General features: G+C 50.1%; 5 protein-coding genes across 19 annotated transcripts in view; 3 read left to right on the top strand and 2 right to left on the bottom strand.

Moving 5' to 3' along the window:
• The window catches only part of LOC122369267 (GPI transamidase component PIG-T-like), a 6,336-nt gene extending 68 nt beyond the window's left edge, over window positions 1-6,268 (bottom strand). The window contains exons 1-11 of the mRNA XM_043343876.1: window positions 5,999-6,268; window positions 4,953-5,130; window positions 4,606-4,721; window positions 4,233-4,354; window positions 3,807-3,893; window positions 3,381-3,572; window positions 2,904-3,105; window positions 2,112-2,267; window positions 1,485-1,710; window positions 1,027-1,188; window positions 1-890 (exon numbers count right to left, since the gene is read on the bottom strand). The exon at window positions 1-890 is cut by the window's left edge and continues 68 nt beyond it. Coding sequence (XP_043199811.1) covers window positions 710-890; window positions 1,027-1,188; window positions 1,485-1,710; window positions 2,112-2,267; window positions 2,904-3,105; window positions 3,381-3,572; window positions 3,807-3,893; window positions 4,233-4,354; window positions 4,606-4,721; window positions 4,953-5,130; window positions 5,999-6,170 — 1,794 coding nt within the window. The 5' untranslated portion in view covers window positions 6,171-6,268 and the 3' untranslated portion in view covers window positions 1-709. The remainder of the gene's footprint in view (window positions 891-1,026; window positions 1,189-1,484; window positions 1,711-2,111; window positions 2,268-2,903; window positions 3,106-3,380; window positions 3,573-3,806; window positions 3,894-4,232; window positions 4,355-4,605; window positions 4,722-4,952; window positions 5,131-5,998) is intronic.
• Window positions 6,269-10,152: 3,884 nt separating this feature from the next.
• LOC122369268 (death-associated protein kinase related-like) lies at window positions 10,153-17,484 on the top strand. 5 transcript variants are annotated; one of them, XM_043343877.1, is made up of 7 exons: window positions 10,153-10,207; window positions 12,868-13,056; window positions 13,465-13,695; window positions 14,251-14,389; window positions 14,717-14,892; window positions 15,189-15,368; window positions 16,948-17,484. In XM_043343877.1, the coding sequence occupies exons 2-7, from the start codon at window positions 12,941-12,943 to the stop codon at window positions 17,117-17,119; spliced, it is 1,014 nt and encodes a 337-aa protein (XP_043199812.1). In that variant the 5' UTR covers window positions 10,153-10,207; window positions 12,868-12,940; the 3' UTR covers window positions 17,120-17,484. The 5 variants fall into 5 exon arrangements, with proteins under 5 accessions (XP_043199812.1, XP_043199815.1, XP_043199813.1 ...); XM_043343880.1 differs by lacking the exon at window positions 10,153-10,207 and adding an exon at window positions 10,220-10,716; XM_043343878.1 differs by lacking the exon at window positions 10,153-10,207 and adding an exon at window positions 10,237-10,620.
• A 4,050-nt stretch (window positions 17,485-21,534) lies between these two features.
• On the top strand, window positions 21,535-24,110 carry LOC122369266 (pair-rule protein odd-paired-like). 4 transcript variants are annotated; one of them, XR_006254387.1, is made up of 5 exons: window positions 21,535-21,769; window positions 22,213-22,997; window positions 23,215-23,364; window positions 23,546-23,623; window positions 23,915-24,110. XR_006254387.1 is itself a non-coding variant. In XM_043343873.1 (5 exons), exons 1-5 carry the CDS (start codon window positions 21,763-21,765, stop codon window positions 23,982-23,984), a joined length of 1,086 nt encoding a protein of 361 aa, XP_043199808.1. In that variant the 5' UTR covers window positions 21,535-21,762; the 3' UTR covers window positions 23,985-24,110. The 4 variants fall into 4 exon arrangements, 3 of the variants coding, with proteins under 3 accessions (XP_043199808.1, XP_043199810.1, XP_043199809.1); XM_043343873.1 differs by having other exon boundaries at window positions 23,215-23,360; XM_043343875.1 differs by having other exon boundaries at window positions 21,557-21,769; window positions 22,510-22,997; window positions 23,215-23,360.
• Window positions 24,111-24,207: 97 nt separating this feature from the next.
• On the bottom strand, window positions 24,208-42,974 carry LOC122369265 (tyrosine-protein kinase Shark-like). Of its 3 annotated transcripts, none has more exons than XM_043343870.1 (17): window positions 42,947-42,974; window positions 39,822-39,982; window positions 39,246-39,383; window positions 38,915-39,082; window positions 38,129-38,313; window positions 37,618-37,861; window positions 36,833-36,926; window positions 36,016-36,139; window positions 35,457-35,615; window positions 34,659-34,811; window positions 32,257-32,391; window positions 31,903-32,011; window positions 31,313-31,481; window positions 30,874-31,000; window positions 30,308-30,496; window positions 29,878-29,994; window positions 24,208-26,314 (listed from the first exon to the last, which is right to left on the bottom strand). In XM_043343870.1, the coding sequence occupies exons 2-17, from the start codon at window positions 39,907-39,909 to the stop codon at window positions 25,370-25,372; spliced, it is 3,144 nt and encodes a 1,047-aa protein (XP_043199805.1). In that variant the 5' UTR covers window positions 39,910-39,982; window positions 42,947-42,974; the 3' UTR covers window positions 24,208-25,369. The 3 variants fall into 3 exon arrangements, with proteins under 3 accessions (XP_043199805.1, XP_043199807.1, XP_043199806.1); XM_043343872.1 differs by having other exon boundaries at window positions 39,822-39,980; window positions 42,913-42,958; XM_043343871.1 differs by lacking the exon at window positions 42,947-42,974 and adding an exon at window positions 42,062-42,119 and having other exon boundaries at window positions 39,822-39,980.
• Window positions 42,975-43,516: 542 nt separating this feature from the next.
• Window positions 43,517-50,178, top strand: LOC122369273 (dimethyladenosine transferase 1, mitochondrial-like). 6 transcript variants are annotated; one of them, XM_043343885.1, is made up of 6 exons: window positions 43,517-43,706; window positions 45,876-45,996; window positions 46,199-47,063; window positions 47,353-47,528; window positions 47,939-48,184; window positions 49,445-50,178. In XM_043343885.1, the coding sequence occupies exons 3-6, from the start codon at window positions 46,724-46,726 to the stop codon at window positions 49,682-49,684; spliced, it is 1,002 nt and encodes a 333-aa protein (XP_043199820.1). In that variant the 5' UTR covers window positions 43,517-43,706; window positions 45,876-45,996; window positions 46,199-46,723; the 3' UTR covers window positions 49,685-50,178. The 6 variants fall into 6 exon arrangements, with proteins under 6 accessions (XP_043199820.1, XP_043199822.1, XP_043199824.1 ...); XM_043343887.1 differs by having other exon boundaries at window positions 43,592-43,633; XM_043343889.1 differs by lacking the exon at window positions 43,517-43,706 and adding an exon at window positions 43,762-43,781.
• Window positions 50,179-59,082: the final 8,904 nt, after the last annotated feature.

Raw genomic sequence — 59,082 nt, 5'->3', positions numbered from 1 at the left:
GATATATGACACTCAAATGCCACATGGAAATCTGAAATGACACCGTTGGGAATTTCATCGGAGCCACAAATGAAATAGGCAACGTGGCTATGCAACACACTTTGTGCGAAGACACATCATTCAGCTCAAGATTGGACTAGCTTTTAATTGAGGATGGATGTCTTGGAACATGAAGCACAGCGGAAACCTTTTGTTCTAAGCGCACACAAATGACAAAACATCGTCTATATGCATTGGATCAGTCATCCTGAAACCGCATACCACAACCTAGAACAAATTATTCCTCACGTTCGTAGCCGTACAAACCAAATGAAAGATCACTCTCTTCATGCCACTGTTGTTTAGACATTCTCGAGGCATTGCTGACATTGAAGAATGGCCCATAACGTCAGTGCAACTAGCGATCACAGATGACAAGTCGGGCCAGCGAGAGGTATCAGTGGGGTCCTCGATGTGAAGCGTATCTACGATCTTGGAGATGTTTCGATCTTGTGAGTCACGGCTTCCCTGCTAGCCAGCTGATTGCTGCGGCTTCTTACTATGAGATCGCACCTGATAAGGAATGACATCTCGAGTAGCCGAAATACCGTAGTTGACTGACCCTTTGCTGGTTTTAGTTGCTGAAAACCAAAACAGTCATTTCGGCGCCTTCTTTATCCCTCTGTTTTTGGCAAGTAGTACTTACCGAGAACCACTGTATAACTATGCCTCAGTCAGCCTTGGTGGACTTGACCTTGGCGGCCGCTGATTGGCTGGCTCCTGCCGGCGACTGTGACGTGGCAGTGTTTGATTGGTCCGCACCTCGCCGCCACCACATTAAGCGACCAAGGTTAGACTTAATTCGGGCAACGATGCCAGGCTTCTCCTCGCTGACTGGAACCAACAAAAGTCTGAAACAAATGAAAGAGAGTCAGATATAATGCCGGGAAAGTTGGCGACTGTTTTGTTGTTTGACACTAAGTGCAACTAATGAATGTGAACACAGAAGAGCATGTCCCAGCCGTCATCAGCAGCCGTACTACGTACCGTTTAGTGCAGATGTTGTGCAGCGGCCCGAACGCCAGCGCCACCACCGTGCAGACCAGACAGATGACGTTATAGGGCATTGAGAAGTCGGGCGTGGGCAGAGTCACCAGCTGGTTCTCGGCAGAGAGACGGACAAACACGCGGCCTCCCTCCACCGGCGGGCTGTGGAGATAGAAGACGGGGGTAACGAGGGACACACAACCGGCCCTGTTCTGCCAATGAACAAAGGGGTATGGTGTGGTGATGAATGGTGTGGTGTCCAGAAGCGAACAAACAGCCAGTCTCGCTCCAGCAGCTACCTTTTCAGCCTCTGTGTTACCCTTTTCATTGAAAGACGCAACGACAAATAACTAATTAAAACCGCCATTCTGCTCATGTTTCAGAATCACTATGACCTTTATCATTTCCTACGTCAACGATCAAACCCTCCACAAAAGTCTCTCCCTCCCCGTACTGACCTCCTGATGGGGTGTCGCGTGCAGTTCTGCGCCGGCAGCAGGGCGCTGACCACCGCTCCGGGCAGGTAGAAGCCGTGGTTGGCGTCCGGCGGGTACTCGTGCCACTTCAGGAACGCTCTCTCGGCCTGAACACTGATGGTGGCCACGCGGCCGGCGGGTATACGGACTCCCAGCTCCAGCGTGTAGGGCCGCTGCCGGTCCCGGCCCGGCACCAGACGCTGGTACACTGCGACAGGGAGAGACAGGTGGGGTTACAAGAGATACGGCGAGGACGGGCGGCTTATGGCAGCGTGAGCTGGAGGGATAATCAATGCTTTAAATTACTTTTCTCACAATAACTGCTAATCTTTGTAAAGTGGAAAAATAATCTTAAAACGATAAACAACAGTACCATGTAACCAACATTATCGTCATTCCTGTATAATAGCCTACGAGTCACAAACGCTTCAAAAATGCAAAAGCACATTATATTCTCCCCACTTCAGTCCCACTCCCCACCCACTGACCTGACTTTATAACCTGTCCAATGTCCATCCACCGTGACCTACAGTGTGTGCACGTACCCCCACCCCTACCCCACCAGCTTGATTGTACCGACCGCTCCCCGCCCCTACCCCACCTACTGACCTGGCTTGATGACCTGTCCATCCACCGTGACCTGCAGTGTGTGCAGGTAGAGCCGGATGTACCAGGGCACCACCTGAAGAACCGACACGTCCAGCGGCGACAGCCGGTCGGCATTCCGCAACTGCAGGCTCAGACCGACAGAGTACTGACCCGAGCCTGACGGGGAAAACGGAGGGAGCTGGGTGAGACACGGTGAAACATTGACAGAGCGAGAACGCCAAGTGACAACGAAATACCACTTTGTATCAATGTGAACTACAATCTGATGGTAAATGAACTTGTGTAACGTATACACAGTCCACCCACCGGTCTGGTACTGTGTGACGGTCAGTGGCAGGCTCGGAGTCCAGCCGTGGCGGTGTGAAATGACCTCTATGTTACAGTGTATACTGTATACAGTCCACCCACCGCGCGGTCTGATACTGTGTGACGGTCAGCGGAAGACTCCGAGTCCAGCCGTGCCGGTGTGAAATGGCCTCTATGTTACAGTGTTACAGTCCATCCACCGGTCTGATACTGTGTGATCGTCAGCGGAAGACTCGGGGTCCAGCCGTGTCGGTGTGAAATGTGACTATGTGACGGTGCTACTATCCACCCACCGGTCTGATACTGTGTGACCGTCAGCGGCAGGCTCGGAGTCCAGCCGTGCCGGTGTGAAATGGCCTCTACGTTACAGTGTATACTGTATACAATCCACCCACCGGTCTGATACTGCGTGCGTCAGCGGCAGACTCGGAGTCCAGCCGTGATGGTGTGAAATGACCTCTATGTTACAGTGTACAGTCCACCCACCGGTCTGATACTGTGTGACGGTCAGCGGGAGACTCGGGGTCCAGCCGTGTCGGTGCGGCCGGCTGTAGGCGGCGCGCAGGTTCACCCCGCCGCCGCCAGATGTCAGGTTGGTCACGCTGTAGGCGGCGTAGGTCGCCGTGTGCCCAGCCACCATCGAGGTGACCTCGGAGTGGGGTGCCGGACTCAGCACGAACGGATGGCTCTGCGGGAGGTGGCACGAGGGTAGGTCAGTCAGTGCGATGGGGAGGCGGATCAAGAGAGCGAGCGGTGAAGATAGACACACACGCCAGGAGCTAAACCTCCCGGAGAGTAAGAATATGCGTCCAACATGCCCACAATGTCACACACGCCTCGTCATTGAATGCATCATTATACATATAACAAGTTAAGCGTAGTTAAGTTGAAAACATACAGTAAATCCCATTCAAGCCGCCGGCTCCGACCCAACCACTGCAGACCGGCCTCCCGTCCACATACCCCGTTCGCCGCCGTATCCACAAAGATATCGCTGCGTTCGGCCACGGCACAGGCGTCATAGAGACCCCGTCCGAAGAGGCTCTTCATGGACCAGTCCTGCCGCGGCCCGTCCCGTCTCGGGGTCGTTACCGGCTCGTGAACCAGCGTCACCGACTGGGTGATCTCATAACGGAGGCGGCTGCACGACGTGTCCTGGCGAAAAGAGGAGTTTTGGTTGTGATATGCCCGGTGACTTATGGTACAGTGATTGCTACTGCTGCGAGACAAAATTAGCCAGTTGTGGGTATGTCACTAGATTTTATCGAGCTTGTGCGCTAGCTCATCTCTACGAAGGTTGACTATTGACCGATAGGAGCCATAATTTTAACCATATCCACCAAGAGTGTATTATTATAACGATCACCGGTCGTAGAAACTGGTCCTTACGGCGCAGACGGGTCGGAAGTCGACGCTGAGCGAGTGGTAGCTGGTGCTGTACAGGTGGGTCGGGTTCAGCAGCGTCGACAGACCGCTCTGTAGAAGACAGTAGTGTCAATGGGTGAGTTTATCCCTGATTATACCAAATACGGATTAACTCGGGTCAATACATAACAGATGTCAAATACATTTTACAGTTCTGGTCGTCACTGCTTATGTAGCCAGCGTAGATCTATGGTCAGATTGTGTGGCTCTTCCACTTCCGGTGGCACCATCTGCAGGCTACAGTGACCCACTCCGCCCTCTCAGACATAGCCATGTCGGTGCCTCGAGCCTGTTCCCGTGATAACTCGCGCCATCTGGCATCTACACCATTACAGCTGAGCCACCCCTCTCCCCGCGCTCGCGCCCGTGTCGTTCCCGTCGGTGACTCACCGCCGCGCCGCACGGCAGCAGTTTCTGCCACGGGGTGAGGTTCTCTGTGCAGGTGGCCTCACGTGGCAGACTGGCCACGCGCAACAAACGGCTCTCCAGCTCAGACGGGTCGGACACCACGCCTGAAGGTGGTAACGACGGGAAAAGCGATCAGAAATCAGCGCAGTGGATCGTCAGAGGCTCGCGAAATCGCAGCGCGGAGTGTCTAGGGCGATTTTTTTTAGATGTTTCTGTACAACGACCGACGCTTCCAACAATTATTTTGTAATGGTTGGCATATGATGCGCAAGTCCGTTCAACTGAACGCATAGGTCAATTAAAATTTACCGAATGGTGAACCGTATAAAAACATAGACTAACTTTTGATATTTACCTGCTGGTCGGAAGGCAAACTCGGGCGATGTGGTGACGGTACGGTCCATGAAGTTCAGAGAGGCACAAAACAGGCCAGAGAGGGCATTCACCAGGCTGCTCCAGGATTCATCGACACTGACGAAACAGGGAAAAAGGGTTTAGCAAATAGCATCACTTCACCTTGATCAACAGTGGGCTATTATAAGTCAATGACAAGAAATGACTGTAGGCACATAAGGACTGGAATGCAAACATATGAGTTATCTACAAACGAAAAACAATAACATCAGAAGCTGTATGCATGATGATGATGATCTAGGCAAACCGGAACCACTCCAACTCCACCGGAGCTGCTCCCGCGCTCACCTGGGAGTGTCCGGGTCGAACCAGACCCAGAGCTGGGCGCCAGTACCCGCCTGTCGGGCCGGGTAGCCCCAGATGTCATGTCGCCAGAAGCCCTGTGTAAGCGACAGGTGCAGCTCCCGTACATGGTGGTACGAGATCATCTCCGCCAGATGGCGAGGCACCAGGTGGAAGTGGGCGCCTGGAATCGACGGAGGCCATGGAAATTATCCAAGTTTGGAGATGGGAAAACACTTGATAGATATTGCATGAGGATGTTTTTATCACCAATGGCAGACACAGAGGGTTATAAATTAAAAGTGTTTCATGCGATGGAAGTAAACACTTGGAAACTTACACAAAGTAAAGCCTGGTATAATTTTACATATTTTTTATTACCTTAATGTCTCTTTCAGAATTCAGATGCAATTTGGCACAAAGGCCAAAGCATTCAATAATTGCTGGATTTTCGCCTAGGCATGCCATGGCACAGGTGGGCAGGTATATCACCTATGAGCTGGAAAAATGTTAGTTATTGCATGATCTGCATTCTGCAGCATAAGTTTTCAACATATACACTTTCATCTGTAAGTTCAGGGAGCCCATGGCGCTGCTGCTGTGAGCCAGGGTATATTGAGTGGCTGTGAGCTGCTGATCCATCTTTTACACTGAGCGGGTAAAAGAACACACACCTATATGAGCGGTGGTCAATATGTATAAAAAAATATAAATGAATAAGCAAATAGAAATATAGGTAGATTGTGAACAAAATAACAATTTTGATTAGGCAAAAAGCACCATGAATCAAGTGCTTAAGCACTTCTGTGCCAATTGCATGCTCATCTTGTTCTTATTTCCTGTCGCCATGCCGTCCTCTGGTCTGTAGTTGTGTACAGCGACACTAGATTTGGCTAACATTAACCAGGTTGTTTAACTAATAAGTTTCAATATATTCCTTGCACAAACACCTAGAAACTGGAAATTTACCTATAGCTCCCCCCAAAAATGCAATCAAACCGTTCCAAACCAAACTTCGACATTGACGACGCAGCCACAACAGCCAAACATACCTGAAATGTTGTCAGTACCGATGACAAAGTCAAATTTTGAGATAACATGACCGCTGTTCAATGGTTTGATGAGGAGGGATTCATTAAACTGATCCGAGCCTAAGCTGTTGGCGAATAAAAATAACAGAACGAGCCAGCGACGAAAGCCGCTCCCGCCGCAGGGCGCCGCCATCTTTGTTTACAAAACATGTATCAAGTTTGTTTTAAAATAATTCAGATTCTTCATCTCGTTGCTGTAGCATCACTTTTCGTCAGATACAAAGTTTATCAATTAAACTTTTTCTGATTTTTTTTTGTTAATAATCAGCATTTTTACGATCCATGGAAATTACGATAGTTTTATGCTAGATAAGTCCGCGACAAGCCAAGGAGGTGGAACGTGACCGTGAGGTCCAGTCCAATGCTTGATGAAATCATGAAATTCTACGCACTGAAACTAGGCTAGGATTTGAAACTGATTCACTGGAAAAACTGACGAAGAAATGCTTCAAATTGGTTGAAATCGGATGGGCTGCCTTTATGAATCGGTGCCTTCCGGTGCCCTCCGTGATCAATATGTAAATATCTTTCAAGCCATTTTGAAGAATGTATTTCAGACTTGTGTCATTTTTAAATAACAAAAAAGGAATTTAACAAAAAATTGTTGCTTACCACATTTCTCTGTAAAAGAACTTGAAAAAGTATACATGATTTGGCATTAAAGGGACCCTCCCACCTTCAAAAAAGTTTATGAATTGGCATGAAAGTGATGTCGCTCGGTTCAGAAAGAGCGAAAACGAATATCTACCAAATTTCACCGAAAAATATTCACCGGTTTTCAAGATATTAGACTTTTACTTTTGTTTACTTTTTTGGGATCTCCGCTGTTTCTAGCGACTTTATTTTAGAAGTGCGGCGTTTGCGGCAGATGTTGCGCGCAAATAGCATATACCACCGCGTGCTACAAAACGTTTTAGTCAAACATTTAAAAATCGTTAGATATCTGCGCTGACGTCACACATTCAGAGGGGTATTCCTAAGCATTAGCCCCTCTGAATCAAAATGGTGCAATTTTGAAATTCAATATTTCCGACTTAAGGCATTTCTCGATGTTGTGAGTGCCGAAACCGGTAATTGTGAGCCAGGGACCCCATTTTGGCTATCTCAACTCAAATCTAATGTTAAGGTGGGAGGGTCCCTTTAACCGAAACAGCTAACTATTTAGCAGCGGAAATCTACCTCCACTTTTGTCATATATGCGCCACTCACGCTTACATTTGTTTGTATTTTGTAAACGGGAGATGATTGTGGTGTAGAAAGATCAAAAGAAATGAAAATTGAAATGGGCGTGATCAAGGCTATATAAACCAGGTAGAACGCTCCGGGAAAAAAGTTGGAAACAATAAATTAGTTGCGGCATTCCCTGATGACGCGAATGTGGGTCAGCGGCCGGCGGCCGGCCGCCGCTAACACTGTACGAGGAGGGATGCGCGGAACTTTTGCTTGTTGGTGATTGCGCTAGGCAGTTAAATGGTAATGTTAGGATATGTTTCGAAAGTAAATTGAACGACGCTTCGAACGCCGTCAATGAATTTGCGATACGACTATTTGTTTAGTTAGAGCCGGCGAACTTTTACCTTCCGACCGCGCGCGGAGGCGATATGGTGCCACACTGGCGGTTTTTACGATAGCTCAAAATTCTTTTGAGATAAAGAGATGGAATTTGACATGTCCTATCTTTTGATCAAGCTGGATCTTATGGTACAAGTCGCATATTTAAGGTAGGTCAGGTTATTGACCTATGTTGTCGCTCGTGAGCCTCTGCACGGTCCAAAAACAACGCAATTTCTGAACACTCAGTGCCAAGAAATCCTTCACAGAAAGATGACACTTGGCAGAAAGAAGAGTTGTCGGTTTCTTACCGTTCGTATGTGTCGTGTTTTCACAAGAGTTTAGTAAGGTCAGGTCCGTCACGTGACCTCCCCTCATAACTCAATAGGTTTACTATCATAGGTAGAAGCGTTTATCAATCGCCGGAAATCTTAGCCAATCCCACTGGACACTGGATCCATACCCACATGGCGCCCTCCTGACTGGCCACTCCCTCTGAAATCCACAATAACATTGGGCTGCGGCCACGGTTATGTATTAATGCTTTTCACTAACAGAAATACAACTGCAACCAGCACAGTGCACGCCGCCACAACAGTCCGACCAACGTCCCTGATATAGACTAGCTCCCGGCCGGATGCACATACGCGGAGCCAATCAGTCCGAATGTGACCTGCAGCTTACAATTGCTGTGTCGCATGGCGCATGGCACAGGACGATTCCTAGCAGCTGTCGGCTGGAGTGGAGAAACAGCACGTTGCGACACACCGCGCCGGCGACAGAGCTCAGCAGGGCTGGTTGGAGGCTGGAGCCGGAGGTAAGGGCGGACACAGGCACAGACATTGCAGGACAAATAACAGGATGTCAGTTAGGGATATAATTCAAGACGAATGATTCAAGGCGGACTGAAATAATACACATTTTGCTCACTTGGATACCAGCTTCAAGCTTGACGTTTATATGTATAGCACCATGGAAACAATGGGCACACAGGAAAGAAACAAAAGATGAGGTTTTTTTTAACTCAAGGAAGTAAAACAGCCCGAAGTGCAGACAAGCACATACTTTTGGTAATAGCTATCAGCTGTCCTACTCCTCTTCTCCCTTCATCAACTACTGGACACATTTGAAGCATCATATATAGCACCAATGTCCATAACCAAAGCTTGCAAGTAGTTTTAACTTCTATGAAGCCAAGGGAAATGTGCCTACATTATGCATGTAAACTCAAAATTACACATGCATGACAAAGGAAGCTTATGTAAAGAGAATAGTTGACAAAAGCATCTCATGGTTAAAATTATTCAAAACTGCACACAGGGCAAACATAAAAAGCAGCAAGTGTACTGTTCTGTTATGCTAAGAAATAGTCCAAAATAAAATACAATCTTTTCATGTTTAAACTGGTTGTTCTTCTATGCCCCTTCATCCATATCTTGATTACAGATGGGCTGTTACTGTAGGCTGATGAAGTGACACTTGATTGCCTTTGTGCGAGTTTCAGTTGCAGCCTCCTTGGTACTGCACTGGAAAGCAGATTGAATTGAATGCCTCTGAAATATAGGAATACAGGCAAAGTTAGCTGTAGTAGTGTCAATGATAATAGACATGACATTTTTGTCCTTTGACATACATTTGTTGAAGTACAAAAAGGTACAAAATAAATTGGTTTGTTTCAAGACACGCACACTGCACAAAGCCGCACAGACATTACACAGGCATATGAAATTGATACACATAAAAATTGATGATTAAAAAGGTCAAAACTTGCAATAATAATTGAAGTAAAAGTTACAATCACAATCATTTGATTAAAATGACTTGATATAAGTCACAAGACGCAACGCTCCTATTCTTTTATGCTTTCATTATCCTCCACATATCAACCAGCTTGATACCAGGCTGTGCAATAGTGTGTACATAACCCCATGTTGCCATTTTATTAGAGCAAGTGGGGTTACAACAACAATGCTAATGTCAAACCCACATCTGCAACCCGTACTGCAGTTTCAATCACCTTACAAGCACACCTTCTGGCAGTTTGATAGGCAGAATGGTCATTACTACTTTCCCCTCATATTCAACACATATTCCCTTTATACAGATACAGTTTAGACCTGGTTATGGCAAGCACTTTCGAGAAAATATATGATTTAAGTCCAAGACAAAGTTCGAGAGAAACAACACCAACATAAAACACCGACTATGTAGCTTTAATACTGTCAAATTCATAAAAATATATACATGAGTCGATCAGAAATTCACTGTAGATTTCGAAAATGGTGTCAAATGCCACTCAAATACCCCCATTCGCATGTACGAAGCAATAAAACACTGACCTTCAATTCCGCGTGCCATTCTCCATAGGCCACTGTGTATCAAATAACGCGTTCACTGATAGCAAAAAAAAGAGACCCACATATGACGCGTTTGCTACCAGCCAATCAGCGCTCGAGTTACCGAGCGCTGATTGGTGGAGAGGGCCGTCGTCAGCAGCTAATTACACGTTGTTTTCCTTGAACATGTGCGTGAGCGCTGATGCTGCTCACGGGCTGTTGCCATTTTTCGTAATGCTGAAGGCACGGGAGCGAACCCCCCTGGGCGTGATTATGATTAGGGGTGAGTAAAATCATAACATAGTTATTTTCAATTCTAAGGTCATGGAAATCGATGCAGTGTTCACGCTTTCGACAATGAAACGTAGCCTGCCGTGTGGTGTCGTTTCAATTTCAATTTGACTACGTTTCCATGGCAATGTTATAAGTGAATCCTATTTTGAAAAATACATTTTCTTGATCATATCATCTGGACATAATTCAAAACTTAAAGTATTGGATAATGTGGTAGGTGGCTTCAACTGTAAATATGTTTATATTTTTAATTATTGCACAAGATGAACAGCAGGTATCTGATAAAACTCCCGTGAAATTTTGTTAAATCAATTTAGCCGTGTCATGGAAACATAGTGATTGTCCTATGCCCATCCAAGGCTATATAACCTGTTTCATCCCATGATGAAGGGGATCAAGATGGTAAGCAGCATGAAATGATGGCTTCCGTAGTGACTGCTACAGCCGATAATTGATGTTTTTTTAAATGCTGTTCCAGTTCTTTGTTTTTGATAAAAGGTGAGGCTCTTATTTATGAGTTTCATATAGGACACCGGTGAAAACAGGGCGCCGGAGGGCATATTAGTCACATGACATTTGGAGCTTCTCCCCCTCCGTGCGGCCTTCTACATGCAAAACATCACGTGTGAATTTCACGAACCTTGATCAAATCGCCCCAGGCGCCCTGTTTTCACCGTCGTCCTTCATATAGCCTATGTCACCTATCAGTTAATTTATACCTGTGCCATTAATTCATCACTACTCACTGGGGTTTGTCTTCCCAAATCCCATGGTCTTGACTCTTTCTCACCTGGTTCTCTCACCTGGTAGCAGGTAGGGTCAGGGTTCTCCTTGCCTAGCAGCCACTCACTACTCACTGGTGACTGGGGTTTGTCTTCCCAAATCCCATGGTCTTGACTCTTTCTCACCTGGTTCTCTCAGCTGGTTGGGTTCTCCTTGCCTAGCAGCCATTAGGATATGGTAACAGACATGATGGGAACCCATGATCAAAGGACAGGCCAGTTCACCAACAAACATTGCCTGTTATCTGTCACCATGGTTTAAGTGGATTTGAGAGTGAAATTCACATCTTAAAAGTTAAAGGTTTATCATTGACATTCGTTTTAAACATAGCCCAAACTAGTTCAAACATAACCTAAAAAATCAACTTAATCTTAACAAACATAACCTAACCTAGCATTATTCAACCTAATTTAGGATGTTTGCCTGTCACAAAAATTATGAAATCTATAAATACGTCCCTTATAAGCTTCCTTGTGATATTGCATTTACAAATAGAGACCAAAAACAGTGACAAACAACAGTACTGTTGACAACAAACCAGGCAGCCTTCAAGTGGGATTATGGCAAGATAGGGATTCGTTAGCTTGGGCTTGAGATCGTCGGTTAGATTAACCAGGTACCTATGACACATTCATAGGCGGGGAGGGCACCGTGTCCGCTTTGATTTTGGCATTTTAACATTAGCCCTATGGGCTTTGCATGGAAAGAATGGGACCAAAAGTCGGCAGTGCCCCCCCCCCCCCCCCTAATTGAAGGTGTTCAGCTACTACTGGACACATTTTTCTAGCTAAACAGAAATTTCATTATAGAATGATATGTCTATATTATCTATATTTCTATTATGATCCCGTAGCCGGTCCCGTAGCTCAGTTGGTAGAGCGTTGGACTCCGCGTGGTGAGAGCACGCGTTCCCGGTTATAACAGTCCGGGTTCGAAGCGCGACGGGCGCTCGACATTTATGGGCCTCCTGACAGGTATGGCTGCGGTTGGTGGCAGGCCGTAGCCAGGCGAAGTCAGTGAGGGGACCGGCTGTGCGCGGCTATGTGCGCACGTTAAACTTTGGACTCTAAATTCTGCCATAGAACCGGAATTGCGCGATCGGAGGGTAGAGGGCAGGGTCACCGCAACAAGCTTCGCTTAGCGGTGGTTCTGTCCTTGTGAATCCTTCCTATCAAAAGGTTCGGACTAAATTAATTTAAAAAAAATTACAGAATGATGTGTATATTATCTAAACCACAGTGTATATAAATAATCTATACTACTTTTTGATATTTCAAGCAAGTTATGACTTCTGATGAAATCTAAATTTGATTTTATTGTGATTTTGCAACAAGTCTTGCTGACTCAATGCATCTTAAGGGATGAAATAATTTTGAATACTGACCACAAGTTTAAAAAGGTAGATACCTAACCTTACTGAAATAAATTGCAGTTGGTCCTGAATCCTGATTCTGTCAGTTATTTTGACTCAGAACAAATCCATAATAAATAAACAATAAACATTCATAATCATATTTCCACGAACTATGTCGTGCTTACGCAGCACACACCAGAATGGATGTCCGAGCCGCCGCGGGTGCGCTAACTCCCCGCGGAGGAAATGGTCGTCGATCTTATCTCCGATCGCCCGATGACTCACGGTCTCTACAGGCGCTGAATTGTGCGAGGAAACTGGCAGTTATCCTCCTGAGTCAGTGCTCATAGCGATGGAGCTGATTTTTATTTTGCAGGTCATTCAGGCAGTAGGTAGATATGGCGAGGTAAACACCTTCAGGTGTTTTTTTCGGGATGCTTTTTCCAGGAGGTAGGTACCGCGGCCGTGTTGGTAGAAATCTTGAATTAATTTTTTTGTTTTTATTTTTGCAGATCATGTAGACCAGTAGATACAGCGGCTGTGAAGTGGAAGACTTTGGTGACCGACGCAGCATCACAAGGGGCCATGTCGGCAGACCAGTTCAAAGGCCTGCTGAAACTCTCAGAGTCCAGTCGACTGGCGCTAGTGAAGAAAAGTAGAATACATGACGCCTATGATGTAGAACATTCGCCCTTTGCACGGTGAGTTATGAACGAAGTGAGGATCAGAGGGGAGTATTCAATGCACTTAATTGTGTTATTCAAACACGCATAATATGCTGTTCGTGTTGCATGTGTGCGAGCCATTCATATGGATCCAAGTTCTATTTTCCTGGCTGATTTCCTGCTTACAATGTTTGGCAATTTTCCTTATGCCATTTCAGATACGGTAAATAAAACGTAATCCAAGCACTACATAGTTTCTCATTGATTCGTAAAGACTTCTATTATGATTCGAAAGACTCCATTTAAACTATCCATCTGGCGGAATACCAGAGCCTTCGATCACCGGTGTCCTGTCACTTTGATGTCCTGATGGGCGCAAAATGACCTTAGTAGTCGACGGCTGAGTTATTTACTCCCGAATTACTCGCGAATTTACTCCCGCAGGGGTAAATTCGCGGCCGTACGCCGCTCCACACACCGCGTCTCGGGCGTGGCGTTCGCGGCCAAATTCGTCCGCCGGCGGCGCCGAGCCTCGGAGGTGCTCCATGAGATACTACACGAGGTGGCCATCCTGGAGCTGGCCCGCGCCGCCTCCGGCCAGCCGGGCAGTGAGCGCATCGTCCGGCTGCACGAGGTGTTCGAGACGCCCACCGAGACGGCGATGGTACTCGAAATGTGAGTGAAATGGAATGGTGGCGGAATGGTGGACGTGGTGGGTAATTAACACTGGAGAGAATATTGGGGAAAGGAGCGAAAGGAGCTTACCAATCCATATTTGCAGACTTGTTGAAATGGACGCATGTAAATTTAAGAACCATACATCCAAGTAAAACTTAGCACCGATCGGATAGAGTTAGCCTCGGCTTCGTTTGAGCCCACGTTTTACGACGAATGGCGACATACCAGACCGTCGTGCTGTTTACCTGTGTGTTTAGAGGAAATGTGCGGTACAATATCTTATGTCACATATTTTTCCTTGTGAACTGTTGATACATCGCGTCATTTAGGTTACGAGGACGTTGCATGTTTGGTTCCGCATTACGCTATCTGTTCACATAAGCTATCATCTGGATATCTGCGCGGACGTATTGGACGGATGCTCATTAACATTAGCAGCAGCTTCGATCACAGTCGTGCTTTGTCAAGTTGCCTGTCTCATTCCACCCGACGCACGAGTCCGCCGTTTGTTGACACCCGCTGGCCTTCCCTCCCCATCCCGCGTCTACTCAGGGTTCCGGGCGGGGAGTTGCAGCGTCTCATTGACGCCGGCGAGACCATCTCTGAGCCAGAGGTGCGTCGGATGCTACGGCAGGTGCTGGAGGCTGTCTCCTTCCTACACGACAGAAACATCGCCCACCTCGACCTGAAGGTTGGTGGTGCCGGGCGGGACTGACGGGACGGAGGGTGGGAAGAGAGAGGGAGAGAATATGGAAGGAGCATGGCATGCGTGCGGAATGTTGCCGTGTGATCAGTCATCGGTTTACACTGGAAGGTACTTGTCACGCCATCGTCGGTAAATAGTTGCGAAAACCGTATGCCATCAATTTACTGATGCTATTTTTGACTTGCTTCAGATGATGGTGCGTCTAAAACGCGATACATAATCTCTCATGACGCACTCTCGCTTCCTCGACCAGCTATTCTTACTGACCCCACACTGACATCCCGTCTGCCCCCCCCCCCCCTGCGTCGGCAGCCTCAGAACATCCTTCTGACGGGCCCGTTCCCGGGCTGCGACGTCAAACTATGTGACTTTGGCATCTCGCGACTGATCGAGCCTGGTGTGGAGGTCCGTGAGGTGCTCGGTACGCCCGACTACGTGGCTCCGGAGGTGCTGCAGTATGAGCCCATCAGCCTGAGGACCGACATGTGGTGAGTAGAGGGGAAGGAGGAGGGCAGAGGAGCGGAGCAGAGCGAAGGGAGTGAGTGAAAAAGGGACGGACGGAGGGATGATCTAATGGAAAGGTACCTAGGTAGGGAGGGAGGCCTAGTGGATAAGTTTGGAAAGGCGCAGAAAGATTGGTTGCGCCTTGGCGCCTTCTACCCGCGCTCACTTTGTATAATTCCCTAAAGCCCCTTCTCTGCCGCACGTCTGTTCCCTGACGCTGGCCGCTCCCAGTCCGGTACTCTTCCCATCTCTGACGCTGACCCACTCCCCCGCCGTCCAGGTCGGTGGGAGTGCTGGCGTACGTCCTTCTCTCCGGCCACTCGCCGTTCGGCGGTGACACCAAGCAGGAGACGTTCTGTAACATCTCGCAGGGCCAGCTGGACTTTCCCGAGGAGCTGTTTGGTGACGTCTCCCAGCCGGCGCTGGACTTCATCTCGGCACTGCTGATCGTCGAGGCTAGGTGAGTGCGGCGCTCGGGGCGAAAACGATGTGGGCTTTAATTAACCCGCGCGGGGCTGGGGGGAGGTAAATTTTACCCACCCTCGCGAATTTTTGCAATAATTCAAAAACGGCGGCGCGCAGCGCCGCCAAACTTTCAGTACCTTTTCTTACATCAATTGGACACGTTCCCTGAAAATTTGAGCAAAATCCGTCGGGAAATTTTTGAGAAATTGACGTTTTAGTGACGTCATGTTCGCCATTTTCGCCTCATAAACGGCAAAATTTCAAACGCCGCTAACATCTTCATTTTTAAAGGAATCAAGACGTAACAAAAAAGGTTATACGTAATTCTATTTTGTCTATCAAATGGCTATCTCGGTTTTTTGAAAATTTTGGATTTTGACCACAATTTAAAAAAAAAACTGACTTTTTTGGGAAAATAATTTTAAAATCCAAAATTTTGAGTGTATCGAAAAAACGGAATATATGTCAGAGATGTGGTCTATGTGCACCTACATACCAATTTTTAGAAGAATCGGTTTTAAAAATGTGGTAGTTATTAAAAATTTCATGACGTCACGACACACAAAAATTTTGAAAAATGAATTTTTTGGAAGTTCTAGACCTCGTACGGAAACAAAAATAGCACCATTCGATTCGCCGTGAAAAACTGCATCACATAGACACCTTTTTAGGCCTTAACAACCAACTTCAAAATTTGACCTCACTTGACCTGACCTTGACCTGACCTCGACCTGAAATTCATCCAGATGTGGTCCATATCACCTATTGAGTGTGCCTATTGAATTCTATGAATAAAATGACCCATAAAACATGTGTCGCACATGCCCTTTTCTATGTTTTGTTTTTGGTGACCTGACCTGACCTGACCTGACCTTGACCTTGACCTTGACCTCTGAATGATATTGTATGCAGCGAATATTGTCTTGGTAGCCTAAGAACACGTTTTGGGCAATCAGTCTCAGTCCATTCTTCGGCAACTACGGTGCAAGGCCGATACTGTAGAAACTTGCAATTTGTACCCTTGACCTGACCTTGACCTTGACCTCAAGGCTCAAACTTTAAATCAAGTACATGTTTTTAGTTGTTCGTGATGAGATCTTTCGATTGGCGTTTGAATTTTCCAAATCGGACCATTAGTTCGGAAGATAACAGGGGTGGGGGGTAAAATTTACCCACCCCCAGCCCCGCGCGTTCGGCTGGAGACGCCAGCCCCGCGCGGGTTAATATGTTGGAAGCGCTTTGATGGCTTCTTTTTCAATGTATAATACAGACCCATAGATATTTGTTAATGCTGCAAAATACCGCTAAGTAGGTTGATTGAATTGTTCATAGACTGTTGCCGATGACAAGTAAGTTGCACGATCTGGCTATCATATTTAATGGAGCAGCTCATCGTCAGTTTTTTTTTTTTTTTACCGTAAAGGTAGCTGCTATCTTTAAATGCTTTTTGAGTATTGTATCGAATATCGTATGATGGGCTGCGTCCAATAAACACACATTAACAATGGTCTCCTCTGTGCACTGCCGCTCTGGCGCCATATAGCAGCTGCTGACATTTGCTTTTCTGTCGACAGTGAACGTCTCTCGTCCCGAGCGAGCATGCAGCATCCGTGGCTCTCCCCTCCCTCCGGCACTCTGCCCGACGCAGACGTCCAGCAGGTCATCATCAAACGCTCCAGCTGCGAGAAGGACATCAACGGCTTCTCCAACAAGGTGCTGGTGCTGGACAAGAAGATGATGTGCTAGCGTCCTGGACCATAGTGTATCGAGAGGCGAGTCCCATCGCTCTCCCATGAGAGAGTGTGAGGGTGAGAGGGGTGTCGACGTATTGGTCACCCCCGTCTAGTCTGGAGAGTGGTGTCTGCTGCGGAGACGGCAGATGAGGTAGGAAGTGCCCGAGTGCCCCATATGTCGGCGGACAGGGCAGTGTCCGGCGGCCGGGGTCACCATTCTCCCTCGGCGGGGTGGGGAGGAGAGCGATGGCGGCGTCCGAGGGAGGTGGGTCGGGCACTTGATCCGTCTGATACGGACACATAATAGCTAGATCTGACACACTTATCGACCCGTTACCTGTGTCTCTGAACCGTTCCATTCCGTTTCACAAGGTCTGATATTCATCATCATTCAGTGTCGTTTTTTTTTTGCTGTAGCTCACAGCTCTCATCCGTCAGTTGTTCTTTCCATCCCATCCGGTTCCGTGACCCTACCCTCGCCAGTCCCATGACCTCTTCACGTGCCGCGCCCGGCAGCGGCGCCGGAACCGCGGGCGTTCGTCCGCTCCGGGCCGCGGCGGCCGCCCGGCTTGTCCCCGTCCTGGGCCGTCCTAGCTCGGAGTCGCCGTATCGCTTCCCATCTGCCTCTGTCTTGAGTGAGATGGAGAAGCAGCGAAGGCGGAATGCCATGGCTCGGTAAGCTGCAGTCTGGAGCGAGAGACGAGCGTAATATCTGCAGTGTGTTATTTATTTGTCGCGCATGACGCCCGGTCGACAAGTGGGAACAATTAGTCAAGTGGGGTTTCCAGGTCCGGTGACCCAGAGGGGCTTCCTAGCTGTATGAAACGGGAGGGAGGGAGGGGGGCTCAGAGAAGATTCTGTCGCGTTTTATGTTTTTGCCATTCGGTGTACAAATGCTTTGTAGCGTTATTACTTTACTGTATGATCTGACGTCATCAGATCTGTTGACGTCATAGATCTGTCGAGATATAGCGGGAATCAATCAGCGTTTTGGAGCTGGATCGAGCCCAGTGCTGCCTAGTGTCCATTCAGTCCGGCGAGTACGAGTCATAGAGAATATCGGACGGCGGAGGCGAGGGATCGGTTCGCTCCCCTATCGTCCCCGGCCGTGGCGTGCTCTGATCCCCTCGGCAATCCACGGCCCCGCCGCTCGTGTGGGGAGTGTGGGTGCTCCCTGCCACGAGCCGCGAGCGAGTCGCTTTCCGTTCACGGAGAGCGGTGGTTTAACGAGATGGTTTATATTGTACAGACTACTGAGCGATTTGAGATTACCGCGCTCCCCGCCCAATGCTCAGCGGTCAGGGCGCTTATATGCGTGTGTGTTCTGTGCGTGCCGTTAAGAAGTGAATAGGTGGTATGTAACTCCATACCTTGCCGCAGTACGAGTGATTGAGTGAGTGTATCTATTGTATATATGCCAACCTCGGACAGCACGCCGTCAGGGGAAGTTGATGCGATAAACTGCTGCGTGCCTGCGTTGGCCGCTGTGGCCAGGTTCTTGTTGCGCCTTGTCTCGCGTGATTCGCATTCCATGTGAAGAAGTAGGACCAACACACAGCTGTGTATCCAGCCTTGACGCTGTTTTCTACCCTTTTCTAATCAATTGCGGTTAATACATTAGACAGGCTGTATTGATTCTGTTTTGGGCACACCAATGCTTAGCGTCAACTTCAATGAATCGGGGTGGAAAGGACTTGATTGAAATGCGAGCGTGGTACAGTTAGTAGACTATATATGGCCTTGGTTAGTAGTTAGGTTTATTTGAAAAGGTCTTCATTTTAGTCTTGCATCACTAAGAAAGAAAGAAAAAACTTGAGATAAAGTACTACAGCGCCATGTGACACAACAAACACCTCATCCTTGATGAGGGGTTTCGAAATGTTACATTTCCGTGGTAATGGACGTGTCCAATGCATTTAACACCGTGCGCAGGGACTCCATGATAGAAGCCGTAATAGAGCAAGCGCCTGCCATCTATCCCTTCGTATGGCAGGGATACAACACCACCACACCGCTCTTCATAGGCGATTCCAAAATCTTGTCTCAAACAGGAATTCAGCAAGGTGACCCACTGAGTTCTCTGCTGTTTTCCCTGACGGTGGATGCCGCCGCCAGGTCTGCAGACACAGATATCAACATCTGGTACCTCGATGACGGCACGCTGGCGGGATCAGTGCCTGATGTTGTCTCCAGCATCCAACGAGTGAAGGCAGAGCTGAGCAAGGTGGGCCTCACCATAAATCCGACGAAATGTGAAGCCATTCTCCTGGAAGGATCCAGCGAAGAATCCAAGTCCATCGCTCTACGCCACCTCCACAGCGTCCTGCCAGACATCCGAGAAGTGGCCATGAGCGAGTTGGAGCTGCTTGGCGCGCCTGTGCACGACGACCAGGTGCGACGTAAGCTTCTACAAGGTCAGCTTATGGTGGAAAAGCTCATCAGACGGCTGCAGGCCCTGGAGGAGGCACACCAGGCATTCTTCTTGCTGAAGAGCTACGTCTGCCTTCCTCGCGTTCTGTACCTCTTACGAAGCTCCCCGGCCTATCGCCACCCTGCCCTGCTCGTCAAGATCGACGAAACCGTTCGCTGCGGCATGGAGGCAATCACGAACGTCCGACTGCGAGGCGACTCATGGCGGCAGGCGACGCTGCCCGTCAATCTCGGCGGACTTGGTGTGAGGATGGTGACTGACGTGGCCCTTCCTGCCCACATCGCTTCACAAGTGGCCTCCGCTGACACGATCGCAAGTATCTACGGCTCCGCCGCTGCTCGTGTCGGTGAGGCGACGCGATGCCTGGTCGAAGAGTGGGAGGCTCACACTGGTCTGCCGTCGCCAGATGTGTCCAGACAGCGCTATCAGCGTGACTGGGACCGAGCAGCAGCAGAAGCGATCAGTCGGCAGCTGCTGGATGACTGCACGACTGATGTGGACCGGGCGCGGCTCCGAGCTGCCGCACAACCGCACTCCGGCGCCTGGCTGAACGCCTTCCCAGCAGCCAGCGTGGGCACGCTGCTCGACCCAGACACCCTACGAACAGCCGTCGCCTTGCGGGTCGGCGCAGAGGTCTGCGCTCCCCATCGCTGCCGCTGCGGAGCGGACATCGACGAGCGCGGCCTGCACGGCCTCAGCTGCCAGCTGAGCGCCGGCCGATTCCCCCGTCACGCTGAGCTCAACAGCGTGATTAAGCGCGGACTCGCGGCCGCTGGACTGCCATCGGTTCTTGAGCCGGCTGGCTTGGACCGCGGTGATGGACGACGCCCGGATGGCATCACAGCTTTCCCCTACGCAGAAGGGAGGTGCCTCGTCTGGGATGCTACCTGTGTGGACACATTCAGCGCCTCATCAGTCGCCGCGTCAGCAGCCCGGGCAAGCGCAGCCGCGACCGCCGCCGAGGGACGCAAACGCCGGCGGTATGAGGCCATCAGTCGGCGCTATCTGTTCCGCCCGGTCGCCGTGGAAACATCCGGAGCACTGGGCTCGGACAGCTGTTCTTTTTTAAAGGACCTCGGCCGACGCATCGTGCAGGTAACCGGAGACCGGCGGGACATGGAGCGCCTCATTCAGCGGATATCGGTGGCAGTGGTCCGCGGAAACGCCACGGCCATACGATTGGCGGGAGCCCACGACAGACCTGACGTCAGAACTGCTGTCACCAGCTTTGACAGAAGCGGTGGCGACAGCCGTGGAAACAGCCACGACGTGGACCGCTGCAGCAGGAGCAGCTGCGGCGAGAGCAGCGATGAATGCGGCGGCGGCAGCGGCCGAGGAAGCGGCGGCGGTGGAGGTGACAGAAGCACTGGTGAGATCAGCGACGGCTGCGACAACACTGGCGAAGGGAACTGCAGCGTCGGCTGCAGCAAGGATTCAGCGACAGCTTTGCGACCCGGTCCAGTGATGCCAGTCCGTCCATCTGCAGGGAGTCGCAGTGAGGAGCCTAGCAGAAGCCTCTAGATGACCCAGTGAGGAGCCTCTAGATGACCCAGACCTGGCCTACTACCTGCTGCCCCGCCGCGAGTCTCCACCGCTTACGGATGCGGACTCGCCGACGACGCAGCAGCTCGCCGAGCAGCTGTTATGCCTCTCTCCCAGCTTGGCACAGGACACGCCCCGACCGCCGCGCCCCAATGCGCTGACCGCATATGCCGCGCTCCTCGCAAAGATGCGTGAGAGCATCCGCGACCACGGCGCTGCTCCAGAACCGCTGTGAACGGTAGGCGCACAGGTGCAACTCGAAGCACACACTCAGTGCTCTCCGGGGCCCGCGTTTTTTTATCGTGTGTCGTGGAATTGTCATGTGTCATTTGTCCGTCCTTTTTAAGTAATCATTCTTTCTGTAAATGAAAATATAAATATTTCCGTGGTTGTTTGAATATTTCACCGCTTGTCTCGGATGGAGGTGCCGTTATATAGCACGTTTTCTACAACGTGAGATTTGGCTGAAAATGATGCATGAAATATGAAATCGTCTATGCATTTGAGACCCCCAGTAAAGTTTAATTGTTATTTTGGTGTTGTTAAATGCATAAATATTTCCTGCGTTTCACTCCATAGTGATATCCGTAAAATAATTTTGCGAATAACGAAAACTGCTGTTTCGAGCAACGATCGAAGAGTTCCCTAGTCTCCTAGAGCAAATAGTCTTCTTGAAGCCAGATATGGACAGTAAGTATTCAGTATTTTATGCTTACCCTTTTTATCTTGTGAAACAAATCAGTGCATCATTGTTGGAGTAATGCAATCATGACTGTATCGCAATGCTTACAGTTAATCGTTTTCAGCTTGTTAATGACACACATCGATAGCCAACCCAGATTCATGCTTGAAACGGGGGGGGGGGGAGGTCTGGAAGCCAATTTATCAACAAGCTTTGATACTTGCAGAAGTAGGTATGGGTTTAGTGGCGCCAGATGTGTACCAGTTTATCCATACGCATAACGATGATGCGTATGTGTGTATATGCACGATGTGCAGAAATCCAGACTCTGAAGACATGCGGATCCAGAGACCACTTTCTTCGTAGACCCGAGTTCTGGCGTGGAGGAGTCATTCGTCTTTCTCGGAGGCGTTTTGGAGACTGACCACGGTCGGATCTCGGCTCTCCGCAGATGCGATCTACCACTTCATGGACTGCGACGGCAGCAAAGACGGACCGCCGCAGCCCTACCCGGACCTCTCTCAGATAGCCGACTTTTCCACGGCGGCCGAGGCAGCGCCGCAAGACGAGCCCGCCCAGCCGCGCGTGCGAAAATTCTACCCAGGCGTGCTCGATTCCAAGTACATGCAGGCGGTGGTGCGCGGCGGCCGGGAGGGCCTGCTCCAGTTCCGCGAGAACCCGCAGCGCAGCCACCCGGTGCCGTACCCGTGGCCAGAGTGGTTTGATCACGAGACTGGTTCTCCGGCAGGTAAGAAGCGCCACGGCCAGCGCGGCTACCCGGAGGGCTGCACCAGCCAGCGGCCGGCCGCCGTGCCGGGCTGCGGCGGCTCCGTCAGCGGCAGAGGCGGAGGAAACCGGCCCGTGCCGTCCATGTACGACCCGCCTCCGTGCGCGGCCGCCGTCGCCGCCGCCAACGCAGCAGCCTCGGCCGCTGAGGTGCACCACTGCCAGCCGGTGGTGGTGGCCTGTCCGATACCGGCACAGCCGCACCACCAGCAGCAGCACCAGCCGCACCAGCACCAGCCGCAGCAGCCGCCACCGTTCGTGCGCGCCGCCAACACGGAACACTGCATTCCGTGCAGCGCGGCGCCCGAGGTGTGGGCCGACCCCAGCGACCCGCGAGCCGACTGCACCCCGCACCGTCCGCCGCCGCCGCAGCACCACGCGCCGCACCACCAGCGACCGCGGCCACAGCCCGCCAGCACCGACAGGAACTTCGTGCCCTCCTACCTGCACGTAAGTCAGAGTGAATGGTTCAGTACGGCACGCTCGACGTGTGAAGGTTGATATCTTGAACTCCTTAGTCGCACTCTAAATTAAGCCTAGGGAATAAACAGCTTTTGCGATTCTTCTAAAAAAGAGTTCACCTTACCCGCTGTAGCATCAAGGTGTGATGTGCATGAGGCACAATGCCCGTCATGTCGTTAATCAAAACCAACTCCTTCACTCTCAGGAGCCGGAGAACATGGCGAAGATAATCGCTCACGACTACCAGCGTCAGTGGGTGGACGAGCGGGACTCGTGGGAGGAATCGCACGCCACCTCCAACGACAACCAGCGCATGCGCATGCAGAACCGCTGCAGCCACCAGGAGCGCAAGTAGGTACGGCCACTGCTCGAGGTGACGATTCTGACAGAGAGTACCATCGTGGTTCATGGGCTCAGGAACCTGTACGGACCCTAGGGCGTCCACGGGTTCCTGAAGATTGCGGGTTAGCGGACCCCCATTTTTGTTTTCCAATTCTGGGCCAGTCGTGCCTGAAGCGCCTGAGTTTCTGTTCCAGGTTTGTGGAGCACCAAAAATGCGCCCGTGACACGAAGGCGAAGGTGGCCGAGGGTCAGCTTCCGGACTGCCGGAAAAAGTAAGTCTGGACCTCTGGTTTTGTTCTACACAATACACGTTATGATATGAACGATTGAACGAGTAGCTCCCCACAGACATAAAGGTTCGAAATTCAAATTAAAACCAAGTGAAGGAAGCATATTGCATGGTTATTGAGAAATGCAGTTAAAAATGCCGTTCATTTCTATTCCTCATGCATCCAACCACATCACCAAAAATTCAATAACCCTGAAATATTCATGTCAGTAGTCAACCTCTCCCAATGTTTTCTCACCGCTCAGTTCCGACTCGTCCCGCTGTGTCCCTCCAGGTCGACCACGAAGCGGCCGTGGTACCCTCCCGGGAAGGTGTGCGTCGTACGCAGACGCTGCGGCTGCTGACAGGGACACGGCGGTCCACAGCGAGATATCAGCCGACAAATCAGCAGTGACGTTTCTCAGTGAGCCATAGAGTCAGGAGTAAATTCATGTGGCGTCAAGTGCGTAATACATCTGGACCAGAAAACATGCGGAAATAGAATGTAAGAAAACTAACCTAGATGACGGTGCTTGCAACGAGCCTGTGCTCGAACATTATCGTCAGAATTCCACCATAACACCAGCGTCACATCCAATGAAAGCCTGTATTTTGTAACTAACGCACGGCGCCATCATAGAAGTGGTACACGCCTCTCGAATATGGAATACGGACGGCGGTAGCGCAACGCGTCGTGCAATAGACAATCTATGCGCCAAGCCTTTGGAAACCGACGATTTCAACCGTAACAAGCCCCGTTAGCGCGACGCCTCGTCAGCACTAATCTCTATCCATCGCGCTCGATGAGGCTATCCGAAATTTCTAGGACAGGTGCACAGTGCACCTGTGTCTGTTCCTCACAGTCCTGAGTGGTGTCACATTCAGTAGAGAGCTGACCAGCCGAGCGTATTTACACACTAAATGGTTTGGCGGAATATCACAATGCCCTCGCATGCAGTTGACCTAGGGCTACATAAAAATAGAAATGTGGTCATTTAGCAAGTCTACTCTGCGTCCTGCAAAAATATATAGCGTATACAATTCTGAAAAGCATTTGTCTCGACATCGCTTAAAATCAAATCGCATCCACCCTAGTGGTGAACATGCATACAGTGTTGTATAACAATATGTAAAATACTTCTTCGTAAGCCGCAAGCGTATCCCGTACAAAATGGCACTCACTGCGAGACTCACGATAAAACATTCAATCAAGCGATGCAGAATCAAACATACATGATTGCAGGAAGCACGCGAATACATAGAAGAGAGCACCGTCTCTTATGTTGCGTCTCCTGACGCGGCTGCGCTCGTCATCCAGGTAACTGTGCTGAGTATATAATACCAGTCCGACCACACACTTCTGCCTCAGCGAAGTCCAGTAGCCGAAGCAGGTTGAGGGCAAGGATGACGGCATCATGGTTTCGCCATACAGGCGCACGCTTGGTCATTGCGCCGTCTCTGCGAGCCTGTCACTATGTCCTGCCGGCTCCGCAGAAACGATGAGCAAGTGCAAAAATCCGGAGACACCAGTGTAATACAACAGGTCATAATTTGACGCTCAGTGCCAAGGATGTGCCCTGAAGTCATGATTTGATGTACTGTTCAGTCTCTGGAAAACTGCGCCGCTACGTGTCTGAAAACACATAAAGCGTCTGTAGGGTCTACAGATCGTCTAAAAACCTCAGCCGTCTTTGAAAGCCCACCCTGATCTCTGGAAGCCGCGGTTTGTCTCCACAGTCCGCCTGTGCTCTCAGGAGCGACTGTCAGCGGCGGCCGACCGTCGCGGGCTGGTCGGTACGTCGTACAACTCGCTCTCCTCCTGAGACAGAACGCTGATCGCTGGACTCAGCATGGGGCTCGTCGGCACATCGTACGTATCCGAGCCGCCGCAGCTACCGAGCAGAGAGTACGGGGAGAGCGGCGGAGGAGCGCTCTCCTGCTCTCTCTCCGATGGCGGCGGGGCCGACTCCTCCGGGCGACTAGGGGTGGTGATGTTCTCCATGGAGCCCAGCGGCCCGGGTTCCTCCGGAGTTGGGACGGAGACAGCGGACAGGGCGGCGGCCAGGACCGCCGGCGGCGCAGAGTCCGAGCGCAGCCTCTGTAGGTTGTGCGAGCGCGGGGAGTCGTACAGCAGGTCATCGTGCAGCGTCGGCCGGCGACGTACCATCATCGCTGGCTTCGGAGGCACCGGCGGACGCTCGCCACGAGCCTTAGGAGGCGCCGAGCTCGCCGCCGAGAGAACATCGTACACGTCTGTTGGCTCAGTAGCCGGTGATTCAAACGGCGGGACCGTCAATGGTCGGCTCTCCGGAGGCGACGATTCAGAGGGGTTTGGCGTTACGTCGACCAACACTGACGACGGGGTGATGGGGTTAGGTTTCGTCGCGGGGGTCTGGGGATCCGGAGAAGTTGAGGTCTTTGGCAGAAACACTGACATCAGTGGTTTACGCGGCAGATGGGGCGGGATGGAAGGTTTCGGTGAGGTAATCGACGACGAAGTGTTAGGCGCAGCGGCGACTTCCCACGGCGCGGCGGCAGCACTTGCCGCGGTCTGAGGCAGCGCGCTGGGTCTCGGTGGGGTCACACATCTCTCTGTGACCGGCGCTGGAGCCGCGGCGGCCGAGGGCGGAGCGGTGACCGGCAGCGGCGGCGGGGAGGGGGCCGGCGACACCGGCGGGGTGACGGCCAGCAGCTCCTCGATGATGATGATGATTTGGTGTTTTAGGGCGCACCAGCAACGAGGCTATATGGCGCCCATATCTAGCCATTCTTCCTCAAAGTCGGGGGTTAAAAATCACCTGAAGCCCGGAGGCCGTGATGAACGAAAAGAGGCGAAAGGAATCGAGAAAAGGGGAGTCGTCGCGGAGAAGTGTTCTCAAAGAGAGCTGGGGGCCACGCAATCCAAAAAACCGCAATCGCTCAGCGTCCAGTCTCGGGCACTCGACCAAGACGTGTCGGACCGAAAGTCGGTCACCACATCTGGTACAAATAGGCCTGGAGCCAACGCCGATAAGGAACCCATGGGTGCCATAAGTGTGCCCGGTACGAAGCCGGCAGAGGACCACCTCCTCGCGTCGCGATCTGCGTGAGGCCGACAACCAGGAAGCTAAACCTGGCTTGATACGTAAAAGTTTGTTACCGTGGGATTGGCTCCAGGCCTCCTGCCACTTTCCGAGGAGGAAAGAGCCCACCGCCGGTACAAAGTCCCTGGCGGGTAGAGGGAATCGGCGGGAGCACGGATACTGCGCAGCATGGTTCGCAGCTCGGTCCGCCCGTTCGTTGCCGTGAATACCGACGTGGCTAGGGATCCAGCAAAAAGACACCGACGTACCCTCTCGGTCGAGGGCTGTCACACGAAGAAGAATCTCCTGTGAGAGGGGGTCAGAAGGATAGAATTGTGACAAGGACTGGAGACCACTCAATGAGTCAGAAAGAATAACATATGACCGAGCGGGATTAATCTCGATAAAACACAGGAGTTTGAGGATAGCGACCAATTCGCAGGAAAAAACGGATGCATGTTTAGGTAAGGTAAAACACCGCACAGCGTCGCCGCAGACGAAAGCACACCCGGCACCGTCATCAGTCTTTGAGCCGTCAGTATAACAGGCTATGTAGTCAGAGTACCTTGAAATATGTTCCAGCGCACGAGCCTTTAAAACAGCTGGAGGGATGTCGCCTTTTCTCACATCGGTGAGGGAAAGGTCCACCTTTGGCGGGACTTGTCTCCACGGTGGGACAGATGGCCACTCCTTACGCATGATCCCCCGAAGTTTAATTTGAGCTTCCGAGAGCAGCGATTGCATACGAGAGCAGAAAGGGGGGTAGCGGACAGTACGTGCACCTTCTCCGGTTCTGAAAAGCGCCAGGTTGGCACGTGAGAAAACTGCATCATAGGCAGGGTGGGAAGGCAACTGGCGGAGTTTTATGGTATATCTCATGCCCAGTAGCTGGCGACGCAAGGCAAGAGGTGGCTCGTGGGCCTCTACAAGGAGGCTGGCTACTGGGGTGGTCCGGAACGCACCAGTGGCAATACGGAGAGCAGTATGGTGCACAGAGTCCAGAATACGTTTCGAGGTCTCTGTGGCGTTATCGTATATAAAACAGCCGTAGTCAAGTCTAGAACGGACAAGAGCACGATAAAGCAAGAGCAGTGTCTTACGATCCGCCCCATAGCAGGTACGCGCAACACATTTCAAAACATTCATAGCTCGAAAACATCGGTCGCGGAGCTCTTTCAGGTGAGTGCGGTAGGTAAGACGGCTGTCTATTACCATCCCAAGAAACTTCACCTCCGACTTCACAGGGATCACTGCACCCCTTAGCCTGACAGAGAAGTCAGGGCAATTACGGCGAAAACGGCAAAAGTGGACACCTACAGTTTTGGCTGTCGAGAATCGTAGTCCGTTAACAGCACTCCAGTTTTCTAATCTTTTAATTGCCAACTGGAGCTGTCTCTCTACTATACGTGTGGTTGCACCACTGGCCCAGATAGAGAAGTCATCCACAAAAAGGGCACGGCCAATGGAAGGGGGCAGGTGATCGGCAATATCGTTAATCATTACCCCGAACAGCACAACACTTAGGACTCCTCCTTGGGGGACACCGTTGACCTGGGGGAACTGCTCTGAGAGGTTGCCACCGACACGGACTCTGAAAGACCGGTTAGATAAAAAGCTGGCGAGGAAATGGCCCATTGTACCGCGTATACCGTACTTGAAAAGCTTTTGTAAAATACCGAAACGCCAAGTGGTATCATACGCAGCCTCAATGTCGAAAAACAATGCACCAATGTGTCGCTTCCGCCTAAATGCGCAACGAACCTCGGTATCAAGGGCTAAAATGTGGTCTACTGTGCTCCGATACTTTCTGAAACCGCACTGCGAGTTAGATAAAACACCTAATTCCTCCAGAAACCAGACGAGACGCGCGTTTACAACTCGCTCAAGCAGCTTGCCCAGGGCAGATGTCAACGCAATAGGGCGGTAGTGAAGCGGATCAAGCCCGCTTTTACCAGCCTTCAGCACCGGGATAATGATGGCCGTCCGCCATGTTTCGGGATACAGCCCTCTTTCCCAGAGCGCATTGAAAAGATGGAGCAATGCTTCAAGTCCCGGTGACGGGAGACGCCGAAGCATCTCATTGTGTACAAGATCAGGGCCTTCTGCGACACACTTCAGGCCACCTATAGCGGACTTTAACTCTTCCATAGTAAAGGGATCATTGTAGCTAAAATGTTGTGATGTGTTAAAATTGACGCCAGTCGATTCGCACCGAGCACGATGGCGGGCGAAGTCGGGGTCAGAACAGTCACCGACACAGCGGTCATGTAACGCACGGCCTATTTCGTACGCTACATCAGCTGGGTTCGACACATTTCTGCCAAACACACTCAGAACAGGAAGAGGGGATGAGGAGAAACGACCTGATATACGTTTTATACGGGACCAAACCTCGGAGATTGGCGTGAATCTGTTAAGCTGGCTGATGTATTCCACCCAGGATTCGTGTTTAGCTTTCTTGACCGTCCACCTAGCGAACGCTCTGGCTTTTCTAAACGCGATCATGTTTGCGGTGGTGCAGTTATGCCTGAAAGCGCGCAGCGCTCGTTTCCGCGCTCTGATGGCGTCTCGACACGCATCGGACCACCATGGGACCGGCCGGCGAGAAGGCGCCCCCGATGTACGAGGAATGGATGCCTTGGCTGCTTCAATGAGTAAGGAGGTGAAATCGGTTACTGACAGATCATCTGTAGGGTCAGATGAGAGAGCATCCTCCAAGCACGTTTGAAATTTCTCCCAGTCTGCCCTCCGCAGGTTCCATCTCGGTGGCCGGCAGCCAACCGAGGGCCGCTCACGCAGTTCAAGCCATATGGGGAAATGGTCACTACCAAAAGAGTCCGCGTCCACTCGCCACGTAAAAAGCGGCACAAGGTGTGGACTGACAAGGCTGAGATCTAGAACTGATGAATGTCCCGACGGCATGGTGAAATGGGTAGCAGCACCAGTGTTTAAAACACAAAGGCCCTCCTCGTCTATCAAGGACGCTAAAAGTCGACCGCGTGTACACACAGAATCACATCCCCATGCAGAGTGGTGAGAGTTAAAATCACCCAGAAGCATCACAGGTGGAGGGAGCTCGGCGATTAGCCGGCATAGTTCCAGAAGAGGAAGAGCTGCGCCAGGGGGACAGTAAAGTGAGCACACAGTGATGTCACGCTGGCCTAGATGAATGCGGACCGCTACCGCCTAGCAGCTCCTCGGCTGCGGCCGCCGCCACCGTCTCGGCAGCCACGGCCACGTCGACGGGGAGTCCGTTCACCACCGTGTCGCGGTGGGAGGGCAGCTGGTTGGCTTCGGCCGTCAGCGAGACACACTGGAGGAGCGGGGCGGGTGGGAGATGAGCGACAGCCGGACACGGCGAGAGTAGGCGGTCCGTCCCCACACCCAGGTGAATAGTTATAAACCCTACACATCTGCACTCAGTTGCTACTTACGCAAGCATAAATGTGACGTGGTAAACCAACCAATGCATGGTCGCATAACAAGGAGACGCTAAGTATCATTGCGTGTTGTCTGTAGCGCATGGTGTAAAGGAAACTTCTGATACACATGCGCAGCCTCATACCCCCCCCCCCATGAAATAACACATGGGAAAAAAGGAAAGGGACCCCTCAACTTCATCTCACCTGCGGTACGCCCAGCTCGGAGAGGTTTCGGTACTCGTTATCGGCGCTGAAGAACTGGTGCAGGATGCTGAAGCTGGGCCGCTCGTGAGGTTCGTACGCCCAGCACTTCAGCATTACCTCGTATATGCCGCCCGGGCAGTACTCGGGCTTCTGCAGTCGGTGGCCCTTCTCAACCACGTTCACAAAGGCCTGCCGTAAGGAACCCGGGACAAGTTAGACGTTAGCGAGGGGGGGGGGGGTGAGTTTCATCGACGTTCGCTCGTGTGCCAGAAGCTATTGGATGGAATCGACTGAGAAAGATAAAAATGCAACGCTGTCACTGGTCACCCCGGCAACCGACTAAGATTCTCATAAGAAAAACAATATTCACTCCGCCTCATACCCAACGAACATCAACCGGGTCATCGAGTGATTGACGGACGGTATAGGCAACCCCCTACTAGGTAAATAGTACATACCTACATATTTCACAGATCAATTACGGCTAAATTTAGTCAGATCCACCCATGAATCTTAAATAGCCCAGAACAGTCGAGTGGCTCGCACAGAGCTGGTGAATATCTTACATCCACTCCTGGCATGTCTCCGTACGGCTGTTCTCCGTAGGAGAACATCTCCCAGAGCAGCACTCCGAAACTCCAGACGTCGCTGGCGGCCGTAAAGCGACCAAAGTTCATCGCCTCGGGCGCGTACCTGACGGCGGGGATCACCGCACGGTAGATGTAGTCAACGTGACACGCGACTGGCAGCTTGGTGCTCATAGTGTTACATGGTGCAGTCGTTCACATACCGAATTGGAGGATACGAGTACCACATTCTACAGAAATTGCAAACTGTCTATGTTCACTGCACTCTCAATCACAGTACCTATTAACAAAACTTTTAATGTTAGAGTTTCATATTTGTGGTTCATTCGTACGACGTCTTGTCAAGTACATTTCATCTGTTTTTATCTAACAACCCATCTTTTACCACCATTCGACAACATTATATTATCTCACTAACCATTTGACGGGCCACCTGCCGCCCTCGGAGGCCACGTAGTAGTCGCGGTCGCCCAGGGGCCGACTGAAGCCGAAGTCACTGATCTTCACCTGCGAGTGAGACGCCACCAGAATGTTGCGCGCCGCCAGGTCCCGGTGCACCATCCTCTGCTTCTCCAGATACTCCATTCCTGACGGAGCACATCGAAACAAGTTGGAAACCTTGGAATAGGGTACAGGGCTGAGGGCGAACCAATCGATGTGTTCAGCTGTTTGGAACACCAGCTATCCGTGCAAACATGAGAATATGACACAGAAAACGAAACATTATCCATCGCATCTATTATATCTGATAGGTGACCAACAGCTTTATTTTGACGTGATGCACCTCATATTTTACGAGTCAGCAGCATTTATGAGACACGGTTAGTGAGCAAAATAAATAAACATAATACACATACCTATCTCAGAACAAATACATGAATAAATGACAAACATGAAAAACGATCGGGATCCAGTACGCTACGGTAGCTCGCACTTCCTGCCGGACGTGGGATCGGACCGCTGCCGAAGCCGTGCCGAGCGGACCACCGAGCACCCGTCAGTACCCACCTTCTGCCACCTGGCCGGCCCACAGCTTGAAGTCGTCGTCCATCGAGACGTCGTGCGGCTGCTGCTTGAGGTAGTCCAGCAGAGAGCCCAGAGCCACCAGCTCCTGGACCTGCCGCCCGGCCGTCAGTACACGCAGTCATATGCCGAACTTTCCTCGGATCACCACTATCATGATCATTCAATACTTGATCATCAACTCCAGTCTCCAGTTTCGATTCGTCTTCATAAAACGTACGCATTTTTACATTAACAACGACCAGGTTTTAGCTCAAAATCTTTACAGAGATTCTCTGTGCGCTATCGGCTCAAAATTCAAACATAATGCATGGAACCAAAAGCACGCTAGCCACGTACCAGCATCAGCGGCTCATGCTCTAGCATGCCCAGGAATCGGACGATACACCGATGACGGAGGTCCTTCAGACAGGACGCCTCCCTCAGCAGTTCGGTACGGTCCATCCCATGGGATGTCTTGATGGCCACATCCACCTGAGAACGAATCGAGAGGCCGTGGTTAGATATTGGAGGAATTGAGATTCCGTGGTTAGATATTAGAGGAAGTGAGAGGCAGTGGTTAGATATTGGATGAAGTGAGAGGCCGCGGTTCCATATTGGAGTAACTGAGAGGCCGTGCCGTGGTTAGATATTGGAGTAACGGAGAGACCGTGGTCAGATATTTGAGGAATCGAGAGGCCGTGGTTAGATATTGGAGGAAGTGAGAGGCAGTGGTTAGATATTGGAGGAATTGAGATTCCGTGGTTAGATATTAGAGGAATCGAGAGGCCGTGGTTATATATTGGAGGAAGTGAGAGGCAGTGGTTATATATTGGAGGAGGTGAGAGGCAGTGGTTAGATATTGGAGGAAGTGAGAGGCCACGGTTCCATATTGGAGTAACTGAGAGGCCGACGTGGTTGGACCATTGGTGGATGTGGACTTTGTGGAGCCTCTACCGATACCTGGGAGGGGTGTGGGGGACCGTGGTAGCTATACGAGGCTATTCATCGTAACATGGTGCGGTTCAATGACTTGAGGCAATCACTGATAATAGCACACTTTCTACAATACCATTCTTGGATTAATTTAGTGGTGAAAGCTGGGCTTTGTCGTTGTAGTGAGAATGTGCTACACTGGACGGGTTACCGGGTTCATGAATAAACAACTGAGGATGCTACCGATTACATTTCAATTACCTACATCATCAATGGAGGCATTCAAGGTTTTAACCGCGCACCGACGGGGGGGGGGCGGATATCCGCCCCCCTGAGGTTTTTCGCGAATAGCGGGAAAACCGCAGCGCGTAGCGCCGCGAAATTTGGTATGACTATAACCTCATCAATTTTACACATGGTGTGCAAGTTTGAACCTCCTACCTTTTAAGGTCAGGTCACCAGGTCACTTTGAATGACCCAACCTCAAGTCACTTTTTTGCAACTTTGTCACCGTGCCAGAGCTACAGTAGATGTCGGAAGCCTTTGAAAGTCGCAGGATATTATAAGGTCATTAGTAGCTACAATTTGTATATCTCGGAATTTTGATATCGGTGACCTAAGGTCAGGTCAATTTCGCGACCTCCCCATTATAAGTCAATGGGGGAAAAATCAACTCCCTGTTTTTACCACTAAAACGGGTCGGAATGGCCCCATATACCATACATGACTTCATATACGATCAACCTTCACTACCTTGAGGTCTGTTTTGCTGTTGGGCAGCTGTGAGGTCATGTGACGTCATCAAAGGTCACCAAAGGTTTTTGGCCAATAACTCCGTACAGGAACAAGATACAGACGCGTGGATGGTCTCATTGTGTTCAGCTCGTCAAGACGCATCGAATGATATACATGATGACCTCGAGGTCACGTGACCTGAGGTCAACCTTTGACCTTGACCTTTCGAGGTCAACATATATATCATTCGATGCGGATTGACGAGAGGATCACGATGATGCCCTTAGTTTGTTCCTATCTTGACTAATTCGAAAGTTATTCGAGAAAAACTCTCTCCATATCTAGCGCCGCCATTTTGACTTTTTCGACCCCTGTGACGTCATCTTTGACCTGACCTGAAAATGACCTTAGTAAAAATTGTAGATCTTGGCCGTGCGTATCCGATGCCGTTTACTGCTTGTCGCTATCTTGCTTCGTTCTCGAGATCTCAGGGGGGGGGGGCGGTCATCCGCCCCCCCCCCCCCCGTCGGTGCGAAGTTGGCGCAGACCCCCGTCGGTGCGCGGGTTAAGATTACACCTGTTGCTAGTGAAGCGGGTCACATATCGAGTGGCCTTGCTAGTTCACTGCAAACCCTGATAGCTCTGTAGCGACTAGCGAGTGAAACAGCATAGGGTTGAAAACCTCGATGTCAATGATATTGACGCCAGCACAATGATACCGATACTATAATAATAGCTGGTATTTCGCTGGCTTCTGAATTCGACATGATTCAAGGAAATGATTTGCTTCAAAATTCCTTTAAAATTACCTACATACTGAACAGAGTATCAAGATCAAATTTTGGAATAGAATAAGACAGTCCAATAAAATTCATGAAAATCTCACTGACAAGTCGTAATCGCGCACAAAGTCGGCACAGAGGTGTCACCGCCACAGCCAGACTACCCTCCCCTGTCCTGCCATGTCCCTCCCGTCCCTCAGATGTGCCACTCCCGTTTCCCTCCCAGTCAGCGCTTACCAGTCTGCCGCGCATGTCCCTTCCGTCCCTCACGGAGGTCCCCCAACCGTCCCCCACACTGTGAGCGCTCACCTGCCTGCCGCGCGGGTCCCTCCAGCGGCCCTGGTACACCTTGCCGAACTCTCCGTTGCCGATAGAGGCGCCAAACTCGAGGTCATCAGCGGCTATGGTTCCCGGCGAGAGTAGCAGGCGGGGCAGCGGCAGCGGCGGAGGGCCCAGCACCTCCTGTGGGGATACACACAGCGTCACAGCAGGAGCGCACAAGGCCATAAAAAAATAATTCGCAGGTCGCTATACGAATTGCACAAAACATGGAGGTGGCTGCAGCTGCATGGCAAAATGCTGCATTACTGAACTTTCAGCTGACACAGCAATTCAACAAAGTGGATACCTATTCCACCATTACGCACCATCGGCTTCTTTGCAGCGCCTCTTGCCTCTTTGGTCCTCCCTCTAGCCCCAACCCCCGCTGGCAGCCTCTAGTCCCCATCCTGGCTCCCTTATCATATCTTCCTACATTTCCCACATCCTTGCCTGTCTCTCTCCATATCACATCCTCCTACACCCCAAATCCTTCCTTCTCCGCTCCTCCGACACACACCGTCCGTCCCTTATCGCCCCCATCCGTCCGTCCCCTCCCCTCACCCACCCTCCTATTGTCGGTGATAGCGCGGTGGGTATCCCCCCTCCCCCTCGCCTCCCAGTCACCCCCCCCCCCTCCTGCTGCCGGTGATAGCGCGGTGGGTATCCCCCCCCCCCCAGTCACCCACCCTCCTATTGTCGGTGATAGCGCGGTGGGTATCCCCCCCTCACCCACCCTCCGGTTGTCGGTGATAGCGCGGTGGGTGTCCCCTCCCCTCCCTCACCCACCCTCCGGTTGTCGGTGATAGCGCGGTGGGCGTCCTCGGCGCTCGGCGGCAGCGGGTGCAGCAGACGACACTGCAGACCGTCCGCCACCGTACTGTAGTGCTCGACCAGGTGCTCCAACGAGTCCAGGTACGGGCCGTCGTCGATGAAGACGAAACGCAGCTGTGGGAACGATTGGGAGAGGAAAGAGGTTAGAGGAAAAAATCGAAAAAATCTACTGATATTACGAAAGTCATAACTCATAGCTGCTTGATGAAGTGCGACGGTGCTGGCAAGTCGCCATACTACCTGAGGTGATCTTAGGGTCCCAGTCTGCCTAAGATGATCTGACAAATGACTCACACGTCCGAAATACCTGCTTGCTGACAAAGAGAAGCGGGGAATGGATGAAAAACCCGATGACCGAATAGAGGGGAAGATGCACATGATCGCTTCAGCACACTCGACAGCCGTTTATATCAATTTATAAACGAGGACCCATGCGAGCCTCTCCAGCCCCAGCCAACAAGCCAGTCTTTCACACTGCTGCGATATCCGTCCCCGTTCCGTCCCTTCTGCTTACCTCTCCCTCTAAGCGGCACTCCCGGATCTCGAAATGGAACACCTTATCGTCTGATACCATACTGAGCACGGTCGAGTTTTTGCGCGTACTGGTCCTTAGCAGGTAGTCGCCAGTGTTGAAGCCACTGCGAAGGAAAGGTGATGGTCAACTTTCAGTGGTGCGAAGAGCATTGAATAAGTTCATGTGACTTTATGACAGTATAAGGGACCCTCCCACCTTCAAAAAAGTTACTGAATTGGCATAAAAGTGATGTCCCTTGGTTCGGAAAGATCAAAAATGAATATCTACGAAATTTCACCGAAAAATTTGCACTGGTTTTCAAGATATTAGGCTTTTACTTTTGTTTCCTTTTTGGGATCTCCGCTGTTCCTAGCGACTTAATTTGAAAGTGCCGCACTTAATGCGCGCAAAACAGCATATACCGCCGCGTGCTACCAAGCGTTTTAGTAAAACATTTAAAATCGTTAGATCTCCGCTGACGTCACAAATTCTAAGGGGGCATTCCAATGCATTAGCCCTTTAGAATCCGAAAACTGCAAGTTTGAAATTCCATATCACCGAATTAAAGCATTTTTCGATGTTGTGAGTGCCCAAACCGGTATTTGCAGGCCATGGCCACCAATTTGGCTATCTCAACTCAAAACTCATGTTAAGGTGGGATGGTCACTTTAAACCCGTGATGATATTAAAAGCATCGGGTTCCCATTATACATACATATGTCCACAGTCGACCGATCATTTATAAAACATATAAAACAAACTCTGAGTTCCACCCAACCCCACCCCCGGATTCCACTCCACTCCCACTATAACTCACCCAGCGCGGAGCTTCTGCTCGGCCTCGCTGCGGGACATGGCTCCGTGCAGCCACTCTGAGCGCATCCGACGCGGCATCGGCGGCTTGTAGCGAACTTAAACAGCAGCCAAACACGCAACACACGAGAACAGACTGTGAGCCAACAGAACGGTAACGGCGCAATACCAGCGGGAGAACTGAGGAACATCTGAACATGACTTAAAGCGGACCGAATGCAGTTGACGGGGAACCTGCCAAATAAAAATGGCACGGTTCCAATTTAAAGACAAAAATTTATGCAACGAAATACGGGATAAGAGTTGCGTGGCTACCCAGATGCCATGCATAGACTTTATCGATGATTAAGCGAAGAAATATCAAATAAGCAATCAACGGCGTAAACAGAAGCAAACATCGACTTGTTTCGAGCAATGGCTTTGGGAGCATTTAGCAAATTACACATCAATGGTGAAAAAGGAGAATCGCTAGTAAGCATGCATTTCGATATAACGTTGCCGACACAAAACAGTAACACAAAAACCGAAATAAACATGCGGTACAGGATGATCATACGCACACCACCATAGCAGCTGTTAAGCCTCATCAAATTCTCCTCCTTTTCCAGCTCTCTTTGCTCCCTCCCTCTCTCCGCTCTCACTCACCGAGCACCTCCACACAGTCGGTGTGGCCGGTGGCCCTCCCTCCCTCTCTTTGCTCTCTCCCTCCCCCCCTCTCTCTCTCTCTCTCTCCTCTCTCTCTCTCTCTCTCTCTCTCTCTCTCTCTCTCTCTCTCTCTCTCTCTCTCACCGAGCACCTCCACACAGTCGGTGTGGCCGGCGGCGCGCGCCAAGTCCTCGGGTGTCCGGTTGGAGCAGTCGCGCGGCCGGCACGGAGCGTCCAGCGCCAGCAGTGTCTTCAGGGCGTCGATGGCGCCGCTGTTGGCAGCCTCGTGCAGCGGTACCCAGTTCAGCTCGGAGGAGCGCGCCTGCAGAGACGAGCCCGCCTCCACCAGCTGACGCACGCCCTGCGCGTAATTCTCCCGCGCCGCGTACTGCGCGAGGGAAGAGCGGGGAGGTCAGACAGGGAGGAGTGGTAAATCGTACAGGGAATGTGAACATGATCCATAGCAGCCAACTTTGTTCCTATAAAAACACGCACCTAGGCAGGGTCATAAAAGTGACAGTTTGCGAAATAGAATGGAGCATTAAGTCACTGGTATGGCACGGGACATCCTCTCTTCTCCAGCAGCCGTAAAGCATGATCTGGCTCCCCTTTTTCTCCACTGTGAACGGATTATCCTCTCCTCCGCTCCACTCACGTGCAGCGGCAGCAGTCCGTGCGAGTCGCGCACATCTGGCGAGCAGTGGTACTCGAGCAGCAGCGGCAGAATCTCCTCCCGCCTCAGCCGGGCGGCCAGGTGCAGCGCCGTCTGGCCCTGGGCGTCCTTAAACTGGGTGCCCTGGTAGCCGGCCTTCAGCAGCTCAGAGACCACCTTCAGGCTACCTGTGGGGTGGGGGAGATGGGAGGGCTGTGAAGACGTGGGTGGGAAGGAGAGAGACTGGGAGAGAGAGAGAGAGAGAGAGAGAGAGAGAGAGAGAGAGAGAGAGAGAGAGAGAGAGAGAGAGAGAGAGAGAGAGAGAGAGAGAGAGAGAGAGAGAGAGAGAGAGGAGAAGGGAGAGAAATAAGAGACACAGAGCCAGAAAGATAAAAAGAGATTGAGGAACGTACAACGTGAGAAAAAGAGACAGGTAACTAGCGAGAACAAAAAGGTAGCAAGAAAGACACGCACGCAATCATACATGGTTGAACTGATAAGCTATCTATACCGGTAAAGTAGGCACAAAACAATCACTTCACAAAACCGTTTACCTCATGACCCTTGTAGTCGTACATATTACGTTCCAACCTTCCCATATCACCCTAACCCAATGCGACAGTGGCAAACTACGCCAGCCAGCTACCAAAGTACCAGCCGAATACCATCCTCTGCGATGGCACCAACTCCTATGACGGCGGGCGGACACCCACCATCCCTTCTCCAATGCTGACCCCGCCCCCCCCCCCCCGGTCGCGAACACCACCTCCCCTCCCTCCGGACACCCACCCTCCTCGGTGGCTCTGTGCAGCAGGTTGGACGAGGCGCCACGCAGCAGACAACTGGGCGGCGGCGGTCTGCCCAGCAGATGGCCGGCCAGAGGCACCGCCAGGCCATCGTTTGCAGTCCGGTAGTGGTTCACCAGCTCGTCCAGCCCGTGTATGACCGTACCCTTGTCTGAGGGGGGGGGGCGTGACGTCAGAACACGAGAGGGCTGCTGGTAGATGGGTGACGTCAGAACACCGAGACGCCGATCTTTTCACCTTTTAATGTGAACGAATAGCGTGCCTCATGGTAATACTAACCCCATCAATGACTCACGCACGTAATTCATACTCACCAAGCGAGTAGAAGGCGTCGCTGCCATGGTGGCGTATTTGATAATGAATGACGTCACCGCCCACGTACACTGAGAGGCCAAAGTCTCCGTGTGCCGAGGTGCTGTCCCGCACCAGGAAAAAGCCGTCCTCCGGGGAGCCTGCAACATCGGTCCAAAGGAATGTCAAGTGATAAGGATATACATACAAATACACACATGGACATATCACTGCAGCAGAGATTGGGACTACGCAGCCTTCAAACATATTGAAATCTAGCTCGAGTGTTTAAACTGACCGAGCGTTTCGATGTCATAACCCGCGCCTAGCGCAGCCCGTTGCATGTGTGTAAGAGTTGACCTTTTCACCATGGTTCACCTGGCCCAAAGATCGATTTCGGGTGCAAACGACGGAATAATCGCGGCTACTATAAAATGTGAAGACTGCCCCAAAGATCGATACTGAAGTGAGGAAAACATTAAAAAGCTTGGAGCTGACACTGACAAATCAGTCTTCCAGCATGCACTCCAGTATACTCGTATGTGTTCATGATAGTTGGTGACATGAAACATGACATAACAGAACAGTAGTCAGCAAACCTTTCTTAAGCAGAGTTTCAGCATCTGCCCTCGTAATGTTAGGGAAATACCAGTTCACACTTAATTGGTCAGATCTTGACGACTGCATCTCTCTTTCATAATTTTGTAACCCAAGGTCTGTAATTCCGGATACTCTTCACAGAAGCCTGCAGGTCCCCTCTGCAATGAGGAAGAAAGTCAGTTCAGTACAAACATTTAACTTGCATGTGGAATGCAAAACAAATTTTGATGATAACAATAAGCATTCTTGGGTTAAAACAGTTACTAATTTTTAAGGATGGTTGATGCACCCAATATCAGATTTAGATTTAGGTACAGGGCTGTGAGAGACAACAATGTCCAGGATTTATCAGTGCCCACATACTGGCTGAACAGGATTACTTAAGGAATAACTCAGGTTCAGGAATGGCTTTGGAGCAATCAGCGACCTTAAAATATTAAGTCCTAGAAAGTATGCATTCCCTGGCTTAAGCTTGCATGCTTTCATTAGCTACATGTTTATGACCTCAACACATTAGCCATAGCAACCAACTTTTCATTTATCAGCAGCCATGCCTTACCTTTAAATATTACTGCCAGCTTACAAACATTGGCCAGACAAGCTTGACAACTTTGTCTACTGGGGCTTTAGGACGTGTTGACTTCAAAGGTCATATTGCAAGCTTGACAACTTAAGGTTCTAGCAAACATTCTTCCTGCAGTTCATTAAATTGACCTATGACCTATGACCCAACAACATTGAAATACATGGATAGATGAATGATCAAGCCTCTGGTGTTTTGCATGAAGAAGAATGGGCTGGCAGAAAGATCATGCTGATGACATGACTTTCTCAAGAACCTGAATCAACATAAATCACAAAATGATTTTTTCCTTTTTATTCCTGCAGTGGAACACAGTGCTACATCAGAGGTCTGTACTTTGCTTGGCCATACCAAGAAAATGATGAAAACTGCAAGGATTGGTCAATTGGCCAGGGAACTTAGTAGGATGATTAGCATTGGCAGCTTACTCGAACTAAGGTGGGAAAAACACTTCAATTTGGCAGCTGAAATGGGTAACCTTGTGTGATATTGAGGAACACTAATAATTTTACATTCTTGGATGGTCACTAGGCCAGTAAGCAGGTTTTAGATTGAAATGTTTGTCATAACCAGCAGCTGTGGGCCAAACAGCAGTCAGTCTTGAGACACAAGCTTGAGCTGGAGCACAGCAGCTGGATTCAGCCAGCAGGGGCAAGTCTGAAGTTTGCTGATTCCTGTGCTAGAACAGTGCCCTATTTAAGCTCATGGCACTGCCTATGACACCAAGCATCGGTTCTTGGTTTCTAAGGAATCACAAGCAAAACTTGGTACTTCTGCTTACATCTCCAAGGAAATTGAAAACTGAGTACTGATACTTACTTGGTAGTATCATCTAGCAAAATGTGCTGAAACAGGGCCCAGCTGTTACAACTAACAAAACAATGCCAGAGGGTGGAAATTCAGGGAAGGTACCTAAAAGAGCACACATATTTTGAGACCTTAACACGACTCACCTGTTCAACTCACCTGTTTGGGGTTCCCTTGGTCTGAGAGTATCCAAAATGAATGCAGGGATGGGGAGAAGGGAAGGAACCCGCATAGAAAGAGCTCGCCCGATGGATGAGAACACATCCAAACGGGAAAGTGAGCCCACAAGTGCCAAATGAATGAGTTTACAAGAGTGACAAGATACAAACAGCAACATTATAATCGGAACACAGTTAACGGTCATGGGACACAATTCATTTAGATACGCACTAGAGACTAGTATACAAACAGGGTATCACCCAGTGTCGCAGATAACATGGATTTGAACCTGGTTAAATCTGGTTCAGACACTACTTCGTCCGGTAGAGAGTTCCATGGAGTGATACAGCGGACACTAAATGATCTGGCACGTAAATCTGTTTGGGGACGGACGTGTGGCAACTTAAAGCGGTGGCCTCGGGTTCCAGAGGATGGCGAGAGCACGAATATATCCGAAGGTTTGATTGAACATTTATCATGGAAGAGTTTCCAGCATTGCATCATGTCAGCTCGGAGGAGCCTGCCCTTGGCCGAAAATTGGTTCAGGGCCTTAAGTCGAGAGTTGTAATCTAGGTTGCCGAGACCATGGACGCGCTTCGTCCAACGCCGCTGGACTGACTCGAGGAGCCTTAAGTCACCCACGTATCCGGTGTGCCACACGCAAGAACAGTACTCGATCAAAGGCCTTACGTGCGTGCTGAAGAGTGTCATCATAAAGTCCGGGGACCTGCAAACAGTAGAGTTGTGGAACTTTTTAAAAATCTTATTTTAAATTATTGCAGGTCTTAAATTATTAGATTTGTAAGCTACCTATAGTTTTTTAAACATACATTGTTAATTTTTTGGTCCATTCAGGAACGCACACTGCTGTGATTAGGAAATACGCCCCGCGGCCACCTCTCCGGGACGGTCACCTGCCAGAGTATCATTGAATCAGTCATTAAAAAGAAAATCAGTGACCAGCATCCACCACAGTTTGTAAAGTCAAACAGGCTAAAAAAGGGTTTTTGGGACAATTTACAACATACCATACAGTCCTGATCTCCATTTATGAAAAATGAAAAAAATGACTATTTAGTACACAGTGACTACGCACCCATAGATATACCTATTTAGCTATAAATAGATATATACAAACACTATCCACAGTATATAGACATCTTTATTCTATACCCAACCTGAGGCTGACTGTCGATAAGCACTGGGAGCTCGCTGAGACCGGGCCCCACAGGCCAAATTGGCCTCCCACAACCCGTATACCGTAAGGTAAGGTAAGGTAAGCTATACCAATACAGCCTTGACGGGATCCACTCTCATTTTTTGCTTCTAACAAACGCCCCTTTTACGTATAGGGATTGTTGCAAGCTTATAGCTCCACCCGTTATGTTGCAAAAGATGCCAATGGTCTTGCCAATAGCCTACCTATATACAGCCTTGCCAATGGTGCTTTACAATTAAAAAAAAATTATCCCATCTCAATCTAAATATGCAAGGGTCACTGCACTGCCAAGGTCACTGCGTTGAAATGTATATCATAGGGCCTTGGTTGAAATTATCGCGAAATAAATGAGAGCTAGAGCCTCGTCCAAGACTCGTCAAAAAATGCTATGTAAACGTGACTAAGGCAAGGGCTCTCAAATAGGGCTTAATATCATGTTCATAAATTCGTTGTGTTCAGCTGCTTACAGGTGCCTGATCAGCTCAACGCTGCTGTTGGTTCGTAGTTCATAAGAAACTATTGCCTTCACTAACGCTATTTGCCTTGCATTGAACATTTGTGTGCATTTCACTCAAACTTTTCCCCAGTCGTTAATTTGATGACGTCATCAGTCAATTTCATTTTCCAACATTCATTTGCCTTTTTTATCTTGAAAAATGAAAATTTGCGCAACTGTTGAAGTTCAATTAGCTCGTAAAAGAGCAGCATTACGGTGCTCATGAAAAAAGCATAAATAAGATGAAGGCAAAACGTGGTTGCATTTTATCATTCAAACAGATCATTACTTTGATCTTTGCAGCCAAGCTATTATTTCAATGAATAAATACAATATTTAGAAGTTGCTTAAATTGGCAGTTAAGATGAAAAATTGGAAAAAGTTAAGTGCAAAATGAAAAAAAAACAAGGAAAACAAGCAAACAAAATATCTGACGAAATAGGACCAAAACAGTCAAGTAAAGAAATTCATAGACCAAAATGTCTTTGTTGCGTCATATTTGAATAATGAGAATCTGTGCCTGACATAAATGTGCTTGGTGCACTCGGTGTGTCTTTTTGGATTTTATGGATTTAGTGCTTTGTTAAGGTTTTGGAGCTGTTGTACACTTTTGTTAAAAGGTGAATTTATTTTGCATTAGTGTTGGGTCTATATTACCTATTCAGAGAATATAAACACATAAATGTCCTATCCAAGTTTGTGTCAGCTGAAGGGTTGTGTGTTGTTATTATCTCAATCTTGATGCCATCCAGAATGGAAAGATGCATGTTATGCCAAACAGGGCTGCGGAGTTGGGGTTGGAGTCGATCAGAGTCGACAGTTCTGCCCGGAGTTGAAGTTGCCAAAATGTTAGGTACCTACCGACTCCGACTTCGGAGTCAGAGTTAACACTGCATGGCTCAATTTCATGCACTGTACCTGTTTGATTGATGGTACTGCATTTAAAATTAGATTTTGTTGATAAAAGACCATTTTGCTGTTTTGGGTTTACGGTGAATCCCATAGAGCCTGCTTTTTAATTCTGCATATTATTTTTAATGAATAGGTATTTGCAAAGCAAAACATCTCCAAGTCCATTATGAACTTCAATACCATGATATGGATTTTGATAGAACCATCCAGAGTCTGAGTCAGAGTCACCCTCCTAAAATCCATTGACTCTGCAGCCGGCAGCCCTGATGCCAAATATGTCTGACTGGTGTAGTGGTGGGATTGTACCTACCAAAAAGGTTGAAGCATGTCCAGTCTCCAGAGTGACATGCTCAGTCCGGTAGCATAGGTGAAGGGGTAAGGGCCAAAACATTCCATCCTCCATGTGGTGTGCCGAGCGGTCCCATGGCCTTATTTTGGCATGGTAGCAAGGTACTTTAGTATCAGTAAAGCGGGTGTCACTATTGGTGGTGTGCGATGACCGGGGGGGGGGGGGGGTCTCATCCCAAACCCTCTTCCAAGCCGCCTGCAGGGTGAACTTGCTGCTAGATTGACCAGCATGTCAAAAAAATCAGTGACCGCCATTCATCAAAGAATTATGCGGCTGCCTTGTGCCGAAAAATTCAGCGGCGCATATGAAGTAACTCCTGACTGCACTGAAGTTATTGGCGCAATCCCACCACTACAACGGACATATTCGGCATAACGTTATCTGACTAGTGGGTAAGTTGGAGGATGTAGGTTGGTACTAGTAGGCTTTAAGTAGGTATATAGGTTGGTAAATCGTAGGCCATAGGTTAGTAGGTAAGGTCAGGTCAGGCTAGATTATGTTTTTACTCAGACTTCATCTACACATTTGTCGGTTAGCGGGGTTAGCGCCTACGGTGACGCCAGCTTTACCGATATCGGTACTTTTATCGATCCACCCCGCTACCATGGCACCGCTACCATGGCAACCTGATGGTGGGTACCCGCAGCTTGCGAGACACCCCGAGGCCCGAACACGTAGCTCCTCTGATTTTTTGGCTTCGGAACTTTTGGCCCGGGCCCTGTTTCATGGCACGACGTTACTAACAGTGCGCTACGCGCACCGTGGTATTACGTTGCCGTGGAAACATCAACAAATTCAGATGTTCTAACATGGGAGGGCGTCTAAGTTTGTTGATATTTCCATGGAAACCAAATACCACGATATCGGTATTCGGTAGTGCGCTGTTGCGTTGTATCGTAAAACATGACCCCGGAACACTGTCAAATGCTTTGTAAAGCCATGGTTTGTGGGTGTGCACACTGCCCATGTGCTTTTAGATGGCTTAATTTTGGCGCAAATAAGCATCAAACTTTCGGCTCAAATCATATAGAAATTTCCAGCACAAAATCACTGGCACTGAATTTCGGCGCATGAGGGTGTCATGGACGCCCGGCGTAGTGCATGGATGTTTACCAGTCTGAGTTGCAATGAGGATCAATTCTTGTGCCAATTGCCATCGTATTGCTCAATGGCCTACAACTGTCTTTTGTGGCTCCTCTCAACCACAAGTCATCCGTGTCAGGAATTTTGTGTATGAAACGATAAAGCACTCAGACCAGAGCTGTCGCTACTGGGAGCTAAATGCTCCACCTACCACCTAAGTTGCGGGACAGATATAGACATGGAGATATCTATGTCTCCATATCCGTGAAGGCCTGTAAGCCTGCATTCATTGATTGCATTCAAGTAGTGTGCAGTTCATGAGGCATCAGTTTTATTAATAGAAAGCAGCATACTTTTTGGGAAAAACATCATACTTTACAGGTCACTTGAACTGACGACTGTGAAATAGCCAGTTTCTTTCCTCATTGTACTTCATGATTTCCAGCGATGGGTGACAGCGACCGGATGCCCCGGGTGGACTTCGCTAAGCAGGGCCAAAACATTGACAAACGCACCCGTCAGCTAATGCAGGAGGTGGATGCTATGAACCAAGCTCGACTGACCAGGCGAGTGGGCTGTTCTAAGAAAAGGGAGTGGATAAAGTAGAGAAAGGAATCGGTTATGTTGTGTTGCTTATTCGATGTAAGCTTTCATACTTCATCCCTCTAATTCATCTTGTCCCTTTAATCTTGTCTTTGTTCATTGATGAATTGCGATCGTTTGACCTGTATTCGGTTGTTCTCACCGCCGTCATTTTCTCCTCGTCAGGCTGGCGCGTATGCGGCGTAACTCGAAGGTGACTGCGGGTATCATCACTGCCGGCTTGCTGAGCATCTACGCCTACTCGATGTACGCCGTGCGCCAGGAGACCTTCCTGGACGCGTTGGACGAGGAGGTGCGCCAGCAGCAGACCAAGCAGAACTGAAGAGCTGCGTCAGCGCCCGGAAAACGAAGCAGAAGTAAACTGTGAAGTGCGAGAGGTCGAGTCTGTTGGACATTTTGTTAGCTGGTGCAGTGGATGACACGTCGGTTACGTTTTGATGAGTCATACGTGAACCGAGATGAGCTTCTGAAGTCACGTGTGCGCGATTGTTGAACTGTTGAGAGAAGCTGGTGAATGGTTTTGACGTCACAGTGTGAGGACCGGCGGTGAACATTAAATAAAAAGGACTTACTCCCTGTGTTGTCACTGACCTGACCGCGAGTGTATCAACCCTGACCCCACCACCGCCGCTGATTAGTTGATCATCCACCGCCGCCGACCAATCGCCAGTCGGCGTCTCGGCCGTCGTCATGGCCACGCCGCGTCTGCCGCCGCTGCCCTCGATCCGCGACCTGCTGCGTCTGTACCGTCTGCGTGCAGTGCAGCAGCTGTCTCAGAACTTCCTGCTGGACGCTGGCGTGTGTGCCCGGCTGGCACGCGCTGCCGGCCCGCTGCGGGACGCGCACGTGTGTGAGGTCGGGCCCGGACCGGGCAGTGTGACCAGGGCCATCCTGACGCAGCGGCCCGCCGGCGTCACACTCGTGGAGAAGGACACCCGTTTCCTACCGGCGCTGCTGATGCTCAGGGAGGCCGCCCAGCCGTGTCCAGTACGCATCGTGGCAGGAGATGTGCTCCTCTATGATATGGAAGGTGAGTGAAGTCACAGAGCTGGACACTGCAGCGGAGCGCGCCGCTGGTTTTAAGGCCATTTGAGCCGTCTTATTGTAACTCATCAGGCACTAGTTCAGGCGCTGTGTTATTTTACCGTCATTCTTGATGAATCTGCTCCAAGCAGTTACTGTTCGATGTGTAAACGATTTCTCAACTCAGCTGAGGAGTACATATAAACGACTTTCTACAATTCCTATCATTCATGTCCAATAATTGCTAAGTCGCCTCATCTTATCCCATGTAATTGACCGTCGCGTTCTTCCCCCAGCGGCGTTCCCGGTGAGTCCCACGCCGTGGGAGGAGCCGTGCACGTCTGCCTACATCCTGGGTAACCTGCCGTTCAGCATCAGCACGCCGCTGGTGGTGCGCTGGCTGCGGGACGTGTCCAAACGGCAGGGCGCCTGGAAACACGGCCGGGTCCGCATGGCACTCACCTTCCAAAAGGTGCGGAGGGCTGGGGAGGGGAGGAGTCCTGTCGGTTTGATGATGGGTGCGTGGGTAGTGGTGTTTGGATATACGATAGGAGTTGAAAATGAAGGTATAAAGGGGAAGGGAGGGCAATTTCTGGAGGGTGTTGCGAGATAAAAGATAACAATAATTGCGTCGAGGTCTCTCGAGTCTCGAACCAATATTTCCTGGCTAATTTTAATTTTATATATATCCCAATAATATAATAATTATGGTTGCTCTTTGCATGTTTCCCAGATCGTTGTTTGTTTGTTTTGCTTGTTTGTTTGCTTGCTCACAGCCGTATTTTATCATGCACTTATAATGTATAGTTACCTACTCCCACTCACCATGTCTAGCCATGGCACCCCACCCTCACATTACCCCTCCCCCCTCCCCCCCTACAGGAGGTGGCCGAGCGTCTGGCCGCGGAGGCGGGCGGTGAGCAGCGCTGCCGGCTCTCCGTGGTAGCCCAGGCGTTCTGTCAGGTGCAGCACCGGTTCACCCTCGGCGGACACGTCTTCACCCCTCGCCCGGACGTGGACGTTGGCGTGGTGGTGCTGACGCCACTCCGAGAGCCGCGCGTGGACGTGCCGTTCGAGACGCTGGAGAAGGTGGCGAGAGGACTCTTCAACATGAGACAGAAGTCGATTGTGAGTTGGATGGGGGGGGGGGGGTAGGTGGCTGGGATTTCGATGTGAATTTATTGATCAGGGACAATTGAGCCAATAGCTGTGCAAAGTTGGAGCATAATGCCAATTTTTTAATATAATGCTTATGAATTTGGTTGATGGTGAATGTGTTCAGGGTTTTAGTTTATGTGGGCGTTTTGCTGTTTCCCGTGTGTACCTATCACCTGCAAACCACCTGCTTCACCTGCAGTCCGTCTCGTCTTGCTCCATGCTGCACCCGTCCACGTGTCACTGACCTGTGCCCGTCGCGCCTCCCTCAGCTGCGCGGCACCCAGACCCTGTACCCGGAGCTGTGTACAGGGTCACTGACCGGTGCCCGTCGTACCTCCCTCAGCTGCGCGGCACACAGACCCTGTACCCGGAGCTGTGTACAGGGTCACTGACCTGTGCCCTCCGCTCCTCCCTCAGCTGCGCGGCACCCAGACCCTGTACCCGGAGCTGTGTACAGGGTCACTGACCTGTGCCCTCCGCTCCTCCCTCAGCTGCGCGGCACCCAGACCCTGTACCCGGAGCTGTGTACAGGGTCACTGACCTGTGCCCTCCGCTCCTCCCTCAGCTGCGCGGCACCCAGACCCTGTATCCGGAGCTGTGGACTGGGTCACTGACCTGTGCCCTCCGCTCCTCCCTCAGCTGCGCGGCACCCAGACCCTGTATCCGGAGCTGTGGACTGGGTCACTGACCTGTGCCCTCCGCTCCTCCCTCAGCTGCGCGGCGCCCAGACCCTGTATCCGGAGCTGTGGACTGGGTCACTGACCTGTGCCCTCCGCTCCTCCCTCAGCTGCGCGGCACCCAGACCCTGTACCCGGAGCTGTGTACAGGGTCACTGACCTGTGCCCTCCGCTCCTCCCTCAGCTGCGCGGCACCCAGACCCTGTACCCGGAGCTGTGTACAGGGTCACTGACCTGTGCCCTCCGCTCCTCCCTCAGCTGCGCGGCACCCAGACCCTGTATCCGGAGCTGTGGACTGGGTCACTGACCTGTGCCCTCCGCTCCTCCCTCAGCTGCGCGGCACCCAGACCCTGTATCCGGAGCTGTGGACTGGGTCACTGACCTGTGCCCTCCGCTCCTCCCTCAGCTGCGCGGCACCCAGACCCTGTACCCGGAGCTGTGAGCAGGTCACTGACGTGTGCCCTCCGCTCCTCCCTCAGCTGCGCGGCACCCAGACCCTGTACCCGGAGCTGTGTACAGGGTCACTGACCTGTGCCCGTTGTACCTCCCTCAGCTGCGCGGCACCCAGACCCTGTACCCGGAGCCGGTGCGCCGCCAGCTGGCCGCCGACACGCTGCGTCTGGCCGAACTGGATCCGGCCTGCCGGCCCTTCCAGCTGACTGTCGAAGAGGTGGGTCGGCTATGCCGCGCCTACCTGGACATCTGCAGCGTGCACCCCCAGCTGGCCCCGTACGAGTACAGGGTGCACGGCAAACACGGCGGACTCGACCTGGCCCAGGGGGTGTCACTGTAGCGTAGGTGGCGCTGTAGGCTGGCGTCAGCGCTTGGAGGGCTGTGTGCTAGAACCGTCGCTCCGTTTTGGGGAACGACGGTGATGTTTGTGATAGTCGTTTGATAAGATTGAAATGTAATTATGAGATAGATGTGGGTATTTCTGAGCGTATTCTTCAGCACATAATTTTTGAAATACTTTTTGAGCTAGTTTTGGGAAGTTTTTCATTTCTGATCGAAATGCGATTCAGTTCTTTAATGTGGACGTCCAAATTTTTGGATCCCTCAAAACTCACCAAGTCTACGTAATCCGTAATTTTTAACATCAATTTCAATAAAACTGAAGTGTACGCAGCGTACGGACGGGCCGAAGGAGCTTACTATCGTTACAGAGTACTCTGGAGGCTCGGTCCTTGCTCAGTGTGAACCGTTCAGTTCCAGCTGGATGGTCCACCTTAGAGTTACCGCGTGTCGTCTGTATGTAGACTGTCTGAAAAAATACAAGGGCATGTTTAAGGATTGTCTTGATGTGAATGACTTCAAAATATCGTCTGATGAAAACTAATGAAAAACGGCATTGCCTGTGCTTGGTCTCGTACACAAGAGTATTCTGATGCTGGTCTGTTTTACCAGTGAACAGAAGATAATAATTTCTAGCAACTTTATAGTTGGCAGTCTCCCGAATATAGGCTGTACTGCAGTCGCTTCGTCTTGGCATGGAAACAGCGCACAAAGTCCTTCGGTAGCTCTTTCAGTGCACTTGTCAGTAGTTACCTAGGTATGGACATTGGACAGGATATGGGTTCCATTGACCTATAATAAGTAGTACCTAAGTACTTATTATAGGTCAATGGTGGCCGGTGGGTTCCCTTGAGTTTAATTATAGCTAGTGGAAGAGCCAGGGAGTCGCACGATTCGAGGTATGTTTAATGTAGTATATATGTTACAGGCCGTATGAAAACTCAGTCCGTTTGCAAACGGCCTAGCCCGATTCAGGCCGTTTGCAAACGGCCTGGACAGCCCAGTCAGTATGCAAACGGACCGAAAAGTCAGGCCGTTTGAATACGGGCTGACATTCCAGGCTGTATGCAAACCGCCTGAAGTTTCAGGCCGTTTGCAAACCGTCTAGGCCGTATGACAACTTTCCAGACACCAGGCCATTTGCAAACGGTCTAGGCATTTTGAAAACAATCTGGTCTGCATAAAGTTACAGCTGGACAATGTTGATTGAGTTTGTTGAAGCACGACCGTATGACATTACATGGCACCATGAAATCCTGAGGTGCATTCGGCATCCGGAAAAATATTGTCACTCGGATATTCTCCGTCGGAAAATTATTGTTGAGCGCCTATCTTCAGCATGTCTCGTTATCGCGATACCGTTCGTGATCCCCGATGATTCTCGCTAGTTCCGGAAAATTCTCCCTGATTTTCCCGATGACGAATGCAGGTCTGGTCAGGAAGAGATTGGCAGAACTGAGACCCGGCCCGTATAGCACCCGGTCGACCTGGGCTTCCCCCGACTTCAAAGTTTCGCCTTCCACCGCAATGGTCAAGTATTGCCGGCGTACGCCACCGGCCAGACGCCGGCGGTCGACCGGGCGCGGTGAGGACTCTAATGTGAACCAGTGGCGCGGGAACTTCTTCCAGACTGGGGGGGGGGGGGCCGAACCATAATAGAGATCAACCTAGGGTACCCCCAAAGCTAGTTTTCTCACCGGTTTTAGGCCACTTATTTTTCAGACCTTGGCCTTTTCAACAAAAACAAAAACGAAAATATTTGCAAAAAAGTCAGGTATTCCGTCTCAGCTGAGTGAAGAAAGAAACTACCGTTTTGGCAGCCTGGAATAAAGGTTTTAACCCTCGCCCGTATAGGGGGGTTCGAACGGACCCCCCCATGGTTTTTCGCGAATAACTCGCGTAAAAAGCGGCCGATCGCGACGAAACTTTCAGTACCCTCGCGTTAATCAATTTTACACCTACTCTGAAAATTTCATGACCCTGACCCCAATGACCTTTGACCTGTGACTTACTTTTCGAGACCATGTTTGGCCGGAATCGCGATTCGGCGTATGTCGGCTCGCATTAGCCGCGCGTTTGCAGTCTTTTCGTGGTTTCAAGCGTTCAAACATGTGATATGATGTTGCCTCCATGCGTTAGGGTGGGTGTCAAGGTCACCTGAAGGTCAGGTCAGGTCATTGACCTTTGATGACCTCGGTTCACTTTTTCGAGTTTTACATGTTTCTAGGCCAGTTTTTGCAGCTGAATTCGAATTTAGCAACCATTTGAACATTTACGAAGTAGTTTTGGTGCCTTCGTAACATGTTACGAAGCTGTCAGAGGCGGTTGACACCTACTAGGAATACCCGGCAGGACCCCTACTGGTTGACCTGACCTGACCTGACCCGACCTGGATTAAATGCATGAAGACATCATCTGTGATCAAAACTAACATGATATTCGTGATCAGCACCCCGAAAAAAACCCGTAGCAGCCACACTTTACGACGTTCTAACAGGTCCCGATTTTCCCGACTTTTGGGTCATTGACCTGACCTGCAAGGTCAACCAATGACCTAGGACCTTAAAATTAGGTATCATCGGCTTCCTCTCGTCACGGGCAACACGCTCGTTTTTTCCGCGAAGCTCTAGCTTGATCAGGGGCGAAACGGCAAGGGGGGTCCAACGGACCCCCCCCCCCCCCCCTTATACGTTCGCGGCTGGAAAAACACCAATACGGGCGAGGGTTAATCTGCCAAATGAGTTGCCGAGCCAGTGGAAGAGGTGGATTTTTCACTTACATGCTTTCTTCCTTTGTGACCCACAACCCCTAATTTGGGGAGGACAAGCTGCCCCCAACGGTTCCTGACCTCATAAAAAGTTGTGGGGCACCGCCCCCACGGCTCCAGAACTGTGGGAGCAAGCTTCCCCCACTGCCTCCTCCCCCGGTTCCCGCGCCTATGTATGAATCTATGAAATTATGTTGGTAGATTTCCGATTTCGATTCCTCCAGCTGGGGGGGGGGGCTCAAATACATTACGAGCCCCCCCCCCCCCCCAGCCGAAAAGTTGGAGGGGCTCAGCCCCGCTAGCCCCCTCCCCCCCCCCCCCGGTTCCCGCGCAACTGATGTGAACTCTGATGTCCATTGCGTGCTCCGACGTTTTATGCCGCAAAATAATCGGTGAGTCTTGTAGTGATACGTTTCACCAGACCTCACCACACCAGTAGTGGCTTCACCAGGCTCCATCAACTGGATGGCCGTACACAGGCGGACCGTGAACTTGTATAATTAGTAATATTGTCGAAAAAACGGCCGGGCCGAGCATCAACACAGTAAGAAAATGTTCGACGTATGTAGACGAGTCATTCGGCATGGAATGCGCAAGCATTCACATGGATGCAACCTGATCATCGACCAACCTGGATCCATTAAGTCCAGTCTTCAGAGGCTGTTCTACTTCGCCAGACCGTTTGAAAACTGACTAGGCCGTTTTCAAACTGTCTAGGCCGTTTCAAACTGCCTAGGCCGTTTTCATACGGCCTGATATTTCAGGCGGTTTGCAAACGGCCGGCTTTTTCAGGCCGTTTTCAAACGGCCTGGCTGGGCCAGGCCGTTTGCAAACGGACTGGGTTTTCATACGGTCTGTAACATATATACTTTTTTGCATCGTGGTCTGCCTCTTCGCTAAACAATTGCTTATAACTAAGCCTATAGTGGGCGACAGCGCGTTGTCATGAATATGATGAAGCGGCCATTCCCCAACCATGCAACTCTCAACTCTAAGCAAATCAGCTGAATCGACTTTGTGCAAACTTATTCACCAATCATGCTGAGCTCCTCTATTGTCACTCCGATGCTTACGCTAGATCATTCCCAAACAGCTGCCTCACCCGTCCAGTGTTTTCATTCGTTTACGACATGGAAGTCCCATGGACTACAGACATGTGGAATAGCTAACATGTAGACATATGGGCATGGACTGTAGGCAGGTGGGCGTTCAATGTCTCAAAGCCTCCGACGTTAGGCAGCATTAACTTTATTTATCATTGTAAGATGCCCATTGTCAAAACGGGGGGCGAGTGCTGATGGTTCTAGCTCTAGCATAGTTTGACGCTTTGCGGTGCAGCATGCATGCAGGGGTTTGACACTAGTGCCATCTATGGAGAAAAATGGTAATTTGTGTACGCATTGCCGTGCGGTATGCCTTATGACCTAGGCGTCGAATGGGATAGACGAAACACGGTGTTGGAACGTTAATCGGCATTGTACTCCATATTTAACTAAGTTCAGCAGGCTTTTCCGGATTTTTATATATGGTGATAGGCCTATGTGTGGTGTTAGCCGTAAGTAGGTACTTACCTACAGAGCAATGTCCAACTCCAGTACATACAGGGTGGGGCAGCATAATCGGGAATAAATATCAAACGGGATTATTTGGTCATGAATTTAAAAATATAGCTCCAAGCACTATTTTAACAACATCCCATCAATCGGTCACCTTTTACCTATCCCTCATCCTATTTGACCGCCCTTCGCGTCGATGACCTTCTCAAGGCGGGTCCAAAAGCACGCGCATGCACGTGCAGCCTCCTGCTTGTCCATGATCGCCCATCAGCTTCGTACCTTGCACTGAAGACCGTTTTTACTGATGATAAGTTGTTCATTAAACTTCTACCAAAAAACGCTCCATATAAAGAATTTGGTCGGATTTAAATCGGCGGAGTTGAAGGACCAGAAGTTTTTGGTTCATCTCAGGTGGAGGTGCCCTACACAATAACATGTCGTCCTCACTGCAGTACCAGCACGGACAGAGTCCTCGTAAGACGTGATCTGGACCGTCAGTGATCCTCTCTTCCGACGACTCCACGTGAGTCTGCCAGAGTGTGGATGTATTTACCAGAGGTGCTCGTTTTATCCGGGCTCGATGAAGTAGGGTGCACCACGTGCACCTCCCTTGAAGACCACCCATAGGTCCATCACCTCAACAGGATGTTTACTTTGCATGACCGCTGCAATATTCTCGATACAATCCCCTATATGGCATGCCATTCTTTTTTATCGTATTCCAGTCGGTGATAAGATTTTTGGTCGCTGAAGTTTTGAACATTGTTTCTTTTTAATATGCTCAAGAGCTTCTTCCTTATATTCAAGTGAGTCATCTTGTATGTCCTCTGCTAAGAGTTATTTTACGACGATTACGTTAACTTTTTGTCCTAAGTATCCCCACACAATCCTTATCGTCCGTGATAACACGTTGACCTGTCCAGCAACCTTTACGTGGAATGGCATTGTTTTAAACAAAATGTTCTTGTTTTACTCGTTTAACATTAGTGTCTATGGGCGCGCGCAAAGCACTTGGAGCACCGTCGAACTATTTTGCTGCTCTTTTCCAGGAAGTTGCATGCTCATGGATGTAGTCATGTCAGATGATGCACAACTTTTGGGCGTTTCATTGCCATGATATAATTTATCAAAATAATGCCATGCCTACTCATGACCAGAGCCCAAAAAGCATTCCCGATTATGCTGCCCCACCCTGTATATGTATTAGTCAAGTACTTGCAGACATGTTACATAATACAAGTCGTCAATCAACTAAGTGCGCCAGTAAAGGTGAAGTCCATAATGCTTCAGCTTCAATCGATCGGCCGTTTACCTTTTGTTTAGCCCCTGAGCTCTGACACACTAGAAGGAACGTAAATTAGGTACACACGTTGAGTGTGATGTTTATTGCAGTTAATGCACAACATACAGCTTTGCATTGCATTGCATGTAAGGACCAGTAACCACATCATAGATTTTCAGTGCGAGGATTGTATTTGTAACATACAGCAACAGCATATTTCAATACGATACCGGAGCCTGCATTTTATGATTCCTGAAATGCCTAGCTAATGCTGGAATAATTATACATGCCGCTGAACTTGTAAAATTATGAATTATGAATATGAATTTGATGATTTTTTAGTGATATAGCCGTTTCTATATGCATACAATAGCGTCAATTGAAAAAGATCAATTGATCGAATGCACTTTATCATGGGCCGATGTATTGAAAAATGATGGGCCATAAGTGCCCTCGGGTGTATGCCCTCACTTTGGTAGTAGTATTGCTCTTTATCAGGGAGAGGTAACTTCCGGGCTCCGGCCCACCGTAGTTATTGGCTCGCGACTATTATCAGAAACAATCTGAAACTACTTACGCTGGTCTGTGAAAGAGCGTTAATTTTCACTGTTTGGCACAGCGTAAAACGGCTCAGCTGTTACAACATGACGATGCATTTGTTACGTTATGTTTCTCAAATGCTGGGTGTCTGCTGGGTGTCTGCTGGGTGCTATAAATTACATGGGCTTGTGACATGTCTCGTCCGACATACCAACATTCTGCAAATTCCTTTCGGCTGGCACCCGAAAAGTTTTCCCAACATAATCGTGGTATCGGACAAGTGAATGCTTGCAATGCGCGACCAACATTCAGCTAAGAATATATTTCGCAGAAGAGCGTTTGTCATTGTAACACGAGCCAGTTGAACTCGGCTAAACAGGCCAAGGCGATAACCGGCTTGGCTTATCTTGGCTTATCTTGAAGTGTTTCCACCAAGATATAGGGTTTCTACCTTTTTGGAATGCGTATAAGCATTACTTAAATAAATCTCCACTGAATTTGGGATCGCGTGGTTTCGTTGCCGCTCTTACGTTTGCACTTTTCCGGTGTGTTTAGAGAAGTTCATTTTTTGTATACTGTATGATCTTTGGATGACGCAATGAAAGATCGTCAAGAAACAGCAAGGGCATACCTGACCAAACACAAACTTCCAACACTAATGGAAAACCTGCTGGCGAAGTTGCTGTTCTTCCAGCCGGAGAACCCTGTCTCCTTCATGGAGACGGAGCTGGAGAACCTGATGAAGCTCAGGGAGAACAGTGCGCGCCCGGCGCCCAGTCTCTTCACAGATGCCAACGTGACGGCGCTGTTCAACAAGTACGACGTCAACCACACAGGGGTGATTGACGCGAAGCAGTACGCCGACGCGTTCAAGACACTGGCTCTGCCGCTGCATGTGACTCCCGAGGCACACTACACAAAGGCTCAGTTTCTGGATGACGTGAGGGCGAGCCTGAATCTAAAGACATGCGCCTTTTACTAGTTGCAGAAAACGGAACTGAAAGTCATCGATTTGCAATACAGTGCGATTATTTATAACATGTTTAATATCCGGCTGGAACGTTAGTTGGGTCCATATAGGTACAATAAAATGGTATACGAATAAAGCGCGAATCCAATGCACATGTTGCTGTCGATCTGGCCAGGAACTGCATTTGTTGTGGTCCGCATAGAGATGTTATTTCATAAATACGAATTCATTTTGGGTAAGATGTCACCCTAATGTCGACGGCGCATTGTTTGGTAGTGTAGTGTACTTAGCCTTTGAAAGTAAAGGTCAGGGCGCCATCTTTTGACCCTCCTGCAGACACATATGTAGGGTAAAATGTGGATCGCGAATCGATATGGTAAGGAGTAGGTATGTGCTGTCATCGCCGCTATTGCCAAATGCTCATTAGGTAATGCGTCTTGCATTGTCTGAGCTCGAGGGAGTGATGAAACGCCTTCGGCATACAGTGACTTTTTACACAATGATGATTACTGACAGCCTTTCTAGCAATAAAATGCCAATGTGCGCGATTGCATTCATGGAAAGGGCGAGGCTTAGCGCATTTTCTGTTTGCTTGGAAGCGAAGCGTAATGCACTGCCTGGATGGGCCGCTTGGGACACTCGGTATAGGATCGATACACTTTCTGGTGGCCTGAATGTACCTTTACACTGCACATGACCCATGACGTTTTTATTATGTTAGAGCCATATTGTATAAAAAAGGCACCGAACACATTCTGACTAGAGGTGGTAAAAGGTTAAAAAATTTGGAACCAGAATCGAATCAGACCCGACTGGACATTTCTGAAACCAGCCAGACCCGGTCTAAGTTAGGATCGGAACCTGTTTGACCCGTTTCCCAAAAGACAATAAATACCAGTATAACGCCTTTTGGGGCGACTAACGGAGCGAGCGAGAGGGTGGGCCTTGCACGTGCGAAATTGCGAGGGGATACCTCCAACTGACTTGTGCACGGCACCCTACTAACTGGTCTCTAGCGATGTGCCAAATTTGGGCACAATCGGCCCAGCCGTTCTCGAGTTCTGGAATCGGCACCCTGCACGTGCGCACGTGCAAAATGGGTCCCAACTGACTTGTGCACGGCACCCTACTAACCGGTCCCTAACCGTGTACCAAATTTGAGCGCAATCGGTCCAGCCGTTCCCGAGATCTGGAAACGACCCCTGCACGTGCGCACGTGCAACAGCACCCCAACTCTGGCACATGTATATGCAGTGCCTAGTGGGTGCCTACCTACATGCCAACTTTCAGCGCAATCGGCCAAGTAGTTACCGAGATATTGCAACAATTACAAAACTGACACCTCTTCGTTTTGCACGTGGCACGTGCATAAGGGGTCACCCACATGCATCGGGAATAGTCCAATACTTGGTAGAAGGAATGAAGCTACCCTATAAAAATTACCGCGTGTAAATCGGTCAAGTGGTTGCTGAGATATAAGCCTCGCAAAAGCGTGACCACGGCCGGCCGGCCGGCCGGCCGGCCGCTCATACTCAGAAATTTCCGTTAATCTAAGGAAAGACTACTCTAAAGAAAAAAAAAACAGCATGAGCAAATGATTTTATTTGTCATTCACTTCGTATTTTGTAATCAGGTTTAGCATGGTTTATGTTAGGAACCGGTTGGACCCGTCAAAAAATTTTCTAGGAGCCGACCTGGACCCATATGAGTCCAGACTGGTTCCATTGACCGGTTCCTCGGGTCCACATTTTGCCACCTCTAATTCTGACGCTTTCCATCATCAAAGAGCATTTACATTTACCTAGGTAAAGATATCTAGGCATGGCTATATGCCTCTGATTTCAGTACTAAAACATGTATGTATACTATGCTCATTGCAACGACCATTACAACATATACACATAAAGGCTAATGCGTAGAGGATAAAACATTTCCGCATGCAAAAAAAAAGACTCGATGGATACATATACGTTGTAACTTGTATGTGTTGGTTGCTCGCTCATGTCATCCAACCAGCCTAACACCATCCAGTAAAAGGGAACATATCTACATATACGGCATCGGGCCCGTCCTTGTTCTTGGCAATGTCCAGGGAATCAGTTTGTTGCATGTATGGATTCCTCTCAGAACGTTAGACTTTTCAAAATGGCAGTTGAAGGGCCGGTGGATTCGAGGCGACGCTCACTTTGGTCAACGCCTGTACGTTGGGTTTGACATCAAGCCGGGCGGCACCTAGGACGGCAGGCTCGTCCCCCGGCCCGCGCGGGCGCCGGCAGCGGTCGCG

This window comes from Amphibalanus amphitrite, unplaced genomic scaffold (assembly GCF_019059575.1).
Source record: "Amphibalanus amphitrite isolate SeventyFive unplaced genomic scaffold, NRLGWU_Aamphi_draft 001022F_arrow, whole genome shotgun sequence".
Classification (NCBI taxonomy): Eukaryota; Metazoa; Arthropoda; class Thecostraca; order Balanomorpha; family Balanidae; genus Amphibalanus; species Amphibalanus amphitrite.
This window is presented reverse-complemented; position numbering and strand designations above follow the sequence as displayed.

What these genes read in the sequence shown, in the direction of transcription:
- LOC122369265 (XM_043343870.1), bottom strand. Translation starts at nt 39,909, where the DNA reads ATGCAGTCGTCAAGATCTGACCAATTAAGTGTGAACTGGTATTTCCCT. An exon ending in GAGCAGAAGCTCCGCGCTGG is followed by an intron (nt 36,140 to 36,832) that starts GTGAGTTATAGT and finishes TTTCCTTCGCAG; the next exon opens with TGGCTTCAACACTGGCGACT. An exon ending in CCGAGCTGGGCGTACCGCAG is followed by an intron (nt 29,995 to 30,307) that starts GTGAGATGAAGT and finishes CCGCTCCTCCAG; the next exon opens with TGTGTCTCGCTGACGGCCGA.
- LOC122369273 (XM_043343885.1), top strand. Translation starts at nt 46,724, where the DNA reads ATGGCCACGCCGCGTCTGCCGCCGCTGCCCTCGATCCGCGACCTGCTG. An exon ending in TGGCACTCACCTTCCAAAAG is followed by an intron (nt 47,529 to 47,938) that starts GTGCGGAGGGCT and finishes CCCCCCCTACAG; the next exon opens with GAGGTGGCCGAGCGTCTGGC. An exon ending in ACATGAGACAGAAGTCGATT is followed by an intron (nt 48,185 to 49,444) that starts GTGAGTTGGATG and finishes TACCTCCCTCAG; the next exon opens with CTGCGCGGCACCCAGACCCT.
- LOC122369268 (XM_043343880.1), top strand. Translation starts at nt 10,685, where the DNA reads ATGCTGTTCCAGTTCTTTGTTTTTGATAAAAG. An exon ending in ACGGCGATGGTACTCGAAAT is followed by an intron (nt 13,696 to 14,250) that starts GTGAGTGAAATG and finishes GCGTCTACTCAG; the next exon opens with GGTTCCGGGCGGGGAGTTGC. An exon ending in AGCCTGAGGACCGACATGTG is followed by an intron (nt 14,893 to 15,188) that starts GTGAGTAGAGGG and finishes CCCGCCGTCCAG; the next exon opens with GTCGGTGGGAGTGCTGGCGT.
- LOC122369266 (XM_043343873.1), top strand. An exon ending in TGCAGCCACCAGGAGCGCAA is followed by an intron (nt 23,361 to 23,545) that starts GTAGGTACGGCC and finishes TTTCTGTTCCAG; the next exon opens with GTTTGTGGAGCACCAAAAAT. An exon ending in CTTCCGGACTGCCGGAAAAA is followed by an intron (nt 23,624 to 23,914) that starts GTAAGTCTGGAC and finishes GTGTCCCTCCAG; the next exon opens with GTCGACCACGAAGCGGCCGT.